Source organism: Peromyscus maniculatus, chromosome 16 (genome assembly GCF_049852395.1).
Source record: "Peromyscus maniculatus bairdii isolate BWxNUB_F1_BW_parent chromosome 16, HU_Pman_BW_mat_3.1, whole genome shotgun sequence".
Classification (NCBI taxonomy): domain Eukaryota; kingdom Metazoa; phylum Chordata; class Mammalia; order Rodentia; family Cricetidae; genus Peromyscus; species Peromyscus maniculatus.
Genome location: NC_134867.1, coordinates 51,173,639 through 51,244,761, shown reverse-complemented (window position 1 = coordinate 51,244,761; position 71,123 = coordinate 51,173,639). Strand labels below are relative to the sequence as shown.

At 44.7% G+C, this 71,123-nt stretch overlaps 2 protein-coding genes across 4 annotated transcripts; both read left to right on the top strand.

The window, feature by feature from the left end:
- Window positions 1-1,052: 1,052 nt before the first annotated feature.
- LOC102903525 (UL16-binding protein 1-like) lies at window positions 1,053-15,985 on the top strand. Of its 2 annotated transcripts, XM_042262323.2 has the most exons (5): window positions 1,053-1,180; window positions 11,697-11,954; window positions 12,281-12,556; window positions 13,130-13,258; window positions 14,305-15,985. In XM_042262323.2, exons 1-5 carry the CDS (start codon window positions 1,090-1,092, stop codon window positions 14,307-14,309), a joined length of 759 nt encoding a protein of 252 aa, XP_042118257.1. In that variant the 5' UTR covers window positions 1,053-1,089; the 3' UTR covers window positions 14,310-15,985. The 2 variants fall into 2 exon arrangements, with proteins under 2 accessions (XP_042118257.1, XP_015858390.2); XM_016002904.3 differs by lacking the exon at window positions 14,305-15,985 and having other exon boundaries at window positions 13,130-13,559.
- Window positions 15,986-44,271: 28,286 nt separating this feature from the next.
- On the top strand, window positions 44,272-70,833 carry Lrp11 (LDL receptor related protein 11). 2 transcript variants are annotated; one of them, XM_006984455.4, is made up of 7 exons: window positions 44,272-45,070; window positions 50,419-50,576; window positions 52,459-52,600; window positions 55,657-55,782; window positions 57,431-57,634; window positions 62,159-62,254; window positions 68,814-70,833. In XM_006984455.4, the coding sequence occupies exons 1-7, from the start codon at window positions 44,512-44,514 to the stop codon at window positions 68,966-68,968; spliced, it is 1,440 nt and encodes a 479-aa protein (XP_006984517.1). In that variant the 5' UTR covers window positions 44,272-44,511; the 3' UTR covers window positions 68,969-70,833. The 2 variants fall into 2 exon arrangements, with proteins under 2 accessions (XP_006984517.1, XP_076408917.1); XM_076552802.1 differs by having other exon boundaries at window positions 44,378-45,070; window positions 62,159-62,323; window positions 68,814-68,950.
- The last annotated feature ends 290 nt before the right edge of the window (window positions 70,834-71,123 follow it).

Sequence of the window (71,123 nt, the reverse complement as noted above, 5' to 3'; positions counted from 1 at the left end):
GGCAAGTGCAGCCCAGCCGGACATAGCTCGGTGGGACGGAGCGGGGGGGAGCAGGGGGGGCAGCCAAGGGACATCAAGGGGGCGGCAGCGGGGCCAGCAAGTAGTGTGAGCGTCGCAGTTGAGCATACTACGCGAAGCAGGCTTAGAAAAGAGCGCTGTGGCTGGGGGCCAGAAGCGGTTTCTGAGCCAGGCATCCAGCCCAGAGGCGAACGGGTTAAGGGAGGGGGCGGGGTGCGATGAGTCACCTTAAGGGGTGCGGCCGGGTTTTGCCAATTGGCGCGCTGCAGCGAGAGCAAGGCTGGGCTACGTCACCCGCAGCTTAAATAGCAGGTCAGGTCCCCGGGTGCCCATGCAGCTGCGGCGGACCTGAGCGGTGGCAGCGGTGTGGCAGCAAGAAAAGCTCAGCCGAGCGAGGGGAGCTGGGTGAGTGAGGGGAGTGGGGTGGCAGAGGGACAAGCCTGGCTGAGCTGGTAGGTGCCAAGCCCAGAGCCTGAGCATGGCCATGTGGGGCAGCAGAGGGGAGAGCGCGGCCGAGCTGCCTGGAGCAATGCAGAACAGTGAGTCTTCCAGGAGGCCAAGGAGGCAGAACTCAGGCAGCCTGATGAGCGGGGAGACAGCGAGGCCAGATGGGCCAGGAGCGGGGCCGCAGCGGTTAGAGCGGGACCAGCTAGGCAAGCCAGGCGGGAGCAAGGCAAGTGGGCCAGGGAGGGAGCTGGCGAGTAGGGGAGCAAGTCCAGTGGGCCTGGGAGCCAGTGATCAAAGGGGAAACCACCCGAGACCAGAGCCCCAGCCCCCACCCTTCTACTTTCATGGTCGCAGGCTGCTTGCATCTAAGCTTGACAGAAATTACAGGGTGCAGAGAGGGAGGACCAGAGCTGCACGGGCCCTAAGGGACTCCAGGAGAGATATAGGAAAAGATGGGAACTAGGAACCCGCCAGGCTGGAGCACAGAAAGGTCTGAATTCACAGCCTAAGTGCCCAGGTTTTGCTAATCCCTCCACAGGGTCCTCTGCGGGGCTGTACTGAGGACTCTGATTCTCTTTACAGCCCCGGTCACACCTGTTGGTAGCCAGGATTCAGGAAGGAACGATGGCAAAGGCCAGTGCCCCCATGTGCAATGGTTCCCGAAATCTGAACCTTTTGGTACTACTGAGCTGTCTGGAGTTCATGCTGCCCACTGGTAAGTTCTGGCATTTAATTGGGGGAGGAGGGAACTGAACTACTGGTCAGGAGGTCACAGTCTCCTCACAAGAAGCTCCTGAGCTTCTCTGCACTGTCACCAGGATTTAAGTCCAGACGCCCTGGTCCTCACCATGCCCCTCCCTGATTCTCTTCAGTGGATTCACAAAGTTAGGGGGAAAGTCACTGCGGGAGGTCCGGGAACAGGCTACAGGAATAAGGAGGGCAGGGTAGCAGAGGGGGTAGCTAGTGACCCCCTTGGCATCACTGGGATCAGCTGAAGTCTAAACCCAGTCACCAGTGTGGGCCCCTCCAGGAGGAGGTCTCAGACAGCTCCCCCCTGGACCTAAGGCATGCTGTGCTCTGAAGACTGCCTCCCTGGGGATTCCTCACAAGCTCTCCACCATTAGATCACAATAGACACTTCCAGGTACAAGGCAGCCACAACCATGGACATTCCTACTCCCCCGGTTTTTTCTTTATATTCTTCTTCCTGTTCTTGTTCGTTTGTTTTAAGGCAGGATTTCATACTGCAGCACACACTGTAAAATCTGTAACAGTCCCTTCTCTCCCTTGGGCTTCCAAGCTCTGGGATTAGATTTGTTGCTGGTTGGTTTTGCCCTTTTGGGGGCTCACCAAATAATCCCCTACCAAATAAATCATACATGGAGGCTCATTCTTAATTATACATGCCTGGCCTCAGCTTGGCTTCTTTCTTACCACCTTTTCTGTATTTAAATTATCTCATCGATCTTATGCCTCTGGACTTTTTCCTTTTCTGACTTCTGTGTATCTTACTTTCACTCTTACTCTGTGGCTGGCTGTGTAGCTGAGTGGGCTAGCCCTTGGCATCCTCTTCTCCTTGTTCTCTTGCTCTTTCTTCTTCTCATTTTCCAACTCTCTTTTTCTTCTTCCTTCTTCCCAAATTTCTCTCTTTATTCTCTCTCCCTGCCAGCCCCACCTATCCTTTCTCCTGCCTTGCTATTGGCTGTTCAGTTCTTTATTAGACCATCAGGTGTTTTAGACAGGCACAGTAACACAGCTTCACAGAGTTAAACAAATGCAACATGAACAAAAGTAACACACCTTAAAATAATATTCTACAACACAGATTTGTCCCACCAAGCTCAGCTTCAATTCCCACGTGACTTACCAGCCTGGTCAGCTCCCTTCCCTGCCCACCTAGCCTTCCCTACTTTCCCATCCATAAAGTGCAGTCAGTGTGACAGATACAGAAGGAACAAGCTGGTGAATGGGACAGCAGATTTGCCCTCTGTCCATTAGGGGATTAGGATATATCCCATGTACCAGTCTTGGTGCCCATCCCCTCAGAGTGTCTTCAAAAGTACAGCCAAAGCTGCCTGTTTCCCGGTCAGCAGTGGGTTCTGTGCTGCCTGTGACTTCTGGGTCAGCTGGAAATGACAGGAGGAGATCCTGGCTTTAGGGCATCTTGATCTCTCCACTGCTGTCCAGTGGATTCCTTGGATCCCATGGCCATCGAGGACACTCCTGGAAGCCTGAGGAGCTTGCTGAGGGAGAGGTGGCAGCTTACTTGAGAACTAACCTCAGTCACCTCCTCTAGATGAGGTAAGATCTCCACAACCATCTGGGGAACAGGAGATGTTCTCTCAGACAAGAGTCCTTGTCTTTCCCTGCTAGGCAGCTCTCAACACACAAGTGACTCTTGTGTCCCTGCAGCGATGTCTCACTTCTGGACATCTTGTCTGACCATGACCTGTCCTCCTAATCACCTACTGGGAAAGAGCTCACCTCATGATGTCTGCCTGAGGCCTGATGGAGCTTCTCATAGCCCAGCATCACAGGCCACTCTCTCCCAGGCCCAGTTCCATGCAGAAGCCACAATGAAATAGAGTACACTTCTCTGCTGCAGGTGGGTCAGCCTGTCTCCTGCCAAGCAGTGAACTCCACCCAGAGCCATTTCCTAGAATTGACCCCTGAGGCTGACAGATTGTCCTGGGTCATAGGGCCCTAGACTCAGGTCTAGCCCTGCTCTTCATGAATGTATTTTCTTGCTGCTTTCAACCTACAAAGGCAGAACTGAGCAGGCATAACAGCAACCAATTGGCCTACAAAGACTTCAGTATTTATATAGTAGTGGTATAAGTTACATTTCTGTTACTGAGATAAAACACCAAGGCCACAGTAACATACAGAAGGAAGGGTTTGAGGAAGCTTATAGTTTCAGAGGGACAAGAGTCCGTCACCTCACCGCAGAGAGGCATGGCAAAGGACATGCATAGTGGCCAGAACAGGAAGCTTAGAACCCACATATTTTTAGTTTAGTTTGAGTTTTTGAGACAAGGTCTCACTATATAGTTCTGCTGTCCTAGGACTCACTATGGAAAACAGGCTGGAAAAAAACTCATAGAGAGCCACCTTCCTCTGCCTCTCAAGTGCTGGGATGAGAGCCCTGTGATACCATGCCCACCTGAGAGCCCACATCTTAAACCTCAGGCAAGGTCCAGAGATGAAGAAATGGGAATGGGTTTTAAAGCCACACCCCCAGTGACATACTTCCTTCAGCCAGGCCACACCTCCTAGACCTATCCAAACAGCTGCCACCAAATGGGGACCCAGTATTCAGACATCCTGCTCTATAGAGGACAGGCTCATTCAAACCACCACACTAGACATTCACAGGGGCATCTTGGGGTTCATCCCTGAGTGACAAGACAGTATTGAGGTGATACAAAAGAATGATTGCACTTGATGCAGGGCTGGATGGTCCCTCTTATTGGGACCTGATGTGCCCTCCTAGGAAGTCAATCTGGGGCTGTCTTTGAGGTGGTTCAGTTTTAATTGTTTTTTGTTTTGTTTTGCTTTTTTAGATCTTTCTTTCTTTCTTTCTTTCTTTCTTTCTTTCTTTCTTTCTTTCTTATTTTCTTTCCTTCTTTCAAGGTTTTATCCTTGAGAGAAAAGGAAAGCAGACTGGAAGGATGTCCAATGCTGCAGCGAAATTCTCTTCTGTCAAAATTTTCTATCTTCTATCCCTTTCTCAATTACTATCTGTGAAAAATAAGTATACAGTATAGGGTAGTAATATAGTTTAGGAAAAACTTAGAAGTGTAAGATTGTGTAGGAAAAAGCAAGGCAACTAGACAGAAAAACTCTTCAATTTTCTCACTTTGGGAGCTATAAATGCCAACTGGGGAAAAAATCTTTCTTTGGGCTTTATGGGTAGTAAAAAAGCTCTTCTCTGAGGTTATGGGGAAGAAAAAGTTTCCTATGGAGGCTTTTGACCTGGGGACAGCTGAAATGCTAAGTCCAAGAAGCAGGAGAAAGTAATTTCTCCCTGAGGCAAAAATGGGGGTGTAAGAAGTCAAAGTTTAAAGTTGGGAAGTTTTGGGAAAAGTTGGTCTTTCTCCTGGGGGAAAAATTTTTCTCTTAAACTATAAAGCTTTTCTTGGAAGATTTGGGGGGAAAATCTCTCTAAAAAGCCTTAATCTTTCTCAAAAGCTCTCTTAAACTTAAAAACTAAAGCCTTTCAGAACTCTCAGAAGGCCAAAAATTAGAATCACTTGAAGATATTAGTATGGGGACCACCTGTGATTAGCTCTAAGGGAAAACAACAACCCTCTTAAGACAGCAAAACCTCTCCAAGTTCTTTCAAGCTTTAAAAATCCTTCCTGCAATGCAGGAGGCAGGAACAAGTTCCTAAAAACCTCTTCTAAGCTCTGTCTCTTCAAGCTAGTAAAAGACAGTGGGTCAGAGTACCCTGAGGGAAATGCTTGGGGAGAGTGTGTGTAAAGATCTACAGAGAGCCCAAAAGGGCAGCAAACTTTGCCTGAGAAAAGCAGAAAAGCCAAGCTTTTCAGTTACAGCTGAGCTGAGGCATCAAGGGTTTTTGTCTGAGTGAGCATTTCAGAATGGAAAAGTGCTCCTAATCATCCTAAAGCAAAGATCCCCTGAAGCAATGCAAACTGTTAGCATTGTATCCTCCCTTCTGACCAAAAACCCAGAGGCCACTGGCCAGCATCTCTGAGTTGGAGTGCATTTCGGGGATACTAGGGTTCCTGCAGTTGTAAACTTCCTGGAGCACAGAGCTGAGGCAGGAAGGTGCAGGACCCAGGGGAAGATTGCTAATGAACAAACAAAGCTAAAGCTGGTGGGAAGGGCACAGTTGTGCGCTTTCCTACAAGTCCTGGGTTGATAGGTCCACAGCTGCAAAAAGAAATCTGAGAAAAGCTTTCCTATCAGAGAAAGGACCTTTCTGGGAAAACAGTAAAGCTGAACTGTGTCTGAAGCAGTCATGCTGCTGAGTGAGAATGCTGTCTGGGGAAGGAGCCCAGCCAGGGCAGAACAGAACTGTCCAAGAGTAAAGCTTTCTTTTCTATCAGGAGAAAACATCTCTTTGAGAAAAGCTTTGTTTCAACTGACTCCCTGACATGAGGGTGTGTACCTGAGGGGTGATTGCCTCTGGCATGAGCTCTGTCCTTGAGTACCCAGACAAGCAAACACAACCCACTGGGGGACTGGGTCAGGTGAAGGCCAGATGAGGCAAAGCACCTGTCCTAATGGGAGTTTAGAAATGGCAAAAACCTCCCTTATTAGATTTTCAGTCTGTATGCAAACCACACAGACCCCGAAAACAGAAATGGACAAAAAGCCCCTACCTTCAGGAGCAGGGAAATCCGTCACTGTAGTGTCAGAAACTGTTTCTGGGGTAGAGGGGATAAACTGAGGCCAAACTGGGTACTGTCAGGGAGAAAGAATCTGAAGAAACAGAGGGGACAGATTCCTCCCCAGAAAATTTATGACCTGAAAAAGCTGCTAGAGTTTGAGGCAGATTCAGGGGGAGAAAAAAAAAGCCCCTACCTCCAAAGGCAGCTAGCAGAGGTACAGAGGAGCAGACAGATACCTGAAGCTCTGCATCTGGGGGTGGGGGGAGGAACAAGCAAAATGAGAATAAGATCAGTGGGAGAAAGTCTCTCTGGAATAGCTATGGAAAAGCGGTTATACATGATCTTGTTTTCCCCTGACTGGCTAAAACAAACACAAGCCCTGAGGAAAGTTGCTATCAGAAATGCCAGCCTCAGTGCCAGCTAAGGAGGCAGGTGCAGTTCTGATCTGGGGCCAGTGTCCAATGAAGGCAAGACACCTGTTGAAGCCAGCTGAGGAGAGAATAGGAATCTCCCAATGTACCATAGCTGAAAATGTAAAATGCTTGTTCAAATCTCCCGTTGCAAAGGCAAGAGACTTTTTTCAAACCTACCAGGCAAGAATTTGTAAGCAAGTCTGGTAAAAGAGAACCAGTTGACTCTGAAACCCAAAAAGAACTATGGGAAATGACTGATATAAGGGACTGATATTATTATGGACTGATATAAGGGAAATGCATTCTGGGAAAGATAGTTTTCCGCTAAAGATGGCAACATTGCCCTGAAACACTTATGTCAGCTCAAAAATACGTTCATGTAAACTTAAAATACAGCTTTTAAAAGAATAAGGAGGAAAATCGTCTAAGGGCTTAAGTGTCAGTTCCAATGAAAAATTGAAAGGATACAGAGCTAGGTGCTTCTGTGCAAAGTTTTTATGGTAGTAGGATGACAAAAAGCTACCTTTAAGAGCAAACAAGCCACTTTAAAATCCTTAAAACAAGGGAAAGCAGTTTATACACTGAACGTTGTCTTAGATATGAAGAAACTTATGTTGAAATTAAAGTTCTTTGCCTTTTGAACAAACTGCCTGCAATGAGTAATTCCTTTGCATATCTAATAAGGAGACAAGGAAACAGGCATTCAAAAAAGAAATGACTGCTTTATAGATAAGAAACAAACTTCAGAAAATCTAGCTGTTTTACAAAAGAGTTGCTTCACCTGAAAGTTCCTTATTAAAAAACAATGCTATATATTACAGCTGCTATAACATCAGGAGTTAAAGCTACTGAAGTGAAAATACTAAATCCTGAAACTCAAGTGAAATGGAAAGATCCCTACTCGGATTATGGAAGGGTCCCGAGCCTGTGTTAATATGGGGTCGAGGACATGTTTGTGTTTTTTCACAAGAGGAGAATGAAGCTCGGTGGTTACCGGAGCGTCTGGTAAGGAGAGTGGAACTAAGAAAAGTCAGCTTTAATGACGTTCCTATAAAGGAAGTGTAATGAAAGTGGCTGGATTAGTATTTGAGGTTTTTGTTACTGGTTTAAAGCAAACAGTGAGGAAATAAGAGTTCAGAGCTGTGCAGAATTTGGCTTTACTAGCTCCTTTAGAAAAATACCTTATATCACCTAATAGCTGTGCAGTTTTGGCGAAGAGCTTTCCAGCAGCTAAATATGGTAATTTCACCCTCAGAATGAAGTCAAGTTTTTCAGTAGAGCAAACCAAAAGTACTGCTGTGATAGAAACGGTTGTTTGAATTGAAGTTCTTAGGGGAGCTATTATGAATTTGGGTGAAGGGACAGCCTCTAGTTTAAAACCGTTTACCGCTGACAGTACATCTCTGCCAGTTCAGAAAGGCCAAGGGAACTCAGCAACTTTGGGGTGTGGCTTTGTCTGGAGAATGTTACAGCCCCCTAGCAACAAGTATCACAACTCTATAATGACAACACTCACTAAATCCCAGTGCTTTATAACAAAGCTGACTATAAACTCTAAACTTTAGAAATGATGTATGTACTTCCTGTCTAGTTAAGAGAATCTTTCTAATAGAGATGGTGATAATAATTAAGAGTAAGAAGTAGAAAGACAAAAATAAGATAGGTTAGTTTGTAAAAATTCTGTCTTGTTAGATCTGTGTTAAGAAATCTTTAGGTGTTTGCTAAGTTAAATATATGCTAATGGTAGCCTATATAAGTTTGTAAAATAGATCTATAGAGTTCCTTTAAGAATATAAGCTTGTAAGAAGTATCTAAGGTAGTCTTATGACATGTAGTAATAAGCTTGTAAGATGCTAGTTGTAAATGTAAGTTTAAATAAATAAGATGGAATGAATATAAGTATATAAGAATTAATAAGAAATATATTTGCTAAAGTAGTTCTAGAGTTTCCTTAAAGTATAAATAAGTAGATGTTAATATTATATGTGAGTTTGTTTTTTTTTTTTTTTATTTTTTTTATTTTTTTATTTTTTTTTTTTTTGGTTTTTCGAGACAGGGTTTCTCTGTGTAGCTTTGCGCCTTTCCTGGAACTCACTTGGTAGTCCAGGCTGGCCTCGAACTCACAGAGATTCGCCTGCCTCTGCCTCCCGAGTGCTGGGATTAAAGGCGTGCGCCACCACCGCCCGGCTTATATGTGAGTTTGTAAAAATATGTAATGTTAAGTGAGTTTATGCTTAAGCACGTTATGTGAGTTTATGCTTAAGCACGTTATGTGAGTTTGTAAAAAAAAGTGTAAATATTAAGTGTGAATCTATTCTTAATGTATATGGTGAAAGAACCCGAGACACAGAAGGTTAGTGTCCCAGTAGACTGCAAAGTAGGCAGTCTGAATGGTTTCAAAAGCTCCAGAATCCACTAAGAAGTTAAGAATAGCGGACGCCAGAACCAGCACAACAAGGCATTCACACCTGAGATCCGTGGAAAATCGACGCAACACAGAAAAACCTGAGCTAACATCAAAAATGGTGCGGTTTAGAATACTACTGTACCTAAAAAGGTCTCTGGCTTGAGAATAAAAGTTCAGAGACGCTTGTTTGAATAAAAATTGTTAACTGCAAAAAGTTTTGGTTGAAAAATATCTCTTCATATTTGGAAGTGAAAGCCTGATACCAGATTTTATTTCTTGTTTGAACTTTTTGAACTTAAAATGAGATAAAATTACAAAAAGATTTTGGTTATGGATTTCTCATATTTGGAAGGCTAGTACCAGAATTTATCATTTGAATTTTAAGACTTAAATGAAATAAACAATAGAGATTTCATTGCAATGGGACAGTTTTGAGTAATGACCTAGGAACAGTTTTCTGGAATTGGGTTAAAAATGGAACTGTTTAAATGAAGAAATGTATTTCTACTTAGAATCAAGATGCAATTTTGGGTAGCATATATGCTTTATTAACTGGTGACCTATGGATTGTTTTGTGGAACTGTTTATGTAAAAATGGAATTACTTATGGAACTGGTTTTGTGTTACAAATGGAACTGTTTAAACAGAAAAGTTTGAGTTTTCTAACTAGGCTTGAGATTTTCCTTAAAATTATAAAGAAAAGGGAGAGTTAATATTCCTTAGTCTATTTAATTTAAATTGTTGATGAGTGGATTAATGTCATGTTTTGTTAGTAACAAATGCAAATGGGGTATACTAAGAGACTACTTTTAAAGTGTGTAAAGAGTTTTATTAAGAAACTGCTTTTGGATGTTTTACTAAAAGTTTTCAAAGTGTTAATGGTTAGATGAAAATATTGCTTTTCAATATGGGTTTGTAGGAATTGTATAAGTTTGGGTTCCTCTAACAAGGTTTGAGTTTTTGTTTAAAAAATTATAAAGAAAAGGAGGAGTTATGAGATTGAATTATGTTCGCAGAAACCTATTGATATTAATGCACCCTGGTTTTGTGGAGTTGAGGAAATGTTTAAGTTTGATGTGAATACATCGAAGATTTTCCTATGTTCTGTTAACAAGAAAATTCAAATGATTGAGTTAAAGTTGTAAGATGGGGAAAATTGTTAACTATATATATCACCATATATGCTAATTCAAATGGTTCTGTTAAGAGTTTGCTTTGAGGTAATATTGAGAGAATTGTGACTATGTATAGCAATATTTATGTTAACCAGTTAATGGTAATGATGAAGCTAAGGGATTCTTTAAGTTTGTAGTCGCCTTAAGAGTTTTTGGTTTAAGCCGGGCGTGGTGGCGCACGCCTTTAATCCCAGCACTCGGGAGGCAGAGGCAGGCGGATCTCTGTGAGTTCGAGGCCAGCCTGGGCTACCAAGTGAGCTCCAGGAAAGGCGCAAAGCTACACATAGAAACCCTGTCTCGAAAAATCAAAAAAAAAAAAAAAAAAAGAGTTTTTGGTTTAGAAAGGGCTTGAGGCAGCTAAGACTGCTGTGGTCACCTTGGACCTAATTCAAAAGACAAATGCCATCTTTATCATCCTCTACTCCCATACTGGGAGGTGTAACAGCTACAGAGATTGATGTAAGCCATTAATAGTTATTTTTTATATATTAAGAAGCGGGACTTGTGGGAGCCCATTCTTGGGTTCCTTGTGGCTTTACCCAGCAGGTCCGAATAGAGGATGATCAGGACCATGGGCCTGAGTGCAGGTGTCTGAGATGGTCTGCACTTGGCTGTGCTGGGGGAGGAGGTCTTTTGCTCCACCCCTTGGCGTCTCTATGAAAATCCTGGGGCAGAGACAGTCTGGGCCCATTGGAATAGGTTCCAGGCCCACTCGAGGCTATCCTTTATTTTCTATCTGTTTATCTCCCCAAGATTCTCCGCTATAAATCCTTCTATCTAATATTTCCTGCTGCTCACACTCAAGAAAACTCTGGGAAGCTGTGGGGTTGGTGGGTAAATGCCCCACAGCTAACCATCTATCTCTATTTAGGAATTTTGTGTTCTGTTAGCCATGACCCCCTTAAGCAGTTAGGCTTCAAGGTGGGTCCCCCTTCCTCATCAATGGACCACTGCCCTTGATGTTACTGCCTCCTGACCAGTACACCTGATGGGATTTTCTGTACCATGCTGTTGTGATCATCTTTGAGCTCCCAGTAGTGCTGGTTCCCTTCTCCCTGGTCATGCTCACTGGTCTTCTCAACAGGGATGCTCCAGCATCCCACAGAGTGGGATGGTCTCTGCTCACTCCCCATGGAAATATTTGCTGATATATCCACTCTGGCACAGGCAATTCTCAGAGATTTTTGATCACCACTTTTCTACTACCTGATTTCACCTGCCTAGATTAACTTGGTCCTGTAATGTGGGCATGGTCATCCTCTAACCAGTTCCAGGAAGCCATCCCTAGAGCATTGCCTTATATCCCGGGGAATCTGCCAATGGTTTGTTCTAATGTCATTCTATCGCTGTGATAAAACACTCTACCAAAGCAATGAAAAGGAGACAGTGATTTATTTGACTTCTACTTGTAAGCCATAGTCTGTCACTGAGCGAAGTCAGGGCAGGTACTCAGAGACAGGCAGATTGCTATTCCACACAGCATCATCTATGACCAGGGAACTTTTTCACAGTTGGAGAGGAATGGCAGGAACCATGGAGGATGCTGCTTGCTGTCTTGATCTCCTGCACTCCTCCTCTGAATCTTATCCATTCAGAGACCACCTGCCCTGGGAATGGTAATGCCCTTAGTGCCTGGGAATTCCTACCTCATCAACAGTCAAAACAGTCCCTCCATGGACACTTCCTTCTTAGGTGACTCTAGACTGTATCAAACTCACAGCGCGAACCAGCAAAGATATGCAAGTCTTTTCTCTTTTCCCTTCTTTCTGTTTCTTTTTTTAAAGACCCCCCTTCCACAGGTGTCTCTTGTTCCACAGGCAGAGACTGTCTCTGAGCCCCTGCGCTGCATCCCTAACCTCACTGCATGTTTCCTTCACAGATGCTGATTCTCTTTGCTACAGCTTCACTGTGGGCAAGTCAGGGTCTGGACCATGGTGGCACCAAGTCCAAGGCCAACTGAACACAGAAACTGTTATTTACTGTGACAGTTCCAACACCTGTCAGGCCAATGGCATTCTGGGGAACAGATTGAAGGCCACAAAGACCTGGGAAACACAGGCTGACACTCTGAGAGATGGAGTTGACCTGTTCAAACAGCAAATGGTTTACATGAAGCAGGAGAACAATACAATCAGAGGTGAGTTTCAACTGGACCATAGTGCTCGAGATGTAGCTCAGTGGTAGAGGGCTTGCCTGGCATGCATGAGGCCCTAGGTTCCATCCCCACAGCTACAAATTAAAGAATAATCAGATGGGCCCCTGATGGAGAGAACAGGATTTGTGACAGGGTAGGGACATTCATTGTTTTCATGGAGATAAAATGAATTATGGAGGTCCCACCTAAGAGGCTCAGCAGCAAGGTAAAATGTGGAGGGTAGAGCAAGGTCAGAGGATGGGAAGGGAGGTAGGTAGGCCGGCAGGATTCATCAAGGTCAGAGGCTGATCTCTTTCCCATGGGCACAGAGCCCCTCACTCTGCAGGCCAGGATGTGTTGTGGGCATGAAGTAGATGGAGAGTTCAATGGATCCTGGGACTTTGACCTCAATGGACACAAAATGTTTCATGTTGACTCAATCACTGGAAAGTGGACTGAAGTTGAACCTGGATCCAGATGGATGAAAGAGATGTGGGAGAATAACAGGGATGTAACCATCTTCTTAAAAATGACCTCACGGGGGGACTGCAGGTCCTGGCTTGAGGAGATCAAGCCACACTGGGAAGAAAAGCTGGAGCCTACAGGTAACTGGGAAGAAGGGGAGGGAGTTCTCTGCAGATGAGTGTGTGTGTGTGTGTGTGTGTGTGTGTGTGTGTGTGTGTGTGTGTGTGTGTGTGTGTAACAATTTAATCACCATGAGCTCTTCAGTTGATGGCCATTTTTTTTCCATCATTCATTTCGTTTCTCACCCTCTCCTATCTCATTAATTGTGTTTATCTTGTTCTCTCACTGTGGTTCTCACAGGCTGTCACTGTCTGTGCATCCTTTTATTTCCTGTCCTTTTCCTCATTCTAGACTCTCTGCTGCTTTTCATCTCACCGGATCTTTCTTCTTCCCTGCCTCCATCCTCACAGGTAATCTTCATACTTCTTCTCCTACTAGAGGGAAGATGAGGCCCGATCATTGGCCTGCTTTCCCTATCATAGCTGTGTAAGTCTTTGAGGTCAGGAACCATGCCTTCTCTCTCTTCCTACTGGGAATCTGCTTAAACATTCATTGCATAGCAACAGGAGTGGAACTATGTGTGTTTCTGAAGCTAAGTGAGATTTCCTCAGATTTGATGTCTGCTCAGGACTCAACCTGTGTTTCCACGTCAGCCTCTCCAATTGCCCCAGATGTGGACCAGGCTTCGTCCATGGCCATCAAGCCCAACATCTCTGTCCTGCTGATAATCCTCCCCTACTCCATTCTTCTGTGGTTTCTGAGGAGAATCTGTGATCATGAAGGTACTGAGGGCAGTGTTGGGAGTGGGGTAAGGGACAGAAAGAAGGAATGAGGAAGCAAGAGGGAATTCCTGGAGTCCTGCTCTTGACCCTCATTTATAGCATCTTATTGAGAAAGGAGGAAGGAGATCTGGAGTTCATGTCACCTTCAAGCAACAGTTCCTGCATGCTCAGCCTTGAAGGACAGGAATCATGTCACAGACCAGTTTGAAATGAGGGGGGAACACAGCAGGTTCCTAATCTGGAGGGTCCCATGATGCAGATGTGGGGACAGCAGGAACACACACACACACACACACACACACACACACACACACACACACACACACACAGAAAAAAAAACAAAACAAAACAAAAACAAAAACAAAAAACCAAACATGTTAGTTCATATGCAACTGGTAGGGCAACCTGTCCCTTCTTCTGCACAGACCCCAGGCATTCCCACAGTGCACTTACAGACTTGCAGGCTCACACTCATACACAGAAACTAGAAATGAATCAAACAGCAGCAGCAGCCTCCAGAACCCCTGGACCAATGTCCCACTGGAGGCTGTGGGACTGAGCTGCTGCTGGAGTCTGCTGCTCCCATCTGGGCTGCACAGAAAGACAAGGTAGGGCAGGGAGAGTCACACACACAGCTGTGATACCACTCTCAGATTTTGAGAGTTTCAGAATGAAGGGGAAAAGATCTCTGGGACCCCACTAAAGTCCTGGATTACCAGGTCCAAAGGCCATTGTATTGTATAGAGTTCCTCCCCCCTCCTCCAGCCCCTCCCATCTGGACCAGAGTCAGGAAGCAGAGCCAGTCATCACTTTATTCTGAACTTCTTCAGGTCTGCAGCAGGGCCTGGGGCTGACTCTGGCCCATGGGAAAGAAGGGAGGAAGACAGGAGAGGCTCCAGGGATGCAGAGCCCAGGAGTGATGGAGGAGGGAACTGGATGACCCTCTGTGAGGGTGGCTGTCGGGTGGTGATGACTGGTACTGGGCACCCAGGAGAAATGAACCAGGCTGTCCTCAGACCTTCAATGGACCTGTTCCCTTGCTGCAGGTTGAAGATACTGCAGAGAAGGTTGCGAGAGTTCATCTGTTGCAGCCACTCTCCCTCTCATCGGCCTCAACCAGATGAATCATGGTGCTGCTGACACAGTGTTTCATGATCTTTCACTCTCTGCTGCTCACTTGGGTCTTTCTTATCACCTTGTACAAATTCCTTGGTGCTTCCTGGTGGGATTTGACCTTAACATGGAAATACTTGAACTAGAGATCTGGAAAAGAACATGGTTATGTTCCCATCCCTAGCATAGGAAACGGATAACCAGATCTCCGCAGTGGGAATGTGAAGTGTTTACTCCTGTGTGTATAACTTATCAGAACAGAAGTCAGTGTGAGACAGACTAGGAAAGCTCCACCTGTCTAATGGTATTCGACTGGGAGTTAAATTCTATGAAGAATATTAACTTTGTAATAGAGATTTATTATATCACCCCTGTACTAGGCAGTCTTCTCTAGAACAAAAGAATGTATCTATTATTTGTTTGTGACCATATATGATAAAAAGGGATTATTTCATAACAGAACAGGTGATATTTTATAATATTATTGCTATTACAGGTTAGTTTCTGTGACATGCACTAGGTAGTCCAGCAATGCCCACATGCACATTGGAGACAGAGATCCTGGAACCTGCTCAGTCCCACAGGCTGGCTGCCCCTGCAGTGACAATCTGGCAGTGAAAGCCAGAAGGTCCTGGAGAGCTGGTGCTACTGAATCCACATCCTCTTGATGCAGGTTCTGGGTCAGGGCTGCTCTCCACTGTGTGCAGAGAAGCTGCTTCTGCACATCCAGAACCTGTGATGGGAGGAGAATGAACTCCCACATGTTTCCTCTGGCTCAACATGGGCACTTTTGCACAAGTGCACTAGCACACACACACAGACACAGACACACACACACACACACACACACACACACACACACACACACATGACACATATGCACAGTGATAACAAAAAATAAAATAAGGACTCTAAGTATGGAGAGTATAAAATGCATAGTTCACTGTTGAAAACAATTTTGTAGAAGCAGGGTCTCACTATGTAGTTCAGGCTGGCCTGGAACTCAGAGATCCACCTGCCTCTACCTCCTCAGCATCAAACCTAAAGGTATGTGCCACCATGCCTGACTGATCCTTGCATTTTTAGCTCTAATAGTATGTCATTTAAAGTATTAGAACCTTAAAATTGACTATTTCACTCACATTAATTTGTAAACTATAGTGACATTAAGTACAATGGCAATATTCAAATACCTCAGGTATCACTAAAGGAAACCTGTAATCACTAATCATTGGAAATGGAAATCGAGAACTAATTGTTTAGTAGAAGTCTTTGGTAACTGTAACAGGCCCCAGACCTTAGCACAACTGACTCCATGATAGAACTGCCATTGAGGCTGTAAAACTCAGCACATAGACAGCACTACCTGCCCAAACTAAAACAAAGGCCTGATCTATTCAAGCCCAGAGTTAAGGGAAAGTCTCTGAATGTACTAACCTTGCCTTTTGTCTTCTGTAGTTCCACTTCTGGCTAACTGTTCTTGTTAACTGACATCGATCCAGACATTGTTTCTGTGCTTAAAAGCTCTACCTGAGAAAGGTTCAGTGCTACACTGGGATCGCAAATACCCAATGTAGTTGTGACCAACTAATAAAGTGTTTTTATTGACTTAAATTCATGTCTGAGCAGTCTTCTCTGGTGAGTTCCCCACAACATTTGTGCAAGGTCCACCGAGATCCCAGAGCAAGACATGAAGACACTAGAGATCTCAGTCTCTTGGAACAGGGAAGAGTGTGGTGGTCAAGAATCTCCTAGGGCAGTGTTCCTCAATCTGTGGGTCACAACCCCTTTGGGGGTTCAAGGGCCCTTTCAAAGGAGTCACACATCAGATATCCTGCATATCAGATATTTATATTACAATTCAAAACAGTAGCAAAATTACAGTTATGAGGTAGCAACAACAATTTTATAGTTGAGGATCACCACAATGTGAGAACTAGATTAAAGGAAGCATGTAGGAAGGTTTGAGAACCACTGTCCTAGGAGGTGTGCAACCTGAGTTCCTGGTCCCCAGGACTCCCTTTTATCAGTCACTGCTGAATGCTTCAGAGGAGTCTGATGTCTCTACCCCAAAAGGAAACAAACTAGAAAGTCACCCCGTGTATCCTATCTGGATATGAGGTGGTTAAGGTGCCTTCTCTGGACACACAGGAGAGGTCTGACAAGGCCACTGATCCAGTGTCTGGAATCTGTGAGACCTCACTTGATTCACAGTTCAGGTGTATGAATGTGTGGTGGTCACCACTGGTTGTCTTTCTCTCTCTCTCTCTCTCTCTCTCTCTCTCTCTCTCTCTCTCTCTCTCTCTCTCTCTCTCTCTCTCTGTGTGTGTGTGTGTGTGTGTGTGTGTGTGTGTGTGTGTTTGTCAGTCAGTCTGTTTCTGTCAGTTGTGGTTCTCTGTAATACCAGTGGCTTTCTCTGATATGAGAATCTCCTGGATTAAGACCTGTCCCCCTCTGTTGAGGACCCAAATCATTTTGGTTCTGCCAAGTCACCCAGAGACAAAAAAAAAGCCAGAAACAAGGACCGTCCCTGATCTCCCTGAGTGGGAGCACTTCCTTGGTTCATAGCTTGACTCCTGCTCTGGTCAGGGTTGGTCTCTGTGTGGAGGTGAGGAGGGGCCAGGCTTCTCATTCAGGAACCTCTGCCATCTAAGTTACTGCACACAGGGAGGGGGAAACAGTTCCCAGGTGAGCATTCCCTCCACTCCATGTCTACTCTAAGCAGCCCTGGGGGAGGGGAAAAGTTCCCCTGAGCTGAACCCAAAGGAAAAGAGAAAGTTCCACTCCTTTCTCATTCATGATTTATGTCTTCTTGTCAACAAATGGTCCATAAGATTGAAAACTCAAAACCCGTCATTCTCTGATGAAAACAAAAATGGAAAACCACCCCACGTGGGGGTAGGCAATCTCTGGCAGACAACACAGCCTGTACAGAATGGATTTTCTTCTCTGTCCGGCATGACCAAGGAGACTTTCAACAATTTTCAATATGTAATTTATAAAGACAACTGCTAAAATGATTCCCTTTGTCACCCAGTTGGGCCCAGATATTAGAAAAGAAATAAGAGGTACACAAACAATTAAAGTGTAAGTAGGTCCCAGTTGCTGCAGCTAGCTCAAAGGTGTTCAACAGAGAATTGATTGGGTCAAGACCTTTTGCATAAACTGAAAGCCACCATCACCTTCTCTGATGATGAGACACAGTTATATTTACAGACGCCCAGCAAAATTTTGGTGTCTTACCCTCTGTCAGAAGAATAACTTCTAGCTGAACCCTCTGCCTCCATTGAAAGGTAAAGTTGAATTATGTCTCAGATTGACAACCATGATTCCACAAATGGGACAAACATGTCATATTCCCTGCCCCGAAACCTCAGGAACCATCATGAAGATGCCTTATTCAGTGTTTACAGTACTAAGTTTTTCTTTCTTTAAAGATTTATTGTTATGGAATTCATCTCTAGTATTTACTTTTATCATCTATTTATGGGTGTTTTCCTGCACATAGCCAGGTCCATCATGTGTATACAATGCTACCAGAAGGCAAAGGAGGCATCTGATCCCCTAGAACTGGAGTTATAGACAATTCTCAGCATCATGTAGGTGCTGAGAATTGAACCCAGTTCCTCTGGAAGAGCAGACAGTACTCCTAATCACTGAGCCATATCTCCAGTCCATAAAAATAATTTTTTTAAAAGACACAATGTTGGGAGGTGGCGTGGGTGGATCTGGAAGGAGTGAGGGGAAAATGTGTTTTTTTAGTTTGTTTTGTTTTTGTTTTTCCTTTTTGGGTGATGTTGTATTTTGTGTTCTAAGTTTTTGGCATTTGTACTTGTATTGGTATTTTGGCTTGTTTTTGAGAAAGAACTTAATTTTGGGTGGGCAGGAAGGAGAGGATCTGAACAAACTTGGGGGAGGGGAAGAATATGATCAAAATATATGTATAGTTGAAAATGGTTTTCAGCCAAGGGAGAATGGTGCACATCTTTAATCCCAGCACCCAGGAAGCAGAGGTAGAAGGATCTCTTAGTTGGAGGTCAGCCTGATCTACAGAGTGAGTTCCAGAACAGCCAGTGCTGCACAGAGAAAATTGGGCTCAAAAAACAATCAATGAATCAATTGAAATGGTTTCAAATAAAAATAAATATAAAAAATAAAAGCTACTTACAAATGCAAATTATAAATTCACAGGACGTCATTTCTTAATCTACTGCTTGATAAAGAAAGGCCTTTCCTTTCCTCTCCTTCCAGATCCCCATGAGTGCTGCTCAAATGCTCTTCCTCTGAGCCATAGGCCCTTGTCCTCACCAGTGCCGGTGAGTACCAGTTCCTATATTGAGAGTCACTGGTAGCAAAAGGCCATGAAAGTATGCAGCACTGACAACTAGAGTTCAGAAGGTCAAGCTATCAGAACTAAGGATTCTGATAGAGGAAACCATTGCACAAGGTGTTATGGAATTACTGCCTTTTGAGTGAACTGGATGTCTCTTGTTGTAAACTTCTTGTGCAATAACAGCTGATTCTCCCCATTTACCGTGCATCTCCATGTTATGTGTACATGTAATCTCACGATTGCATCTCAATCTTGGGCACAACTTTCCCTATACATTTGGGGTGATTGGACAACTGTCCCCAGTTGTGTTTATTTTTCTTTATCATACATCTGGCCAGGGACATTCTCCAGACATAAAGTATTTTAGCAAAGATACCTTTTTCCAAGGACAAAACTGCGCATAGATAAACATTAGCTCATCTCACCCACAGATAGAGAAAAGAACCACTAACAATTAAATCCTCAACTCCTTACCTTTACTCTGAGTTATTTATACAAGACCCTAACTTAAGAGATTTACTACTCATGTTCTTGGGAAGATGTTTTAGCCAATTGCTAGTTACTGAGTTAAGGTAGTTACTTCCAACTGACCCAAAGAGATTGCTGTCAAGGCCAGGCAGGTGATAGGTGCCAAGCTTCTTTCTTGTGCAAACTAAGTTTTAATTCCTTCTCAGCTAGGTGCTATTCCTAGATTTTCTCCTCATCAATTACTCTGAGCAAAAGTGCTTTTACAGCCAGGCAGTGAGGGTGCACGCTTTTAATCCCAGCACTCAGGAGGCAGAGGCAGGCGGATCTTTGTGAATTCGAGCCTGGGCTACCAAGTGAGTTCCAGGAAAGGTGTAAAGCTACACAGAGAAACCCTGTCTCGAAAAAACAAAAACAAAAAGTGCTTTTACTAACCAAATGCTGCATGCTGTGACATTGGTTACTTAGCCAACTAGCATGTCCCCCCTTCAGATCAGAAAGCAGCTGCAGCCAGGATGATTGGGAAAAGCAGCGCCAAAGACAGTTGACTTTCTTGTGACTTACTGACCCATGACATTCTACCTAGCCCTTTCTCGATTATAATTTGAACACATAAATTGATCTTAGCCTTTAGTTGACCCTACCAGAGAACTCCCCTTTAGTCACTCCCCTTTTGGGTTATAAGTGGAAGCCAACAATTATTACTTTATGTGTGGGTCCTTATCACCTCTCTCTGCCACCCTGAAATCTTCCAGCCTCCAACTATTTGCCAAAGAATTACTGAATGTTTATATATACTGGTTCTCTGAGAGCACAGGGAGGATGGACGGAGAAGAACAAAGATGAGGATAGAGATGGAAAGAACTAGGTAGAATGATGAGAGAACAGCAGAAGGGACTGAGAGCAGGAGGGACCAAGAGGAGCTAAGTATGAGAACAGAAAAGGAACTGTTTAGATAGGATTGACTTAGAAGAATAAAATGAATGGACTAAAGAACTCAGTGTGCTTAGATTCATTGAATATTCCTCAGATTAGAATCCTCAGCTGGTGTTAGACTCTTCCACAGACCCTGGGAGCAAACAGTATAGACTGGACCATTCATTGTGTATGATATACCTATAGGTTCTTGGATGGGCTTGTCATTTTGAAAAACCAGTGCACTTCCAATAAAGCTGCCGAGTAACAGAAATGATAGTTTTTTTAAATGATGTTTAATTTCGATATTCTTGTGGCTTTCTCTATTTTCTTTCTGTTTACTAATTTCTGGTGTAGTCCCTTTTCACTGGAGAAAAAAATTTATATTGTAGTAGGGTGAATTTTATTTAAGCATTGCATACTTTAACAAGATCTATCCTGGGAAATATTCTATGTACACTTAGAAAATTATACATATATATATATATATATATATATATATATATATATATATTTGCATTGTTTGGTGCATTGTTTGGGTTCTGAATGGTCTACGGTAGAGGTTGAGCCCTGTTTCCTTACTGATATCTGGTTGTATTTTCCATTATTGAAAGTGAGGAATTGAGGAAGGCATGGGGCACACACCTTTAATCTCAGCACTAAGGAGTCATCCTTGAACTGTCTATAAAACAAAAATAACTAAATAAAAAATAATGAAAGCAAGGAAGTAAAATCTCCTCAAATTATATGTTACTGTGGATTTCTCATTTCAGTTATGAACATTTGCCTCATTTGGAAGCTCTGATATTAAAAAATGGGTACTTATGGCTGATAAATTTCTGTTCAACATATTCTTTTGCCATTAAGTAATGTCTTTATCTCCTGAGACCTCAAGTTAACAATATAAAGCAAACGATACAACAGAAACATTTTAAAAAAGGACTTGGAACAATATTTTCGTTAAGATGATATGCAAATGACCATTAAGCATATGAAAATATTCAACAATAATTAGCACTAGAAAATGTAACTCAACATAACCATGAGATAGGCACTTAGTATGTATTAAGATGGCTACTACAAAACAAATATCCTTACGGATTTGGAGAAAGAGTCCCTTTCATGTAGTATGGTTCGGTTTTTTTTTTTTTTTTGGTTTGTTTGTTTGGCATTTTTTGTTTTTTGTTTTTCTTTTTGCTTTGTTTTGGGACAGGGTCTCCCAATATAGCCCAGTGTGGACTGGAACTTCCTATGTAGACCAGGCTCTCAATCTTGTATCTTTCATGCCTTCAAAACCAGTAACACACAGATTAAGCTTACACATTGCCAAGTTCAGCTGCTAAGGTCAAGATGGCACCTGGCACTACTGATTCGGATTTCTATGTGCCAACTCTGGGGAAACACTTTCCTATTGTTCCAGTGAAAAACAGAAGGTTTCATCTCCATGGTGCTAATCTCTTATTAATCACAGATGATTCCTCAGCCCAAGCCTGATCAGCAAACATTGATTCTTAGTCAAAATATCACACTTACAGCTCCTACCCCAATTCTTAGTAAAACTTTTTGTTCCCCCCCACCCCCAGAAACATCTGGAGCTGGTCATCTACTATCTACATGAATGTCAGCATTCTTATTTTCCAAAGACCCACAAGAATGACCCATTAAACTCTGAGAGAGTGTTCAGTAGTACTTCTGATTTTGAGGTCTCCTATATGCTCAAGCCACACCTAATGTTTCAGTTCACATCCTGTTGCCTGCTGATCAAGACATAGGGCTCTCAGCTCCAGAACCATGTCTGCTTGCATGCTGCCTTGCTTCCTACCATGATGATAACAGACTATAAGTGAACTATAAGTGAGCCACCCCAATTAAATGTTTTCCTTTAAGAGTTGCCATGGTCATGGTGTCTCTTCACAGCAATAGAAATCCTAACTAACACAATTGGATACTGGTTCTGAATTGATGATGATTCTGGGAGATCCTAAGAAACATTGTGGCCTTCCACTTAAAGTAGGGGATTATGGAGGTCAGGTGATTAATGGAGTTTTGACTGAAGTCTGACTCATGGTCAGTTCTGTGGTCCCCAAACTCATCCTATGTTTGTTTCCCCATGCCAGAAAATATAATTGGGATAGATATACTTAGAAGTTGACTGAATTCTCATATTGGTGCACTGACCTGTGGGGTGAAGATTATTATGGTTGGAAGCCTTTCGAGTTGCTTCTGCCTAGGGAAATAGTGAATCAAAAACAGTATCGCATCTCTGGAGGAATTGTAGAAATTAGTGCCACCATCAAGAACTTGGAAGATGAAGAGGCACAGGTTCCCATCACATCTGCCTTTAAATCTATCTGGCAAGTGCAAAATCCAGATGGATTGTGGAGAATGACAGATGACTATAGAAAACTCAGTGGACTAGTGACTCCAATTTCAACTGCAGCGCCAGATGTGGTGTCCTTACTACAGCTGACTACAGAAAACTCAATGGACTCCGATTTCAACTGCAGTGACAGATGTGGTGTCCTTACTTTAGCAGACCTGGCTAAAGATGCTGCTGAGTGCCAGATCTGCCAACACATAGACCAAAATCAAGTCCCAGATATGGCAGCATTCCCCGGGGTGACCAGCCAGCAACCTGGTGGTAAGTTGATTAAATTAGACCACGGCCTCCATGGAATGGCAACATTTTGTCTTTAGTGGGGTTGATACTGATTCTGGATATGAATTTGCCTTTACAGCATGTAATGCTTCTGCCATAAAGAACATCTGTGGGCTTATAGAATGCTTTATCCATCATCATGCTTTTCCACACAGAATTGCTTCTGACCAAGGAACTTACTTCACAGTCAGAGAAGTGCAATATTGGGCCCACAATCATGGAATCCAGTGGTCTTCCCATGTCCCCACCATCCAGAAGCAGCTGGTCTGGTTAAAAAAAAATGGAATGGCCTTTTGAAGATACCATTACAGTGCCTTTAATCACAGGACTGGGAGGTAGAGGCAGGCAGATCTCTGAGTTTTGAGGTCAGCCTTGTCAATAGAGCTAATTCCATGATAGCCAGTACTACAGAGATTCTATGTCTTACAAAAAAAGAAAGAAAAAAGAAAGAAGGAAAGAAAAAATACACAGCCAAATTAATCAGACCCAAAGTCCACAAGCAGTCTGACAGAATCTTAGTTCTTATCTGCACAGTTAGAAGAGCCATCCTGACTAATAATTTTTAATTTAGTTAAAGCATGCTATTAAAGTTTATACTTGTCTTAGTTAGGGTTTACTATTGCTGTGAAGAGACACCAGGACCATGGCAACTCTTATAAAAGAAAACATTTCATGGTGGTGGCTTGCTTGCATTTCAGCGGTTTAGTCTATCATGGAGGGGAGTATGGCAGCATTCAGTCAGGCATGGTACTTAAGCCGAGTGTACATGTTGCAGGCAACAGGAAGTGGACTGACTATCACACTGAGTGAAGCTTGAGAAAAAGACCTCAAAGCCCACCTCCACAGTGACACACCTCCAAAAGAAGGTGTGGCCCAGATTAAAGGTGGGCCCTCCAGCCTCAAGGTCTGGATTAAAGGTGTGTGTCATCCAGCCTCCTCCAACAAGACCACACACTTCCTCCAACAACACTACACCTCCTAATAATGCCACTCTCTATGAGCTTATGGGGGCCAAATACACTCAAACTCCCACATTCCACTCCCTGGCCTCCATAAACCTTTAACAATATCATAATGCAAAAAGCATGTAGTCCAATTTCAAAAGTCCCCATCATCTATGACAGTCTCAACAATGTTAAAAGTCCAAAGTTCAAGGTCTCTTCTGACCGTGGTGATATCCAGGCCCAAGCTGCTGCTGAGGGCCACATCTGGGTTCTTGGTCCTGCTGCATCTGAGTTCTCTGTTGATGTCCATTGTTAGAATTCCTAGCCACTCACCCAGCTACATGACTGCACACGCACTGTCCATGAGCTAGGCTAGAGGCTTAGTCATCCCAGGGCCTTACATCCTATGTAATGCATGCACTGTGTAATCATGTAATTTGTGCACAGCATGTTCACGCAGTCTATGTGCATGTGGGGCATAGCTACATAAGCCCATATGCACATTTGCAGGGGGGACCTATAAAAGCCGGTTCCACCTAGTCCTCCCCTTTATCCTGCATGGTCATTCCATAGGCCTATGCATACCCCTCTATTCCCTTTCCTAATAAACTCTTATAGTGGGCTTTGTTGTGCCCTGTGGCTTCTCTTGCATGGTAAACAGTGCCGCTTAATAAATAATGTTCATTGCCAGTGTTAACACAGGCGTCCATGAAAACCACGTGTGTTGAAGTCTGAGGGCCATAGTGAGCAGGCCTTGCCCATCACTGGCCCTGAGAGAGTAGGCCCTGCTCCTCCTGGAGAGTTGGTCCCACCCCTCCATGGCCTTGGGAGAGAGAGTCCCAAAGACCAGGCACTGGAGAACTGGCCTGGCCCTCATTGGAGAGGTGGCTGTTGCACTTGGAAATGCTGGACTCACCCCTCACCATGAGCACAGAAGAGCTGGCTCCACCTCTTGCCTGAGGGAAGTAGTCCCAGTGGCCCAGACTGACAAACTGAGCTACTACCCAGGCACACATCTAGGACTTTGAGTTGATCCACCCCAACATCGACCCCATCTATGACCTGACAGAGGGCATGAAGGGACTAGTCCTGTGAACCATAGCTGCAGGATCTCCAGGACTCAGGGAGATTTTGGTGAGGAGTTTTGGTGAGGGTCCAGTATTGATGGTGTACAAGAAGCCAGAGTCCTTGAACCTGACCAACAACTTTTTATACAATGAACATTTGCAAATAAAGCAGATTGGACAAAGGTGTTTACTCCCAATGCCACTAAGACAGATGAAGAGGTGATGGAGAGGCAGGAAAGACAGAGGAGGGAAGTGGGGGTTTGGTTTGGTTTGTTGTTGTTTTGTTTGTGTTTTTGTTTTTAATTAGTATTTTTATTTTTATTTTATTTTCATTTTCTTTGGAGGGGTGCCACAAGGGTGAAGGGCAGATATGGAGGTACTAAGAAATGAGTAGAATTGGAAAGCATGATGTGAAATTCCCAAAGAATCAATAAATAAATTATGTTTTAAGAAATGCAAACATAAAAAAGGTTATTTATCATAACCTTCTGATGAAATCTGTCAATAAACTAAGTATGGCAAGAATGTCCTTGTGCACACGCACACTCACACATACGCACATACATAGTTGACAATGAGAAGTTAAACTCAGGAAGGTATCTGCTTTCACAGAGTGTACTCAGTATAGCACTAGAAATCCTAGCTAGAGAAATTAGGCAAGAAGAAGAAATAAAGTGCATCTAGACTGGAGTGCAGAGGTTGAGGAGTCTATACTTGCATATGACATGACAGTGTATTTAGACAACACTGATGAGTCCAACAAAGTGAAGTTAAGAGTAACAAATGGAGTATAAACTGTTAGGATAAATAAAATCAGCAAACAACAAAATCAATTAAATTTAAATCCACTAAGAACATATGACCTGACAATTAAATTAAGAGAACTTTCTCATTGTCTGTACCATCAGAAAGAATTAAATCCTTACAAATAAACTCAGCTAATGAGCTAAAGTATCTGAAGATGGAAAACTGCAGACAGAGAAACCAAAGAAGACTCAATTAACTGGGGACACACCCTGTCTTCACTGGTTGGAAGAAATATCGTTTCAATGTTCATACTAATCAAAGTGACCTACGGACTCTCTGGGATCTCTTTTGAAATCCTGTGTGTTCTCCATAGGAGTGTGTGTCGGGGAGGGGGTTTCATGCAGAAATAAAGAAGCCTCTAAATAGTCAACATACTTCTGAATGATCATATTTATGTAATTTCTTGTGTGTATAAGAGTGTTTTGTGCATATGTATGTTTGTACAGTATGGTGTTGTGGTTGGTTGAGAGCCACCACATGGGTGCTGGGAATTGAACCCTGGTGCTCTGACAGAACAAGAGTTCTTATTTGCTAAGCCATCTCTCCAGCTGCATTCAGAGTATTCTGAGACTGAACACAACAGTATATACCACACTTCTAGATTTCAAACTACACCCAAAGCTACAGTAATCAAGACAACACGACAGAAAACAAACACTGACCAATGATGGAACAGAACAGGGAGCCCAGAAGCAAGCCTCACATAGACCTTTAAAAAAGATGCCAGGAGTAAGCAATGGGGAAGGAAAATCTCTTCAATAAATACTGCTGGGAAAACTGGGAGACAGTATGCAAAAGACTAAACCTGAACCTTACAATACACATCATACAAAAGCATCCTCAAAACAGACTGAAGATTAAGTGTAAAATATGACACTGTAAAACTGTTGCAAAATTATAAAGGAAAATTTTTGATATTTATCTTTGTAATGACATTTGAATCTTAAAACAAAATTCACAGATAACAACAACAAAAATGAAAACATCAAACTGGACAGGTGGAGGTAAAGGGAACAAATATCCATAGAGGGTCAAGCAATGAGCTTCACACCTTTAATCTCAGCACTCAGGAGGGAGGCAAACTCTGTGAGTTCCAGACAAGCCAGGGTTACACAGTAAAACTTTGTCTCAATAAACAAACAAACAAACCGTAAATAGGCATCCCAAAGACATTTCCAATAGCATATGTTGTGCTTTGAAACTGAGCATTTCTCAAAGGCCCAGGTGCAGAAGAGTTTATCCCCTGGTAATGGTGCTTTAGGGAGGTTTGAGAACCAGCGAGGTGTGGGGCTGACTGTAAGGAAATTATGCCACTGGGGTGTGCACTTGAGGATAAACGGGGACCCCACTGCTCCCCTCTCTTTACTGTCCTGTCACCATGTTCCATCACATACTTCCCACCACGACGTTTGCCAGAGCAACAGGGCCATGGATGGAAGATCAGATGTTGTAGCAGAGTGACAGAGACTAATAGTTGATTACCATCCAACATTGTTACCAACATCGGTCTCGGGTTCCTGCCCTGCTAGAGTTTCAGCCTTGGCTTCCCTCAGTGGACTGTGACTGGGGCTACAAAGTCAAGTCGACCCATGGAAGTTGGCCATCAAGTTGCTTTGGTCATGGTGTTCTGTCACTGCATTAAAAATCCTAACTAAAATCAAGACAACTGAGTTCCAGCCCCAGAGCACACTTGGTGGATTAAGTCTCAGTGGAAGAGGAAACAGATCTGAAGGAGGCTCAAAAACAAAAACAAACAAACAAACAAAAACCAGAGCAGTGGAGACTCTGTGGACCGAGCATCTTAACTCCACACAGATGAATCCGCACTGGCAGGCCTTGAAGCTGACTGCCACACTGTCCTGTCTTGGCTTCTCTCCTCTGCTCCTGTTACTAACCTGCTGCTCAGGGTATGGCAAAGAACACAGCTGCCAAGCGCTATCTTTCCACCAAGGCTCTGCGCTTCTTGTTCTACCTATCTGTCTGCAGTCCACACTGACCGCGGCTGAGTCGCCTTGGTCTAACTGGAGGGGAGCGGGGAGTGGAGCGTGGGGAGCAGGCTGTTGAATCACGGGGTAGCAGTCCTCCTTGGGGAAGCTCCTGGACCCTCTGAAACCGGGCGCCAGCACATTCCCCCACTACACACACACCCGCCTCTACCCTGCCTCTGAAACTCCCCGCCCATACTGTCCTTCGCCCGGCCTCTACACTGTCCTTCGCCCCGCCCATACTTTCCCTCGCCCCGCCTCTACACTGTCCCTCGCCCCGCCTCTACACGGTCCCTCACTCCGCCTCTACCATGCCTCAGAAACACAGCGCTGGCACTGTCCCTGGCCCCGCCTCTACCATGCCGGGGGGGGGGGGGGGCGAGAAAGTTACCCAACTGGGACAAATAGGAAGGGCAAGATGCCAGAGGGGAATCAGTGGTGACACGACAACATTCAGCCACAGGAAACCTAAACCGAGTCAGGAGGCCGGGAGGTGATGAGCACAGTGCCAGACCCTGCTAAGAAGCTCAGATACCTCCCTTGGATTTGAGGCGGTCTGTGCTCTGAAGACTGCCTTCCCAGGGGATTCCTCACAAGCCCTCCACCATCCCGAACCTCTTTGCACTCGAACTTTCTTTCCCATGGCTCCACCATATTTTTCCAGCAATCACAATAGATGCTTCCAGGCACAAGGCAGCCCCAACCACCCACTTCTCACTTTCTTCACCTTTATTCTTGCTGTTGTTTCGTTTTGCAGCAGGATTTCACACCATAGCCCACACCATAGAATTTTCATCAATCTCCCCCCCTCCCTAGGTCTGTCAAGGGCTGGGATTACAGATCTGTACCACCAAGCTCAGCTTCCATTCCCATGAGACTCATCAACCACCAGCCTGCTCAGCCCCCTCCCCTGCCCATATACCTTTCCCACTTTCTCATCCATAAAGTGCCTTCCAGCCCCTTTCAGCCTGAAGAGGCTAGCTGCAGCAGGCAGGTAAGGCTCTTAGCTCTGATCTCTTGGCTTTCCTCTTTGCATTGGCTTTGTGTTTCTTATTTAATAAGACAGCTGGTTACATCTACACTGACCCTCATGGGAGACCTCAACCCTGATCTAGGACGAGATGGCCCCACCCCTCACCACAGGCAAGGTTGAATCCACCCTGAGGGCATAAACTTGGGGAGCTAATTCCCCCACCTCACTTGAGATGCATGGCCCCAGTGGCTCAGACTAACCAGCTCAGCAACCTCCCAGGCCCACAGCTGGGGCTTGAGTTGGCCCACCCTAACATCTACCCCATCTAAGACCTGCTGGAGTTCACAAAAGGGCTGGTCTTGTGGAACAACACCTGCAGAATCTCCGAGACTTGGGAAAGACACAGGATTTCCCAGAGGAGTTCTAGGGAAGGACCAGTGATGATGGTGTACCAGAAACCACAGGCCTTGAACCAGATCAGTGACTCATTGCAATGACCATTTGCTAGTAAATCTGGTGGGACAAAAGAGTAGACAATGTGACACACCGAGGCATCAAACGCCACTAGGATGAATGAAGTGATGTTGGAGAGGCAGAAAAGATGGAGAAGCAAAGAGATTTGTTGTTATTTTGTTTTCCGTTTGTTTTGCTCATGTTTGTGTTTGTTTCTTTGCTTACTTCCTTTTGTTTTCTGGGAGATCACTGCAGGAGTGGGGGGATATGGGGAGACCATGAGGTGAGTAGAATTGGCGTACATGATGTGAAACTCCCAAAGAATCAATGAAAAAGTTAATTTTTTTTAAAAAAAGTGCTATGTGCTGACCCAGGTAAGATTCTACTGGATGACCTGAGAAAATATGATTTTCTTAGTCAAGGCTCTATTGCTGTGAAGAGACACCATGCCAACAGCAACTGTAGAGTCATTGTTCTATCATTGGAAAAAGATACCATGACCATGGCAACTCTCTCTCTATTTTTTTTTTTTAAGGGGCAGTGGAGGGTTCAAGACAGGGTTCCTCTGTGTAACAGCTCTGGCTGTCTTGGAACTCGATTTTGTAGATCAGGTTGGTCTCAAACTCACAGAGATCTACCTGCTTCTGCCTCCAGAGTGCTGGGATTAAAGGCGTGCACCACCATCGCCCAGCTCAACCAAGGCAACTCTTATAAAGGAAAACATTGCATTGGGGCTGGATCATAGTTTCAGAGGTTTAGTCCATTTTCTCATGGTGGGAAGCATGGCAGCACACAGGTAGACATGGTACTGGAGAGGGAGCTGAGAGTTCCACATCTGGATCGGCAGGCAGCAGGAAGAGACTGAGACACTAGGCCTGGCTTGAGCATCTGAATCTCCAAGGCCCATCCCAGTGACACACTTCCTCCAACAAGGCCACAGCTACCCAACAAGGCCAAACCTCCTAGTAATGCCACTCCCTGGTGACCAAGCATTCAAATCTCTGAGCCTATGTGGGCCATTGTTATTCAAACCCCCACAAATATATACTGAGGTTTAACAAAACAAAACAAAACAAAACAACTATGAGTTCCAGGACAGGCTCAAAAGCTATACCAAGAAACCTTGTCTCAAAACAACAACAACAAAACAAAACAAAAACTATGGGAGGCTAGAAAGATAACTCAGTGAGTAAGGGCACTGGCTCCTTTCCCAGAGGACCCAAGTTCAATACAAACACCCACAGAGTGCTCACAGCCATCTGTAACTCCAATTCGGGGGCGGGGGGAATCTGACATCCTCTTCTGGACTCCAAGGCACCAGGCATGTATATGGTGCACACATATATTCATGCAAACAAACACACATCCGCATAAAATATTTTTTAATTAGATGAACTGTTATTCTAGGCAAAATCCCAAGGTCTAGTGGTCCTGTTTTCAAATAAATAATGTTATTTATTTGAAACAGACATTAACAATAATTTTCTAGGAAGAATCTAATGATGACAGGATGGTTAAAGGGAAATGTGAAGTAATGAATGCTTACATGAAAGTAAGTACGGCTTCCAGTCAACAATCTTAATTTATACCCTAAAAATAAAGAGCAAACTAACCTCTGGAAACCAGAAGAATGAAAATAAGAAAAGAACCTTTTAAAAAAATAGGAAATACACATACAGTAGAAAAAAAAATCAATGTAATAGAAAAACTCAATAAATACACTAGTTTCTTTACCCCTTGTACTCCCTGCCCATCAGTGGGCTCAGAAGTCACTTGGCCACTAATGGGCAAGGAATGTTGACTGATGCACTAATCAATAAATGTGATGCACCAAATGAAAAGGATAAAGAGCAAAAACATCAGGATCCCGTCAACAAATGCAGAAACAGGAAAGGTGTCAAAACTCAACACACTTTCTAATAAAATCTGCCAGTAAACTAGATAGATAGATAGATAGATAGATAGATAGATAGATAGATAGATAGATAGATGATAGATAGATAGATAGATAGATAGATAGATAGATAGATAGATAATAGATAGATAGTGTCTTAGGGTTTCTATTGTTGTGATGAGACATCATGATTAGGAAAACTCAAATTAATTGGGGCTAGCTTACAGCTTATCATCATGATGGAACATGGCAGTGTGCATGCAGACATGGTGCTGGAAAAGGAGCTGAGAGTTCTATATCTGGATCTGGAGGCAGCAGGAAGTGAACTGAGACACACTTCCTCCAACAAGGCCACACCTCCTAATAGTGCCATAATTCTTATGAGCTTATGGAGGCCAATTACATTCAAACTGACTAGATAGATAGATAGATAGATAGATAGATAGATAGATAGATAGATAGATAGATAGATAAAGAATATATGTATGTATACACATATACGTGGTATTTATTAGAATGCTTTACAGGATGTGATCTAGCTAGTCCAACAATGGCTATCTACCAAAACAAAGTCCAAGAATCCAGTAGTTATTCAGTCCATAAGGCTGGATGTCTCAGATGACCTTCAATATATCCCATAATCCCTAAGAACTGGGATCTAAAGCCAATAAAAGGATGGACTGGACAGTGAGAGGAAGGCAGGCAGGAAAAGAGCAGAGCTTCCATCTTCCGTGTCCTTTATATGGGCTGTCGGCAGGAAGTGTGGCCCAGATTAGAGGTGGATCTTTTCACCTCTACCCCAAGAGATCTGTGTTAAAAGTGGATCTTCCCACCTCAAAGATCAGAATTAGAAGTTGGATCTTCCCACATCAAATGATTTAAATAGGAAAGAAATCACACCAATGTGCCTAGCCATTTGGGTTTTAGTTCATTCCAGATGTAGTCAAGTTGGCAACCAAGAATAGCCATCACATCCACCAAGATGTTTTCAGAAAGCCTTAAACAAAAAAAGGTAAGATGCCTAGGAATAAAGCACCCAAGATTAAGCATGTGTTACTCCATGTGTCCTGCATCTCAAACATTAGTGAAACACTGATCCTCTGAAGAAACAACACAGTAAGAAAACTAAGGAGGAGGATGCAGAATATTCTAAACGTTTTTGTTGTTGCTGCTGTTGTTGTTTCTAAGATTTATTATGTATATAATGTTCCACCTGCAGGCCAGAAGAGGGCACCAGATCTCATTACAAATGGTTGTGAGCCACCATGTGGTTGCTGGGAATTGAGCTCAGGTCCTCTGGAAGAGCAGCCAGTGCTCTTAACCTCTGAGCCGTCTGTCCAGCCCTGAATGTTCTAAACTTTTGGCCAAGAAAAAAAAAAAAAAAAACAGAAAATAAAACCCTGCAGTAACAGATTGCCAAGAGGTAAAGCTGTCCTCACTGAGAACTTCATCTTCAAAGTCTAAAGCCAACTGCAATGACTAAGGTAATGTCATCTTGTTCTGACTTTTTGTGTGTCTAAGTACACACTCCTCACCCTTTCTCCAACAGCCACATCCACCTTGGCAAAGCATTTGGCACTGTCCATGACCCCAACTATGGTCCAGATATATTAACCAAAATAGCTGGTGTCTGTTCAAGATTAAACATAAAATTAAAAGAACTAAAGAAACATATAAATCAAAAACAACTATTGGGGATTTTCTGGAAAATACTGCTAACCTTTCCAGTAAACAGATATTACTAGGGTACCCCAAATACCTCACTGGTGTAGTCCCCCCACCTTGAGCACTGATGTCATGATTTTGTCTTTTTAAACCACTGTACACCTCAGCTCAGTCTCCTAGAGACTTTTTCAGATGTACAAACCCACTCTCATTCTGGCCATTACCTAAAAAGACTCAGAACTTTTCATATATTTAATCAGCATCATTGGCAAGATCACAGGGATCATTTCATATGGAGGCCCCAGCTCCATCTCTGTGGTACTCAGCCTTATTCCCCGCCTTCCCTCCCAGGTAGAGGTATTGGGGGAGGGGGTACCCCCTGATAAACCTTTCAAGGATGTGCTCCTCTCACTGAGTCCAAAGAATTCTGGGAAGGCAGCAATTTTCCCAAACATGAGAACAGATACAATCCTTCTGACACTCCCAGGAAGTTAAGTCTCTGTATTGAATTCAGTTCTGGTTCTGTTTAAAGAGGAAAAGGTCAAAGAAGCCACAGTGGGATCAGGAAAGAAAATTATGAGAACTTCTTCCTCAGTGCTCCCATGTTAAATTGGGACGAGATAGTGGGGAACCTGATATCCTTTTTCTGTCTAATCTGAGAGACAAGATTTCAGTTTTGCTTGGATGAGTGTATGGTCAACTGTGTGAGTCCTTTAGAGCATGACTGGAATGTTTGGCCCAGGGAGTTGTTTGATTTCTTGGTTTTGTTGCTGGTGTTTCTGTTTTATCTGACAGGGGACCTGGGCTGTACTCTTTCTGATGGACTGGTAGTCTGATGGGTTGTGTGGATTCAGCCACTAGGTGACATCATCTGCACACAGTTGTTTTCTGTTTTGTCTTTTGACCCCCTGGAGATTCAGTTGTTTTCTTAGGATTCCACCACTAGGTGGCCCCCCTGTGATTGCTGTTTGTAATGTCTCCTCTGCTCTCCAAGAGCAGAAATTTCCAGTCTTACCAATTCTCTTCTGGAGAGCCTGCCTAACACTGGAGAGTGGAGAGCGGAAGTCAGATCGACAGAAGTGGTTGCACATGGCAGAAAAAGAATCAGAGATGGAGAAGGAGAAGGGTTCAGAACTTTGGTAAGAAAGCTTGGGGATAAGCTAACTCTTTTCATTTGCCTGTTCGCTGGCAGAAGTTAGATAATTCCCGTGAAGCCATTATGCAGCCAAATTTACTGGTATCTGCCCCTACGTCCCATGGCTGCAGTGCAGAGAGAGAAAAATTAAAATAATGAACTAGGGCCGGGTGGTGGTGGCGGCGGGTGGCGCACGCCTGTAATCCCTGCACTCTGGAGGCAGAGGCAGGTGGATCTCTGTGAGTTCGAGGCCAGCCTGGTCTACAGAGCTAGTCCAGGACAGGCTCCAAAGCTACAGAGAAACCCTGTCTCGGAAAAAAAAATATATGAACTGGGATCAGACTCCAGTCCCAGGCATCCCTGAGTTGGGAGAAGGATCTATGAATCAGCATGGGTTACTCCCTGCTTCATCAAGAGAGGAGTAAGGGCTGGGAGTGTACACAGCATGAGGGCCCCCTGGAGGTCCTACAGCATTGTCCTCCTCACCAAGAGAGAGAATCAGTCAGTGCCAGTGCAGCCCGAGGACCCCCACCCCATTGCAAGGAATATAGCTCAGGCCGCAGGCGTGGGAAATGGCAGGGAACTCATCAATCATGGCAGCACATGTGGTGGTGGTGGTGGTGGGGGGAACGTGGTGGTGGCGGCGGCGGCGGTCGTGGTGTCGTGAGCACAGTCCCAACGCAGTACCACGGTGGTGGCCGTGGCGGTGGTGGCTGGGCAAATGCATAGCAGGCAGTCACAGGTCCTCGGTATAGGTTTCTGGCAACACTCAGCCCCAGACGCAGAGTGCGTGGGATTTCCTATCCTAGTCCACGGCACCAATGAAAGGATGATAAACCGCGGCTGTTTGCAGCCCTGGTTGCTGCATGGAAAGGTCGCAGTTACAACAGAACCCAGTGTTAGTTTTTAGAGCTTTATTAGGAGGGAAAAGGGGCAAGGGGAAAGAAGAGGGCCAGGCCTGGAGCGAGAGAAAGACGGTGTGGGAGGGAGCAGAGCAGAGCAGGGAACAGAAAGAGGAGGTGGGGTCTATGTCCAGCTTTTTAAGGTGCAGATTGCATGACCACACCGTGCATACGTAGTCACCAGCGCCCCCGATGATGTAAGACACAAGACCCCAAGCTCCGCATGTGCAGGAGTGAGGGCAGGATCCTAACACTTTGTTTTTTTGAAAATGAAATTACTTGGGCAGGTGAGACGTCTCAGACGGTAAAGGAACCTGCCACCAAGACTAATAAGTAAAATTCAGTTCCCCGAATCCACATGGTATGAGAGAACCAACTCCAGTGTATGAGTGCACACACACACACACACACACAGGCACTGTTGCACCCACATACATATACATATACACACAAAATATATTAAAATGCAATAACATTTTAAGGGGAAAATAAATTGTCCTTTTGTTTGTTTATTTTTTCTAAATGGGGTTTCTCTATGTGGCCCTGGCTATCCTGAAACTTGTACTATAGACCAGGTTGGCCTGGCACTCAGAGATCCACCTGCCTCTGTCTCCCAAGTGCTAGGATTAATAAAGGTGTGAACCACCACACCAGTAATTTGCCTTTTTTTTGTTTTTCTTCTTTGAGACAGTGTTTCTCTGTGTAGCCCTGGCTCTCCTAGAACTTGCTTTGTAGACCAGGCTGGACTCAAACTCAACCTCCCAAGTGCAAATTGCCCATTTTCAGGCAAGTAAAGTGAACAACTTTCTCATCACTGTCAATGTTTTGTTTGTTTGTTTGTTTGTTTGTTTGTTTCCAGATACAATCTCGGGTAAAAATTCAAAATTGTGATGAAGACTGCCAAGATTCTAATTTCTTATTATGTTCTTAAGAAATTTTCTGTCAGGATATCGTGGGAAAAGATTTGGGTCTGTTGGGCATGGTGACAGCTAGCCCCATGGAAGAAAGCCAGCTGAGGTTGTGATGGGGACTGGCTATGGACCTGTCATCTGCTACCCAGTGTGGGCATCCAGAAACCAGCAGGGTAAAGAATTCCCAGCTGTCCCCGGGGTGGGGGGCGCTTCAGGAAAGCATGGTGGGGCACAGTGGCTGACCACGGTACCCAGTGGTGGCTGGCTGCGATGGGGAAGGGGAGAACAGGCTGAGGGAGGGGATCTGAAGAGGCCATCAGGTTTCAGAGCAGACTTAAAGGCTGCGGGCGGGGGGGGGGGCGGGGGGGGCGGAGGCACTTGGCCACTGAGACTTGCCAGCAGTGACTGAGGGAGCTTGGCCTATGGCGCTGCTGGAGCAGCGGACTTGGGCAGGCTAGGGCGGGGCTGTGCTGGCAGAGCGAATGCAATTCAGGATTTTGCCGCTGTGATTCACCGCAGCACCAGGGCGCAGGCATAGCAGAGGTGTGTGTGTTTGCAGCTGGGGTGACCGGGGGGGGGGGGGGGGGGGGGGGGGGGGGGACACACGACAGAGTGCTGGGCTGTTAGTGTTCCTGCAGCGCATGGAGGTTTAAACAGGATGCAAAAAAGAGGAAAGACAAGAGAGTGTAGAAAGTTCAGCGAGGGTAAGAGGAACACAGAGGGCTTGGAGCAGAGAGCAGAACAGTGGCGGCACCTTCAGGCGCCAGGACCAATTTTGGGTGTAAAGAGCCACAATAATATCGGGTATGAGTTGTCTAGGTGGGAGGAGCACTTTCTATCACTAGTGGAGGCCAGTGAGCCAGGGTTGAGGACTGAGGGCATGCCCTGGTTTCGAATGGCCGTAAAGGGGGCCTCAGGGAGGGAGGGGTCGTCACCCAATCACCCCCACAGAGAGGAGGAGCACAAGTGTCCAAAGAGAGATCCAGGGACCTGTTGACAGGATTTTCAGCTGGCAAAAAAAGGAGGGGTAAAAAAAAAAAAAAAAAACACGGACGGACCCTAGATTCCAGCCGTCTAGTTACAAAAGTGGAAGAAAAGCCTGCCAGCCACACTGAACTGAATGGGAAGTGCTAATCAGGAGCGTTGGGGTGTAGGGAGTATGGGGGGAAACGTGCCAGTTATCCTCTGTTGGGTGGGGAGAGCAGGCGCCAGAAGGTCCTGAATGTGGAGAACTGGGTTGGTGGGGTGAGTCCTGCAGACCTATCTGAGTCATTATCCGAGTCACAACACCAGTGTAGGGGAGGTCGGCCCCCCCGAATCAGTACAGGACATACCCAGACACCGAGTTCTTAACACAAAGGAGATTTATTACCGGAGAGGCAAAGTGCGGGGGGGGGGGGGGGGGGGGGGGGGGGGGGGGGTCTGCAAGAAGTCCTGTAAAAGACCACTGCTCATGATGCAATCAGCAACAATGTTTATTACCAACATGTTGGGGTCTAACCATCTGACAAAGTGGCAAAATGGTGACCCTAAGAGAAGCTTGCAGGTTCCTTTTATACACAGTTGAAGGAATTCTAAAAGCATTTTATGATCATTGTATCTAGGATTGGCTTATGCAAGTAGCAATCATATTAGTATGTTTCTAATTGGTTAGGGCGGGCTAGCAGGGGTGGGCTAAAGCTGTATAGAGCTTTTCCATTCTTGATTAAGTCTGGACAAGTCCCAGGCTTTGTCCTTATTTGGTTATTACCTGTGGGGAGGGGAATGGGTTTGGCCCAGGCCTAGCACATGCAGGAACTGAGGCCTAGTTCTTAACTGAGTTATTAGGAGCCTGTCATGGTATTTGCCTGGCTTTCTCATTCCCCCCTTGAATAGTGCATCATCTCAAATCCTGGAGATGCTTATTCTAAGTTTACAGGCTTGTATTGTAGCTTTAAAAACCATCAGTTGAGGCCGGGCGGTGGTGGTGGTGGTGGTGGTGCATGCCTTTAATCCCAGCACTCGGGAGGCAGAGCCAGGCGGATCTCTGTGAGTTCAAGGCCAACCTGGGCTACAGAGTGAGTTCCAGGAAAGGCGCAAAGCTACACAGAGAAACCCTGTCTCAAAAAAAAAAAAAAAAAAAAAAACATCAGTTGGACTTATGGAGATATATTTTTGATAAACCTGACTAAGGCATTGATTATATATGATCCACAGGTCAGGGCCAACAATAAGAGGACTAAGAGCCCAGCTAAGGCTGACAGGAGGGCAGTTAGCCATGGTGACCAGTTCAATAGGGATTCACACCATTCTTTATTTTGTTGTCAATCTTGTTGTCTGGCTAGCAACCTCTTTCTAAGTAGGGTCATGGAGTTCTTAATAACTCCAAAATGGTTAACATAAAAACAGCATTGCTCTTCTAAGGCCCCCTTGTTGAAGGAAGAATAGGTCAAGGCCTCTTCTATTTTGGAAAATTATTTCAGCCAGAGAAGAGAACAATTCCTCTAAATGTGTAATAGATTTTTCTAGGGCAGCGACATCCACATCTACTGCCATTCATAAAGCCCTGTAGTTCTGACCTTTGAGTACAGCCAGATTATGAATGATTTATTTAGAAATAATAATCTCTTAAGGCCATATAATACCTCTTTGGTTCTGCATGAAGAAGGCCAAATGTCTTATCATACTGCAGAACCATTTTAGTTAATGAGTCCATCAATTGACAACTCTGGGCCCATTTCTCTGGTATGTCAATGGGCATTATAGTTAGCCATTTTGTCCCCTACACCAGGGAGTTTCCTTTTGACTCAGAATTTCAACCTATGATGGGGCAGGGAGCACAGGATGACATATTCTCTTCTGGAACTGCTTTGAGCTGACACTGGGGTGTTGTTGTCAGCCCAGGAAGGCTGAAAGGCTAGTCAAAGGCTGGACAATTGAACATCTATCAGAAGCATGTGGTTATCTGATCCAGCTGTAGAGACAGGGAGCAGTTACATTGGCTGGACTAGTCCACATAAGCTTTCAGCAAGTCCAGAGCTCTTTAGTTGTTTGGAGCAGGTTGTAGTCAGCAACTGATGCTTAGATGTGTCTGCCAGCCAAGTGGAAACACGTTGAGATTAGTTTAACTACAAACAGAAGTTAAAATGTATGAACTTATTTGGAACTTTTAGGCCCATAGTCTTAGTAATTGGGAAGGGGAAGAGTCCCAAGACCAGGAGAGAGAAAAATGCCATCCTCAGGAATTGACAGGTAGGAGGGGAAAACTTAGGCTGTACTTACCTGGAGTATTTTTGACCTGTGTGAAGTGGATCCAAGATTTATGACTTTTTCAGTCCTCTGAAGCTTATATGAACTCTCATTTTACATAATGACATAAATGTTTTAGTTATATTAGTATTACCAATCTTACTGAAATCCATATTGTAGAAAAAGTAGGTAACAGGTATCTGTAAAACAGCAGGAATAGACTCATACCTTTGAGACCTAGCAAAAACTAAAGATTTGGGTTTAAAGCATGTATATTTTCCTTCTGTCCAGAGAGCAAGGTTTAGATTGGACAGAGATGGCTTTGGCCTGATGGGAAGCACCTTTAAGTTTATAGTTAGAGGACAACCAAAAGCAATGCAAAATCTTGAGCTTGTGACCTAAACCGTAAGTAGTAATTGCTCTATTAGCTTACCAGAACTCTATTAATGTTCGACTCTGAACTTTTGGAATCTTAATATAACAATATCATAGAACGAGAAAGAAATCTGAAGCATTTTCCATATCTTAAATCATCCATTTATACCTGTGTAACTTGTATTTACATCTTGAATCATTTTCTGAGTCACTCGGAACTCACTTAAGCTTTCATATCCTAAACTTTCATAGCTTCAGACCTTTATATATCTCAGACCCTCAGAATTCACAGACTCTCGTATCTTAAGACCTTACATAAACTTTGTGTCTTAAATTAATTTCTCAGACCCATAAATCATTTACTCAAACCTTCATGATTTATTTAAATTTTCGTATCTCAGGACATTTTCTTAGCCATAATCATTTCTCGGAGACATAAGCAGCTATTATCAAGAACAGTCATTTCAAATCATATTTGAAACCAAGACTTGATTTTCATATACAAAATGAGCTAACAAGCTGGCTATGCCTTATGGAAGAATCTGGTTATCTGATGCTGCCAAGCTGGCAAAGTTATAGATAGCCTAGCCATCAATCTGAGAATGATAATCATACCCGAGTAAACAGAAGTGCAGACCAAGCAGCTTCTGAATCTATTAAAAATGACAGAGACTAGTCCACTACCCAGTTAGCCATCCCAGGCTCCCATGGTCTCCATAGCATTGGAAGGCAGAAGTATCAGGACAGCATCAGTCTCTTAGGCCGTCAGGCCCATAAGGTGAGAGTTTTCCCTGTGGAAGAGGAACATGGGGAAGATGGATCTTACTTTGTCTAGGGGGGGGGGACCAATTCTCCAGTGTCCTGCTTGTCCACAGTCTGGACCAGGTCCTGGCAGCAGGTCTTGCTGTGGGTCATTTTGTCCAATGGTCAGGGTTATCAACAATGCAGGTGGAGTTGTTGTGTTCTTCTTTGGAGACCTTGAGAGTCATTGCTAGGTGCTGGGTGTCTCTGTCTGACATAATAAGCTTTTCATTAAGCACTTTAAATGCCATATTCTGCAGATCTCTGAAGCATTTGAGGACTGTCTATTAGTTACATCTGAATAGACAAACTTTGTTTCTAGTTACTTGTTTTAAGCTTTACTTTGAAAACATATACAGGAGACTAAGTAAGGCTCATCCCTATAATTTATTATATTAGTACTTAGCATGACTACAATTAAAGAACTTGATCATTTATAAGATGACTGACTATTAACTTGTGTTCCTTAACAGTCTACAATAAGTTATCAGCTTTCCTAAGACTAGGACATTACATTACATTTCTGTCAGGTTTAGCCTTAAAAATAATGATTTTGAATTGAAGCTCTTCTAGTATGTATCAAAATAAAACTTTTTAATCATAGATAATGGGCTCAGTAAAGGAACCAAAATAGCCATTTTGTGGGTGAAAATGGAACAAGTTTGTACCAAACCAAGGCTATCTCCTGAGAAGACAAGGAAAAGCGACAGGGGGAAGATCCCCAGGGCCAAATGGGAACAGAAGAATGGGGGCCTGTGAGTTGGGGTGTGGCCTGTGAGTTGGGGTGTGGCCTGTGAGTTGGGGTGTGACCTGTGAGTTGGAGTGTGGCCTGTGAGTTGGGGTGTGGCCTGTGAGTTGGGGTGTGGCCTGTGAGTTGGGGTGTGGCCTGTGAGTTGGGTGTGGCCTGTGAGTTGGGGTGTGGCCTGTGAGTTGGGTGTGGCCTGTGAGTTGGGGTGTGGCCTGTGAGTTGGGGTGTGGCCTGTGAGTTGGGTGTGGCCTGTGAGTTGGGATGTAGCCTGTGAGTTGGGGTGTGGCCTGAGTTGGGGTGTGGCCTGTGAGTTGGGATGTGGACTGTGAGTTGGGGTGTGGCCTGTGAGTTGGGGTGTGGCCTGTGAGTTGGGTGTGGCCTGTGAGTTGGGTGTGGCCTGGGAGCAGGGACTGAGGGAGACTGGAGGCCAGCACTGCCCTTGATAAGCCAAGAGGGCACCTGCCCAAACGCCTGACCCTGGGAAAAGGACCCTCTTGGGGGACCGGAAACTCCATTACAGAATGTATAATTTATCAAATACATTATTTATCAAGCGTATGTTTCCACTTACCTAAATTCTCTAGAAGCTTGGTGTTGAACATTTGACAAAGACGTAGGTGCTTAGGTGTAAATCTCTAAGTTAGCTCTTGTTCCTCTGAATAGACCTTTATAACCTTAAATTATCATCGCCATATAGAGTACATTCTAAACCAAGGTGAACCACATGTACAGTGTGTTATAACAAATCTAACCTTACATTTCTATCATCATACAACAGTCCATACCAGTGCTGCTGTTCGAGGTCCGATGGCAGCCATTCCAGATACCACGTACAAAGACAGAGCCGTATTTACCTGAAATGGCTTCTTTAGAAGGGTTGCTTGTTGCAGGCCACAGTTCTGCATTTGTTTTGCTTTCGTCTTATAGGTGTTTTTCCCTATCCATGGATACATGTATATCCTCAGACATTACAGGAGCAGTTAGACTGCAGTTTTCATTTACAGACCATAGAGGAAAACAGGTTTGGACTTTTCTGTGAAACTCGGAATAGCTAAAGGCTTGAGTCCTGCCATTTAATAGAAGGCCAGTCACATAGAACCCTATAACCCAGAGGGCTGTAACATGATGATTAATTATTAATCTGTATTTTTAATTATACATTATATCTTTAAATAAGTCTGACATGAGACCTCAGTTCTCCTCTGTCCTTTAAAGAGCATGACTCCATTTCTAACATAAACATTTTGCAGTGAAGAATCACCAGCTATTTTTAAAAATGAAATTTTAAAAATTTAACCAGAATTAACCTAATATGGTCAAATTTCCAACATATTTTATGGTTTCTTTTCAAATTCAATATTCATAGGTATGAGAAATCAAAGCAAATATAGTTCATATCTGGTCTGGCCTTCTACAACTTTCTATATATCCTCAGGTCAGGCTTTTCCTATTTCTGCTCCTCTGATTCAGCCTGACAGTTTTACTTCAGACAAATTCCTCTTTCTCTTCTCTTCTCTTCTCTTCTCTTCTCTTCTCTTCTCTTCTCTTCTCTTCTCTTCTCTTCTCTTCTCTTCATGACTTCAGTCTCCTGCCTTCTATCTCACTTTCCAGATAACATGAAAACTTGTATCAAAGTCCTTCTTGTGGTTTCCTTCAGCAGCCTAGAATACACTATGATACTTTAAACAAAAACAGAAATGAAATATACATATACCATAACAAAAATAACTCTTAATTTGCATCAACACATTAAAAACCTGTACCAGCATGAAGCATCTAAGACTAGCAGTAGTTTTTCTTACCTTAACCAATAATAATTTGTAACCAACCCCTCTAAATGATCACAAATATTTATAACCCTAGTGGAGGGAAGTGTCGGAGCTGTGGCAGCCCTGGTAGCCCTGGTTACAGTGTCACTACAGGGCCACAGTAGCTTAGCAACCATAGGCAGAGACTCCCCACCCCTTGCAAGAGGTGCAGACAGGAAGTGACTCCAGAGCTGGCCTGGGAGTAACTAGCTAACACAGATTAGAGTGCATGTTTCTGGGGCTTCTTTTGTCTTTGTTTTTCTTGTGTTATTTCTTTTTTTTTTTTTTTTTTTTTTTGGTTTTTCGAGACAGGGTTTCTCCGTGTAGCTTTGCGCCTTTCCTGGAGCTCACTTGGTAGCCCAGGCTGGCCTCGAACTCACAGAGATCCGCCTGGCTCTGCCTCCCGAGTGCTGGGATTAAAGGCGTGTGCCACCAATGCCTGGCTCTTGTGTTATTTCTTAAGAGAGAAACAAGAAGTTGGGTGGGTAGGGAGCTTAGGGAGGATCTGGGTGGAGTTGTGGGGAGGGATAGAATATGATAAAAATATATTGTATGTGCTTCTCAAAGAATAAAAACATTTAAAAACACAAAAGGGTGAGTCCAACATTAGTAATAATGAGCAGTTTCTACATGTGTCAGGTACCCTTCTAAACACTTCATGGGCACTGACTTAATGTCTATGAAACATTGAACATGGGTCACTATAGACTTAAAGTATAGACTAAAATTCACATGCTGAAACCTAATCCTCAGTGGGATAGTATATGGGGATGGAGGTGTGTGTGTGTGTGTGTGTGTGTGTGTGTGTGTGTGTGTGTTGCTAGGGATTTAATTCCAGATCTTGTATCTATACAGGCAGTCTACTATTGAGATGGTGACTTAGAATATAACGGTGTGTTCTTCTGAGTGGGATTAGGAAACCCTAGGAAGCGTCTTCTACCCTGTGAGGACTGTCATTGATTTGAGAAATGGATACGATGTTACCTTGATCTTAAATGGCATCTATTTGTGTTCATACAGTATTGTGTTCTATCAGTCCAGACTAAGTCCAGTGCCATCCATTTCAACACCCAGCAAACTGATGTGCCGATCTCAATCCGATTAACCCTCACCCTTACAGAAAAGGGTATTTTTTTTTTTCATGCCCCCTGGCCTTCCTCTCCTCACTTACACGTTCAGCTTTCCATTGCTAAGTTTCCGATGTTTAAGCTCTCTAAACGAAACTGAAAGGCAAATTTGAATTCGAAGGTAAACGTTTGGTTTCCTTTATCACCTACCACAGTCCAAATCTCTTTAATAAAGCATAATGCAAAGAAGTTGGGTGTAAAAAGGCTGGCAAAGTTGTCTGCGGTCCCCTGGCTGTGCCTGTAGCATTCTGGAGTACCCCCTGACTTCAGACTGATGGACTGACTCGCCCCTCCATCCCCAAGCGCCCTGTCCTGTGAGCTATGGCCTTCTGCAAGACTGGTTGGTTGGGCTGGAGAGATGGCTCAGAGGTTAAGAGCACCTTCTGCTACTCCAGAGGTCCTGAGTTCAAGTCCCAGCAACCACATGGTGGCTCACAACCACCTGTAATGAGATCTGGCACCCTCTTCTGTATACATACTAAATAAAAATAAATCTTTAAAAAAAAAAAAAAAAAAAAGACTGGTTGGTTAATGAGGCCTGCTAGGCCCAACATCCATGGGGTGAGATCACTCCACGGAGGAGCCCGGCAGCATAGGGAGTCTCCTCCTCCTTCTCCTCCTCCGCACCGCTGGTGAAATCGCCGGCCCGCGGAAGTCCCGCCCCCGGGGCCGCCCCTGCCCGCCAGGCTCCGCCCCGCCCCCGCCGCAGCCGCTGTCCGCACGCCGGTGCTGATCCACGCAGAGGCCGCTGGTTGCCCCGGTGCGCTTCGGCGGCCGGAGCGAAGCTCGAGGCGCCCAAAGCCCGCAGCCAGGTAGAAGGGCCGGGGCCGTGCCAGGCCCCGCCCGGCTCGGCGCACGATGCCTCTCGAAGCCCGCACGCCCGCCGCCTCCGTGCAGCAGCAGCCAGGCCCCGGGGCTGCCGTGCTCTGAGGCCGCGCTCGTGCCATGGCCGCCCGGGGAGGACCGGGCCCGGGCTCCCGGCACCGCACGCTGCTCGGGCTGCTGCTGCTCTGCCTCTGGCTGCCGAGCGGCCGGCCCGGAGAGCCCGCCGCCCCGCCGTCGGGGGTCGATCGGCTGCTCCAGGACTTTCGCCGGCAGCTGCAGCGGGCACGGCCGCGCGAGGAGCTAGAACCGGAGCTGCTCGGCGGCCCGCGGGAGGATTGCCCGGGCGCGGGCGGTACGGCGGTCTACCGGGCCGTACCGGATACCATCATCCGCACCCAAGACTCCATCGCGGCCGGAGCCAGCTTCCTGCGCGCACCGGGGACCGTGCGGGGCTGGCGGCAGTGCGTGGCGGCCTGCTGCTCCGAGCCGCGCTGCACCGTGGCGGTGGTGCAGCTGCCCCGGGGGCCCAGCGCGCCCGCTCCCATGCCCGCGCCCCGCTGCTACTTGTTCAACTGCACGGCGCGGGGCCGCAGCGTCTGCAAGTTCGCGCCGCTCCGGGGCTACCGTACTTACACTCTCAGCCGCGCCGGGGACGCCGCCGGGGGCTCGCCCGGGCCGGGTAAGCGCCGCGAGTGTCCTGCCCTCCGGGCATCTGCTACCAAGCATGCAATGTCCTCTACTTCCAAAGGACTGTAGCTGCGGATAATCGGAAAAGTGGATCACATTTCTCAGATTTAGGGATAGGTACTGAGAAAGTCCAGTAGATGGGCAGAGAGGCAGGTGTGGTGGGCTGCTTCTGCAGGGCTGATTAGAGAGGACTAGCGGATATTCTATTTAAGAGGGTATCTCAGAGCCTCCTATTTCCAATCATGATTAGTTTTATTTCGTCTCGTGTTTTATAAAGAGTGTTTTACGGCAGGAAATAGCAAGGACAAGATTTGATTAGATGCCAAATTGTCCCTAGCACCTGCCCACTGCTTCCTGGTTTGGCTCTCTGCCTGTACCTACTTCCTTTAGACAAAAAATATGAAGGAAAACTTGTCACCCTGCCTCCACTCTTCTCTCCCACCCCTTCCCTACAAATGTTTCCACATTCACGACCCTTTTGTTTTGGCCTGAGTTTAAGCAGGGTCAGCCGTGTGCTGAGGGGTTAGGAACTCTGTCCTGGGGCACTGGATACACACAGTGGATACTGTGTTAAAAAGTGTGTCTCTTTAAAAGACCTAAACAGCTTGTCGATCCTGTGGTTTTAGATGCAGGTGCTCCAGAGGAGCCAAGACAATGAAGGGACAAAAAAAAGTAGGAGAGAAACAAAATCCCTGCCCCGGGTTCTTTGTGCTCATCTAGAAGAAAGTGGCATTGCCACGGGAGCTTTCTGTAAAGCTGGGAAAAGAAAAGTCAGCAGGGTTAAGAGCATGGCCAGAAACAACAGTGGTTTTTCTCTTTTCCCCTTTGTCCTTCCCTTCTCTAGAGGGAGTTTGCCATGACCACTGGCATGGCCTCTCTGGGGAGCACTGACGTGTCCAGACTTCTTCAGGTCTTCAGCAGCGTGGGGATGCTGAAGGTGCAGCCTAGGCCCACAGACTGCATTTGTGGGTCCCCTCATGGAGGGCAAAGGGTGTTTTACAGAACCTTTTGAGTTCTTTATGTGTCTAAGACTACTTCAGTTTTCCTTTCTGGGTTATTATTATTTCTTCCCCCCATTTCTTGTGACTCTTGTGAGCGTGTGGAGTTAGAGGATAAATAAGTCAAAGTGATTTAGCAAGGCTCCTTGTAGGGAGTTGTGACTGGTTTATTTGGGGTGAGTTAAAGGCTCACGGAGACGTGGAGCGGGGCTGGATGGGATAGACTAGAATAGATTTATAGCATTACCCATTAGCCGGTATATTGGCCATGCTCATTGAGTTTGATGTTAAAAGCTATTTTGAGCTCTTTACACATGTGAAGTCACTCTGTCCTCACGACAGCTCAAAGGTCAAATCCTGTTGTGTGGAAGGCTGACCTGGAAAGCAAGTTGCCTGAGGTCCTCTCAGCGAGTAGTTTGCTGACCTGAGCCACCGAGTAGCTCAGTGCTTTTTCTAGCAGCCCCTGAAGGTCTGTCCCCCACAGCTGGGATAATGAGGTAGACGTCAGGGATGGTGGGAGAATATAGGAATGAGGGGGAGATATCTTGATGAGACAGAACCTACCCGCTAGAAAGTCTGATGAAAGGAGAATGCTCGAACTCCTGAGTCCCTGAGTTTGAGTCTAGGCTTCTCCCATCCCAAGATAATTATCTTGGGACTTGCTCTGTGCTTTGTTTGTGTTCTAGCTTAGATTGTTATAATAACCAAGCGTGGGTGTTTCTTGTGAGTTATCAAGGTGGTACCGGTGTCTGTGGTATAGTTAGTTACTTGGTTGGTTGATGTGACTGACTGGAAAGATCGAGAAAAGAAGGCTGTGGTGTGGAGGCTGAAGTCCTTGGGATCTTGAAGGAGCTGAGAATATAATCTTCCAGCATTCAGAAGCCAGAACCTTTGTGTTGTTTGGATTGACTAGCCTGAAACCCAGACTCTGTGGGTAGAGCTTGGAAAGGCAACCCTTTTCCATATTAGAAAAACCAAAGCTGTGAGGTGGAATTCTGCTGTCTTCCAAACAGACCTCCCTCGGCTGCCTGTCTTCAAACACAAAGCAAGGACTGACCTTCCTGTTCAGGGCTGATCCCTCCGCAGGCGGCTGACTCATCTCCAAGGATCTGGCTCACATTTTCATCCTCTCTCTTTTGCCTTAGGAGTAAACACTTACAGTTCATGAATAGTACTAAGATTATTTGTTGGCAATGTTGGAGAAAATGCATTGAGACTTGCGACTCTGACCACATACAAATCCCAGATGTCCATTTATTTATTTTCACATCGTTTATTTATCAGGCATGTTTATGGTCATGCCTGCCATAGCATATATGTGGAAGACAGAAACAAATTTGCAGGAAATTCGTTCTCTCCTTACACTGTGTGGGTCTTGGAGGTCGAATTCAAGTCATTAAACTTGGCGTCGAGTGCCCTTATTTACTGATCTGGCCCTATGTACACTCACTGGCCCTATATACACATGTATTCTCAAATTAAGCCACAGTCTACTCCCTAGATAGGAAAACTGAAAGCTAAATTCACTGTTACCTATCTGGAAGGAAGATGTCTTCAGATCAATTAAGTAGATCATAAAGGAAAGATAGATTTTATTCAAATTCACAAAAACTTCATGTCAATAAGTAAGGAATTATGAACAAGAGTCTAGGAAATATCTTAAAATATCAATAGAGCTGAGGGTTGGTTTAACAAAAGTAAATGAGCCAAAGATTCAAGTAGACAATTCCTTGGAGAGGAAATAGAGTTGATAAGCATGGGAAGTGTCCAAAGGTAAAGACAGTTAGAGGCTGGCACATAGCTGTTCAGCAGTGCACTTAGCTAACATAGGAGAGGGCCTAGGTTCAATTCCCAGTACCACCTCAAAAAGGGGGGGGGAATCAAATGTAAACATCAGCTTACACTTACTAAATTGTAAAAAAACAAAACTACATTTTTTAAACTTGGCAGGCATGTGAGAAACTATATGCTCAAGGTCATTGACAGTGTAAATTTGTACCAATCTCTTGGAAACCAACTAGGAAATAATTTACTGGACATTTAAAATATCCATTCTTCTAGATCAATGGTTCTCAACCTTCCTAAGGCTGTGACCCTTTAATACAGTTCCTTATGCTCTGGTGACGGCCCCCTACCCATAAAATTATTTTATTGCTGCTTCAAAACTTTCATTTTGCTACCGTTATGAATTGGAATGTAAATATTTTTGAGATAGAAGTTTGTTGAAGGGATCGTGACCTACAGGTTGAGAACCACTCTTCTAGAATTTTTTTTTTAAGGAGAATGATCTGTGCTAGAGAAACAGTATGAGCAAAAATATGTTCATTGTGGCATTGTTTATAGTGATAAAGTTGATGAAAAATAAATGTCCAATTTTAGGGGTTAAGAAATAAAAATGGAGGCCGGGCGTTGGTGGCGCACGCCTTTAATCCCAGCACTCGGGAGGCAGAGCCAGGCGGATCTCTGTGAGTTCGAGGCCAGCCTGGGCTACCAAGTGAGCTCCAGGAAAGGCGCAAAGCTACACAGAGAAACCCTGTCTCGAAAAACCAAAAAAAAAAAAAAAAAAAGAAATAAAAATGGGCCAGGCAGTGTGGCTCTGTGGTAGGACACATGCCCAGTGTACACAGCCTCTAAGTTTCATCCCTAGAAACCCAAAAGAAGAAGTCAAAATGGAAGTCGTGGAGTCTATGTAATTTCATTGACATTGCCAAGATGTCTGAATAAATATTAATGGGTGGAATAGAGCAATCCATTAATGGATCCCACTCTATAAATTATTAAGGTAACAAAAAAATACAGTGGAAGCAGCCTGTGATTTAGAAGGATCGGATGTAGGTTCACCACTTGCGTATGATGTCAGTCGCCTGACTCAGCTTCTCTGAGCTCATGTCTGCCACTCATGATGCCCACTTCAGACTGACAGTGGGTGCCAAGTGAGGTGGTGCCTGGAGAGCACTCAGCATGCTGCGTGGTACAAAGAGCTCACTCACCCTAAGTTATAATTACGTAAATACGATTGTGTTTGATCATCAGTATCTTATGGGAAAAACTGGACTGCACATATTAGATAGAATGAGAATCATACTGGAATTGTGGATATGTTTCTTTCTTTTTTTTCTGGAATGATGCAATTTAAGAAATAAATGATCGACTCTACAGCCTGGGAGAGAAAAACAAACAAATAAAATGCACTATAGCGTTCCTCTGTATTTACCTCTGTATCTTCCCTTCTCTGGCCCCTCCTCAGTCCCTCATCCTGCAGTCCTATTTTTATTTCTCAGCCAATCTGTATCCTTCGCACCAGTTGGCACAGATTGGGAAGGTCTTATCAGGAAGGTTCCATTCCCGGCAGTGTGTTGTGAATGAGGTCAGCTGACATCGTTCTCTAGCTTACATCCCACCTTGAAACACTCAGGCTCGATTGGTGTGAGTCTCAATTCCCCTCTGTCTTACCTGCTGTGTTTGCTTTCCAAGAGAAGTCGATGTTTCCATAGTGCTAACATGGTCGATCACATATTTATAATGGAAATTCAAAATTGCATTTTTCTTGTTCTTGGTAACTGCTGTCCTTTGTTGCTCCCGGGACTGTTTCTGTGTAGATGAGCTCTGGTTTGTTTCAAAGTACATTTTACAGTATAATTGGCCTGGACTGGAACTGAGGAGGGATTGTTATCTCAGAGGTCATCAGAGGTCAGGTTGGGATGGGAGGGTTTCCCTGGGTTCAGAAATCACATCTATGGCCCACTTAAACACAAATCAGTGACATCCTGACTTTCCTTCAGGGGAGGCAAGATTAATTTGTTTCACGATAGGAAAGATATTTCAGTGCTTTCCTAACCCTTCCATGTAAAACTTTTGAAGATTTTTAAAAAATATTATTGGGGGGCTGGGGAGATGGCTCAGCAGTTAAGAGTACCAGCTGATCATCCAGAGCACCCAGGTTCAATTCCCATCACCCACATGGCAGCTCAACTGTCTGTAACTCCAGTTCCAGGGGATCTGACACCCTCACAGACACACAAATGTGGACAAAACACCAGTGCACATAGAGTAAAAATAAATCATTAAAAAAATTAAATAGATTATTAGTTTTCTATAGCTACTGTGAACAGCAGGAACTTCATACTCCCTCTTCTACTTGCTAAAATTTCATGTCAGAATAGATTGCTGGTTTATTGTTTGAAAGGGGACATAGTAAAAGTTAACGGGAAGATAGATTTTAGTTGATATTTATTCTTTTTGAGGTTTTTGATAGACTGATCTGTTCTGCAAACAAGATAACTGCTCTTCGTGGGTTGGAAAATCAGGGAGTCATGCCTCTGAGGTCTGTTGTCTTTCACAGGTGAGGATGAGCCTCCACTTAGCAAGGCCGGGAAGGATGTGGTTTTGCATCTGCCCACAGATGGGGTGATTCTGGATGGCCGAGAAAGCACAGATGACCACGCCATCGTCCATTATGAGTGGACGTTGAAGCAGGGTGACCCAACAGTGGACATGAAGGTGATTCATGTCATTCTTTTTGTTGTTTTTTTGTTTTTGTTTTTGTTTTTGTTTTTCAAAACAGGGTTTCTCTGTGTAACAGCTCTGGTTGTCATGGAATTTGCTCTGTAGGCCAGGCTGGCCTCGAACTCATAGAGATCCACCTGCCTCTGGCTCCCCAGTGCTGGGATTAAAGGGGTGTGCCACCACCGCCTGTCTTGGGAAGTGGATTCTATAAGCTCTGCTTGTTTACAGGCATTCTGTGTCCTTCACAGTCCCTGAATGCCTTTAAACAAGCGGAGCTTGCATAAAATGGAGAAATTATAAAATCAATTATCCTAAAAATGGTTATTCTATAAACTCCCTTTTGTGCTTAAATAAACAGTCTTGACGATTTACTTTGAAGCTTGCCAGGATCCTGCTCCTTCAGCTCAAGGGGAATGTCTTACACGGTGTTTCAATAATTCTGATTATTTTTAAAAAGGTTTTCTTTCTTAGTATAAGATTTGGGTAGTATCCAAGTGTGATGGCATATGCCTGTACTCAGGGGGTTGAGACAGGAAGATCACAAGTTCAAGACCAGGCTGGACTACATCATAAGTTCCTAGCTACCCTCAGTTAAAAATTTGGCTAGGAAGTATGAAAGAAATGAGTATAAAGAGGGAGCTAATAATAGAATTGTTATTGTGTAAAGAATAATTCTTCTCCTCCTACTTCTCTTCTTGCTCCTCCTTTTCCTCTTTGTTTTTTTGAGACCAGGTTTCTCTGTATAGCCTTGGCTGTCCTGGAACGTGCTCTGTAGATGAGGCTAGCCTTGAACTCACAGAGCTCTGCCTGCCTCTGCCTTCCAAGTGCTGGGATTAAAGGCATGCGCCATCACTACCTATCTTAGTTCCTCATGTTGTGATGACCCCAACCATAAAATTATTTTGTTGCTAGTTCATAACTGTAATTTTGCTACTGTTAAGAATCATAATGTAAATAACTGATATGCAGGAAATCCAAAGAGGTATCGACCCACAGGTTGAGAACCAGTGGCCTAGCATATTGTTAGTCAGCCCAAACAGTCTATACCTCCCTGTATGCACTGGCGTGAGCTCTTCCCTTTGGAAAATGATGATCGCATCCTTTTGCTCTGTATAAAGGCTCTTGTACTGGTTTTCAGACCATCTACCTTCTAGTCTGATCTGGATTTTCTTAGGCGTGTATCCTTCATAAACTCTGAAACTCCTAACAGAATTCCCCCCATGTGCTATGGCTCCTTCTGACCCGATGCTCCCTCTTGTGATCTGAACATTTGTCTCAACGCCTGTTAACGAAGCTAATTGCATGAACTGTTTTAGTAGCTGGGTTATATGATACTCAGTACTTAGTACTGAGTCTTCTGTTAGCAAGGGTTCCTGCCACCTGCTTCTCTTTCACGTGACTGCCATCATGGCACCCCTCTCCTGTGTTTGTGTGAGCGACTGAGCCTGTGCAGGACTGCCTTCCTGTTTGTCTTCCTTACACCTCAGCTTCTTGGTTAATTTGTACATCAGATGTCATTTCTTTTTTCCTTTCCTTTTCTTTTTCCCAGACAGGGTTTCTCTGTGTAGTTCTGGCTGTCCTCATTCTGTAGACCAGGCTGGTTTCAAACTCAGAGATCCGCCTGCCTCTGCCTCCTGAGTGCTGGGATTAAAGGCATGCACCACCACCTCCTCTTCAGAAGTAATTCTAACTTTGAGTGCCATCTATCATTTATTCTTATTTCCGTTTCAAGGTTATCTGTATCGTTTCTAAGGGGAAAGGAGGAGCCAATGCCTTGTTGTGGGGCGAGGGGTGGGGGGAGCAGTGTACATGTTCATGTGTGTTCCTGGGCCTTGTGCTCGGTCAGCTCTCTTCCCTGAACATGTCTGTCTGACAGGTGCCTCAGCCAGGAACCCTGGAGCTGTCCCACCTGAAGGAAGGAGCATACATCTTCCAGCTGACTGTGACAGACACCGTGGGCCAGAGAAGCTCCGACAACGTGTCTGTGAACGTGCTTCCCAGGATCCACTCCACGGGAGGTGAGAAGGAAGTCCTCCCATTGAGTTCCCCACGGCCAGCCAAAGCCCAGCTGTTCAGGGAAGGATGGTGTCTGTGGGATTTTACATCCTGGTGACACATTTCAGGAGCTCTTCGTCTTATTTTTGGTGCTTGAAGTTTTTGCTAAAAATGTAAATAGCAAACATGGGCTCTATATGTAGGACAATTTGGCCCCACCGGTTAGAGTACAGAGAACATTCTCAGAGCATAGACCATGGGCTAGTGGGTCCTGTGAGCTGACCTTCCACCTTTCCCCTTTGACCTTGTCAAAGACAGTGCCCAGCTTTTCTAGGAGAGGGTTTTGTGTAAAGACAGAGGGTCTTTCTCTTATGTGTGGTTGAAGTGTGCAACTAAAGACTACAGTTTAAACAGCCCAGCCAATGGAAGCAGGGGGCAGGGTGGTGCTTGCTAAAAGCTGGGGTCATTTGTGTAGGAAATGCTTGTCAAAATTCCAGTTAAACAGAGGAGTACGTTTTAGGAACCTCCGCTGCCCAGCATGATGACTATGGCTGATAGTAATGTACATTCCAAAATTGCCAAAAGACCAAGCTGAAATGTTCTTCCCACAAAAAATTAGTAGGTAAGGTGATATATTTATGAACTGACTTGATTTAGTCTTTCTACAATATGTACATATATCAAAACATACTGTTCTTTACCATATATCTATATACTATTATTGGCCATCCATTAAAAACAAAATATGGGGTGCAAGGAGGAAAAGCATACCATAGGATAGAATGGAGACTTGACTGTATCAGTACTTCATATAATAAATCATTAAAAAAATACAAGGGAGAAATGTATGGCTAATGAGTACAGTTAGACTAAAATATGCAAGGTACATGAGTGAGTTGAAAAGCCCCACTCAAAAATTTTCACAGAAGCCAGGTATGGTGATGCAAGCCTTTAATCCCAGCACTCAGAAGGCAGAGGCAGGCAGATTTCTGTGAGTTCCAAGACAGCCAGGGCTACACAGAGAAACCCTGCCTTGGATAAACAAATGAGCAAAAACAATAATAGAAAGCAGTCAGCATGGTGCTGTTCCTATCTGACCACTTACTGGTTCAATTAGAACCATGGAGTCATGTATGAAATACCATGTATGAACGGTGGAAAACAGAGGTGGGGACATAGACCGAAGTTTCTGTGTCCTTTAGTGTATATATACACACACACACACACACACACACACACACACACACACACACACACTGTAACCTGGTTCAGTTTTTGAGTATCTTGACATCTCTAACACCTTTCAATGCTGGGGGAGACCACATATTCAGCTAGCAGGTTTGAGAGCATTTCAGTATGAGGTAGAACAGTGATTGCAAATAGGGACAAACCCCACCTGATGCTGAAGGCATTTTTAGGGCAGGAAAATAAGACACTTGAACTTTTATTTTTATTAATTTTCAATCTTCTGGGAATTTTCAGTTTATGGGATAAGGTGTATGATGTCTTATGCTCTGTGTGTGCATGTGTGTACATGCAGCATGTGTTGTGTGCCTGCACTCACACAGGTATGTGTGACGGTCAGAGGACAACTTGCAGGGCGTTGGTTCTCTCTTTCCAGCATGTGGGGTTCTGGGATTGACCTCATGTGCTCAGGCTTGGTGACAGGCACCTTCGCCCACTCAGCCCTGCAGTCCCTCTCGGGTACCGCATCTCAAAACACAAGCACATGCATATTATTTATGAATGAATTTCAGATGTTTAGTAAGACAGTTAAAAAGTCTGAAGAGGTCTATTCCATAAAAATATAAGTTATAAATGCAGCTCTGTTTCTAAAACTACACAGAAGTAAGGACAGCCCTGTAATCCGGGGTTTTCCTGTCACGTGTGTAGGGTTGCTTGGTTACAGCCTCCTCGGTCCCGTCTGCTCCCCCTGGTGGCGGTCGCTGACTCTGCAGGCCTCTGTCTGCATTATGTCCTTTCTTCTTTGGGATCAAACTATCTTCTAATCTGGCACCCAAATAGACTCACTTTCTAGTCTTTTCGTTGACTGCTTTTCAACAAAATTAGTATCGATCTCATCTGCGCGTATCAACAATGCTTAGCTTTTGCTGTTAGTGGACTCTCATAATTTGCCACCCATGTTCCCGAAAGAACCTTTTAGTTCATCCCGTCACCATCAAATCATAGGACCCGTTAAGACCTGATTCTAGCTAGATGTCTTTTATATCTATTACTCGAGAGTTACCTCTCTTTTTATTAAATTTATTTTTTTAACTTCTATGTGCATTGGTGTTTTATCTGCATGTATGTCTGTATGGGGGTGTTGGATTCCTTGGAACTGGAGTTACAGACTGTTGTGAGATGCCATGTGGGTGCTGGGAATTGAAGATCAGCCAGTGCTCTTAATGGCTGAGCCATCTCTCCAGCCCCCACCTGATTCTTACTTAGCAAAGTTGGCTTAATCAAGAGGAGAGAAAAATGCCTTTCAAAAACACATCTGTAGCTCCTACGCATTTCACTGCAGACTGAAAGATCCAAGAGGAAAAAAATGCCATTATTTCACAAAAGTATATCCACACTAGCCAGTAGCTACATATATAGATCGTCCTCCACAACACTGGCGATCTGGTCATCTACATGTAAAAGTCAGCAGCAGAAAGGTAATCTCAAGAAAAAAATGTCTTACTTAAAAAAAGAATTCAAGATACAGACTATATAAAATGGTGTTTCTACTGAAACATGGTCCACAAAAGGCTGGGATAGTATCAGGTGACCCATCTGATGCGGGGCCTGTGATGGATAAGTGAGGGAATGGATGCAAAATGAGCAGCAGGCAAAGGAGCCCGAGCAATAAAGCCTTGGAGAACAACTTCCAGACATGGAGCTCTGGGGCAGCCCTGAGAGTTCGAGGGTGGGTAGGTGATGGAGGGACCCACTAATCTGCTGCCCCAGCTCTGTGTGTCTTCCTCAGCATCCCTGTCATTCTACCCTGCTCGGAGTTCCCTTTCCCCAGTCATCCTGACAGGGACGTTAACTCTCTCTGCAACCCTGCGACCTGAGACTTGTTCACAAACAGGATGCTCCCGAGTGTGCTCGAGATACCATTTCTCCTGTGAGAACGGCTGCTGCATCGACATCACCTTGGCCTGTGATGGAGTGAGGCAGTGTCCAGATGGGTCGGACGAAGACTTCTGTCAAAACTGTGAGTCAGTTGCCTGGCCTTATCAGGCGGGGATCTGGAAGGGGTGGCAGAGGCTTGTCTGTGTTCTTGCGATAAAAATGGGAACCCGGTGTCCTTCCACTGCTGGTTCCAGGAATAACTTTCCACGGAAAAGCTATGCTTGAGAACTCACTGAGGCTATAGTCTGAGTTGCAGATGACAGGTTTTGGGTATTGCATATGATTTTTTTCAACTTTCCAAAGATTTTCCTTATCTTTAAAATATTACATAACATACACTTTAAAAAAAAAAAAAAGCCTGAAGCAGGGCGGGGAAGATGACTGACTGAGTAAAGGAGCTTGCTGGAGCCTCATGACCCAAGTCTAATCCCCAGGACCCACATGGTGGGGAGAGAGAATTGACTCTGACAAGTTGTCCTCTGACCTCCACCATGTGGTGTAATACACCTTTTTTGTTGTTGTTTTGGCTTTTTTGTTTTGAGACAGGGTTTTGCTATGTAGCCCTGGCTGTCCTGGAACTTGCCTTGTAGACCAGGCTAGCCTTGAGCTCACAGAGTTCTGCCTCCTGCCTCTGCCTCCTGAATGCTGGGATGAAAGGCATGCACCACCACCACCCAGCATGTAATACACTTTAAAAAAAAAACTAAAATACATTAATGTTTTGCCTTGATTTTATTTATTTTATTTTATTTACTTATTCATTTGGTGATACAGACTTGCCATGTAGCCCAGGCTGACTTCACACTCACAATCCTCTAGCCTTAGCCTTCTGAGTCCTGAGATTATAGGCATTGCTTCCTTCCACCGTGCTTGGCATTGCTTTTCTAGTTTTTAAGGACTATTCATGGCACACTGGGGTGTGGCTAAGGTGGAGCTATAAACCAGGTCTGTAAGCTCGTGTAGTTAAAAGTGCACCATAAGAAAAAAAAAAGTGCACCATAAGAAAGAAGAGCTGTAGAAAATGTTCTAATAAAGTGCTGGTGTAAGGAAGGGCGGGGGGAGGTCCCAAAACATAAAATTGAGGAGCCGAGAAGTAACTCAGTGGTTTAGTGTTTGCTTCATGTTCATGAGGTCCAAGGCTCAACCCCCATTGCTATGAAACAGACACACACACACACACACACACACTCACACTCGCGGTTGAATTTCTCTTTTGTCTTTGTCCATGTTAGGAAAGCTCCTAAAAGAGGAAAGAACACATTGCCCATTTCAAAAGTAAGCAATAGATTTTATTGGGCTCTGCATGTCTTAGCTGAGTGGGATATTAGCCTCCAGCAGCCATGATTTTAAATCAACTGCAGATACAGTGGTCTCGGTTCAAGTTCAGAAAAGAAATGCAAGGCGGAGGAGGTGAGAGTTCTTCAGTATCCGTGTAAAAAAGGTAAATGTGGAGGTCTGTGGTAGTGATCCCAGGACAGAGGCAGCAGAGACAGGAGGATCCAGGAGCCTGCTGGTTAGCCAGCCTAGCCTGCTTGGTAAGTTCCCGGTTCTAAGCCACAAAGAAGAGAATCTGTCTCAAAAACAGAAGTGGATGGTTCCTAAGGAACAACAGGGTTGTCTCAGGCTGCCACATGCAGTGTGGCACACACACACACACACACTTACACACAAAGAAAGAGAGAGAGAGGAGAGAGAAAAGAAACCCAGCAAGTAACCGAGTTCTTCCACAGTGGGCCTTGACCGCAAGATGGAGGCATACACAGCGGCTCCTTCTGCCCAGCCAGGAACCACAGGACTGAGTGAAGGAGACCCCCGGTTTGAAAAGCCCCAGAAAGCCACGCCCCACAACCAACCAGTTGCTGTATCCCACACAGAGAAGAGGATTCACTCCACCCAGAGGGCGCCAGAAAGTCAAATCAGTCCTGTCATGCCAGGTAAGGACTCAAAATGAGTTCTCCATGAATAATAGTCTTTGTTTTCTGTTGTTAGTATGGCTAACAAAGTTATATTTTATGCTTGAAGACCATCAAGGAAATGTACTCCAAAATAGAATGATTTACAAATTGAAATGAAGAATTTGGCCAAGACAAAATAAAACAGAAAGCAACCCTGACATTTGTACTAATACAGCGAAGGAGCTCTGGAGCTGTAGGTCAGTGGAAGGCTTGTCCAGCATCCAGAGTCCCTCAGTTTGATCTCCAGCACTGAAAAGAAACCAAGTGTTGGTTTATGGAAAGGAATGTCTAGTAAAAACAGTCCTCCCTTGATGTCTTGATATCCCTGAGGGATCCATTCCAGGGCCCGTGAGCACCAAAGTTCAAAGACGCTCAAGTACCATCTATAAAAGTAGCACTATGGGGCAGCGAGACAGTTCAGTGAGTCCAGGCCCTTACTGCAGAACCTAACGACCTGAGTTCCAGCCCCAAGGATTCACCTGATGGATGGAGAGAACCCAATCTTGCAGGTTATCCCCTGATCTCCACACATGGGCCATGGCATACATGCCTGCCCCACCCACATACATACAAAATAACTAAATGTAAAAAAAAAAAAAAATAGCATGTGACCTATACACACATCCTCCTGTATGCTGCAAACCATCCCCGAATTACATGTAATTCCTTATATAGTATAAGTACTAAATAAATAGTTCTTATATGGTATTTTTTAGGGACTAATGATACGTCTCTGTATGTGTTCAGTGCAGGCACAATTTTTTTGTGCATGCTGAGGACTAAACTCAGTGCTTTATACATGCAAAACACTCACTGAACCATTGAAATACACCCTCAACCTCAAACACGGTCTTTTTTAAGATTGTGTAGGGCATGTATAAATGTTTGGTTACACAGTGAATGCGTGCTCAGAATGTCCTGCACCCCTGGCGTCTGGGGGCACAGATGCTGTCTGTGTTTGCTCAGCGTCTCGTGGCACAATGGCTGGATTGTCGTGGGATATGGATGCAGCTGTGGGGCCTGTTCTCTGTGTGGTCCAAGTCACCGTTAACAAGGCTGTCTTCTTGCATCCAGACTAGCTGGGAGGAAGGAAAGCCGGTTTCCAGGCCTGCAGAGTGGTATAAAGCAGTGCTGTGTGCCCGTTTACATGGGTTCTGTTTATTGGGAACTTAGGAATTTGTGGGTAGTGTAGCAGATCAGCCAAGTCCTTCAAGGAACTGGGATGAAATATGAACAGAAACCCAAACCTTTTCTGCATACGGGTGTGGCATTCTTCCTCTACTAAATACACCAAAACCTTGAACCTTGGCTTATCTTTTGGGTAATAGTTATATAAAAAGGTCTTTTGTTTTAAGGGCATTCATTCACTTATTATTTCTATATAGAGTCAAATTGAGGGTCTCATTCATTGTAAGCTACTCTATCAGCTTTAGGGACTTCATTATTTCTTTTGAGAGTCAAGTCTGATCATTTACTTGTTACTCTTCAAGACTTGTTTTGGACTGAACTCAGAAGTAGAAGCGCTCACCGAGGCCAGCCTACATCTCTTGGCAGTCTATTCTGGGTGTTTTTCTTTGGCTCCCTTCATCCTCTTGGCCATAAGTTTAGCACATTCTGCAGCCTCCTCTTGGCTTTTCTTAGTGCATTGTTTCTTTAAAGCAATATCGAGTTTCAGGACACGTAGAATAATAGACACTGACTCTTGGGTGCTTTGGTGTGGGAGGCCACATAAGCTTCCTAGTGAGATCTGAGCTTGCTTTACACAGCAGGGCTGCACTAGGGGATGGCTTGACCACACACATGGTCACCAGGTGTCTGGGATGGTCTGCACTTGGCTGTGCTGGAGGGAGGTCTTTTGCTCCACCCCTTGGCATTCCTTTAAAAGCTCTTTAGAAGAGACAGAAGGTGCTAATGGGTTTGGACCCAGGCCCTCCCGAGATATCCTGTGTTTCTAACTCTCTCCCTCTCCTCTATATTTCTATCTACATATTTCTCACTTCTCCCTCCTCAAGAATACCCTGGGGGAAAAAGAGGGAGCTGGTCTCCCTCACTTTGGTCCTGGGCTTTTTACCTTCTTTGTTTAAGAGCTTTCTAGAAACATTGGTGGCCATGATCTTCTTTAGAGAGATTGACAACCTTCAGGTACTGATAGCTCTTTTGGGCACCAACCATTGAGGCACAGTAGTATCTGTCAGTCGGGAATAGCCTTCTCCCCCTCCCTCCACTTTCTTATAATAATCAAAAATATACATTGAGAACATAGAGATGGTGTCCACACTGCATGCTTGAACAGACTTGCATTTCCTCTATCCAGTTCTCATTGATCTATGACAAGATTGCCCCATACTCAACAGCAGGGGGACTCTGTCATGGGTCAAGGCATCTTGCTTCATGGGAAAACCTTGTCTGTGGTTCCCACCACTGATTCAGACCACATAGCCCTTCCACTTTTCACCCAGTGCATCGGCAGCCACTTCTGTGGCCATGTGCTTCTCACAGAACATACGAAGCTTTCGTTTATCGTCCACTTCAATGAGTCTCTGACAGCTGGTACCTAGGAAGGAGATATTCAGCTTCATCTTGAATGGCCAACCTCCTAGAAGGTGCCACAAAAAAAAAAAAAAAAAGCCTTAAAGACTTGTTTTAAAGGTTTCCTTCCTCATGTTCTCGTCTAGAGTTCTCACATTTCATGTTATGGGGCGACTGATCAGAATCTATATGATCACAGTTCCAGGAAGATAGTTTGGATCTATGAAAGTGTAGTCTATGGAACAGCTGTAAAAACTTGTGTCCTTCCAAGATGGCACTGGGAATCCATCTCAAAATATCCAGTGTGAGGAGGTTCATTTATCACAAACCCCAAGAATGTAATGTTAGAATGTCCTCCTCCAGTACAGCACCCCACTGGGTCAGTACTGACAGGACTCCTCCTCCAGGAAGTGCGTTCCACCAGATGGTATCACTGTTAAGGCATTGGCAGAATGTACATCCTGCTCCCCACCCACCTCCTTGCCTTCTGTCTGACAAGGAGAGAGCCTGGCTTTCCGGCCCTGGCTGTGAAGTCCCCCAGCCTTGAAGAGTCCTAAGAGGCTCTTATGCCACAAAGTCCCTGATCCTCTTCAGATTCCCTACCTTGCCATCTCTGGTATTGGAGACTGCAGTCTCCTTGGAAACTCTACTATTGTCTGTCTGTCTGTCCCTGACATTAGTAACTCCTTCTCTAAGAAACTCCTTAGTCTTCAGTAGCCCATCTCAGTGTCCTCTTGACCCACCTTCCCCTCATCTAGACCTAACACAAATGAGGGTAATCAAGGGTTATTTCCCTGAGATTTTGAGAGGAGTAGGCCCTCTTTCCTTGACTTGTTTACTTCTGTGGAAAATGCCATTTAAGACAGTCCGCAGATTCCTTTACATATCCTCCATTGGGGCACAGGGAGAGATGGTGATCTTAGAACACTACCCTATAGGAAAATATTTGACTATTCATAAGCAGCGATTAGGGGAGTAAGGTTTGGACTCTAGGGACTTTAGCCAGGCAGAGCCTGGTCCATGGTAACTCAGCTCTGAGGACCTCACTTCAACCCTAGCCCCTGCAGAGTTAGTATCCTTCCTTCATTGGTAGGAAAAAACATGATAATCAACTTAAGGTTGTTTAAATCACTTCTAGACCATTTGGAGAGGGCCCTTTACAAGCACACTGGTCCCTCGGTATGAAAATAAGCAAAGGGTGCCAGGACATAGCTCCGTGGTGGAGCATTAGCCAACCTCTGAGTTCTGTTCAGTGTGTGTCACATGGACACCTTTCCCAGTGCTTTAGTGTGTTTAAATGTGTAAGAAGAATAAACAAGGTCAGATTCTGGAAGTTCGCACGACATGATGCGAAATCATTCTTCACCTTGAGCAGATCATCTCACTCCGAGCCATGAGGTTTGTGGGGTCTCTGACAGAGAGCCATCTTCTTTTGCCTCCTGAGTGCTGAGACTAAAGGCATGAGCCACCATGCCCAACTGGCCTATGTTTATTTAAAAATAAACCCTGCCGTTCCTTTCTCTAAGTCTGTCTTTTAAAAAGTAAATAAGGGAGCCAGGCGTGGTGGCACAGGCCTTTAATCCCAGCACTTGGGAGGCAGAGACAGAGGCAGAGGCAAGCAGATCTCTTTGAATTCAAGTCTAGCCTGGTCTACAGAGTGAGTTCCAGGACAGACAGAGTTGTAACAAAGAGAAACCCTGTCTCGAAAAACAACAAAAAAACAAACAAACAAACAAACAAAAAACCTTAAATAAGGGACTGGAGAGATTCCTTGGTGGTTAACCAGAGAAGATGAGTTTGAACCCCAGCACCCACATCAGGGGATTCGCAAGTGGCCTCTGTGGGTACCCACATACATGTCATAAACTCAGACAGACAGACATATACCTAAATTAAAAAGTAAACCTGTAATTCCATGCCTACTTCCGGAAGTCTTTAATGTCCCTTTAACATCTATCTGTTCACTTCCCACAGACAGTAATTCCTCAGGAAAGAACCAAGAAGAGGGAAGTTACGTTTTCAAGTCCAAGAGTGATCTCGCACGAGGGGACCACCCAGCCCCAGAAGCAGGTCAGTGTACGCCTTGGAAACACGCTGCAGAGCAGTGAGGTCCACAGGACCGCCCAGCCCCAGAAGCAGGTCAGTGCACGCCTTGGAAACACGCTGCAGAGCAGTGAGGTCCACAGGACCGCCCGAGCCCTGGCTGCACGTCAGGTGAGGCTGTGAGAGTTCAGGCTGAAGAGTGCTCCAGGACCGGAACTGTCTTCTCTTCTTCAAGGTCACGTGCAAAAGGCGCCCTTGACAGCAGCCTACTGTCTTTGGCTCTCACTCTGTCTTTCCCACATCCTTCCAGGGATCACTCTATGGGAAAAGCCACACTTGGGGCGCAGAGGTTAAGAATACAGGCTCAGCTAGGCATGGTGGCACACGCCTTTAGGCCCCACACTCGGGAGGCAGAGGCTGATGGATCTCTGATTTCAAGGCCAGCCTGGTCTACAGAGCGAGATCCAGGACAGATCAGACGCCATAGTTCAAATTCCGGCTCTTTCACTCAACTCCACAACCACGGCCAGGTCCTCATCTCTGGATTCTAGTGACTTCATGGGAGGTGACAGCAATAACTCATCCTACCTCACAGGAGGCTGTGGAGGGTGAACGCCACAGTGTTTCGTGTATACTACATGGTTCGGTTGTAAATGATGGCTGTTAAGATGGAGTTACCTGTGAGGTAGAAAAGCGAGGAAGATAGTGTGCTCTTAATGACAGAACATGCCAGGAACATGGGAAGTACAGGAGGCAGGTAGGACACTGACATGTGGAAGGTCAGTTTCATCATTTGGGTTGTTTTAACTGGAAAGAGCACACTGATGGTCCTGTAGAAAGGCTTTAGCCCTGAATCCTGCTCATTAAGTCATCAAAAAGACCTAGGGGAACAAAACATAATCCTTAAATTATTGATTTAAACCCGGACAAAGCTTTCTTTTCCCCCTAGATTATTCTTTGTAGTATCTGTACAACAGTGGTCATTTCCTTTTCATGGCTGGGTAATACCAAATATAATTTTTAAACAACTGATGTCTGAGCATAACGCAGATATCAACAGCTGTCTGTATCCACTGCAGTCTGCTGGCCCATTGAATGTGACTTGTCTCTGAATGTTAGAATGACTCCCTGTCACCTGTCAGCATGGAGAGAGAAGCCAGCCCGTCTGGAGCCCATGGCCACTTGTCCCTGGAGGCTCAGTTCTAATGGAGTGCTCCTTATTCTAGTTGTTAAGATGGTTTGAATATCATTCCTGCTCATATAAGCAGAATAGATCATTCATCCTCTTAGTGTTTTTTTATGGTACAGAGTTGGAATGTATTAAGCCATTTTAATACATTTTTAAGCATGGGTATGAAAAAGAGAGGCTTCACTTTAGGTAGTTACTAACAATTCTGTCTCTGTGTTTTAGAAGGAGTTGGAGAAAAAATAATTTCAAATTACCCAAACTGCAAGTATTGAGGAAACTATGTCAACTAAGGATTAAACATCAAAGAATGAATGCTATGTGGTGGGGCTGGAGAGATGGCTCAGCAGTTAAGAGCACTGGCTGCTCTTCCAGAGGACCCAAGTTCAATTCCCAGGAACCACATGGCAGTATGGCAGTTTACAATGATCTGTAACTCCAGTTCCAAGGGATCTGGCACTTCATACAAACTCAGGCAAAAACACTAATGTGCACACACACACACACACACATACACACACACACACACACACACACACACACACAGAAGTGCTATGTGGTGGACATGCCTGTAACCGCTTAGGCACAGCCTTGGGAGGCAGAAGCAGGAGAGTGGCTTACAAGTGTGAGACCAGCATGATCTACATAGCAAAATCCTGTTTCCAAGAGACAAGGGGCTGGGATGATGGCTCAGCTAGTGTCTTAGTTAGGATTCCTGTTGCTGTGAAGAGACACCATGACCACAGCAACTCTTAATTGCAGGGTTTTTAAAAATTAATTTATTTTTATTTCATGTGCATTGGTGTTTTGCCATGGGTGTCAGGTCCCCTGGAATTGGAATTACAGACAGTTGTGAGCTTCTATGTGCGTGCTGGGAATTGAGCCCAGGTCCTCTGGAAGAGCAGTCAGTGCTCTTAACTATTGAGCCATCTCCAGCCCTCATAGCAATATAGAAAACATTTAATTGAGGTGGCGGCTTACAGTTTCAGAGGTTCAGTCCATTATCATCATGGCTGGGAGCATGGCCATGGGCAGGCAGACATGGTGCTGGCTACATCTTGATATGCAAGCAACAGGAAGTAAACTGAGATACTGGGCAGTATCTTGAACATAGTTGAGACCTCAAAGCCCACCTCCACAATGACACACCCCCTCCAACAAGACCACACCTACTCCAACAAGGCCATTGTTAATAGCTCCATTGCCTTTGGGGAGCATTTTCTTGCAAACCGCCACAGCCAGTAAAGTGCTTGCCATACAAGAACATGAACATAATTTTGGGCCTGTGGCAACCACACAGGAGCTGGGCATGGCCACATAGATATGTAACCTCAGCCCTGGGGAAATGGGAATGGATGGGTCCCTGGAGCTCACTGGGCAGCTATTCTAGCCAATAGATGAGCTCTGGGTTCAATGAGAGACCTTGTCTCAAAAGATAAGATGGAGTGGGGCTGGAGACATGGATCAGTGGTTAAGAGTGCTGGCTGTTCTTCCAGAGGTCCTGAGTTCAGTTCCCAGCAACCACATGGTGGCTCACAACCATCTGTAATGAGATCTGGCTCCCTCTTCTGGCCTGAAGGGATATGTGCAAGCAGAACACTGTATACAAAATAAATAAATAATAAACTTAATAATAAATAAAATATATATATAAATAAAAACTCAATATAATAAAATAAATAAATAATAAAAAGATAAGATGGAGTGTCAACCTCTGACCTCCATACATATGTACATGCACTGGCAAGCCCATGTACACACACACACACACACACACACACACACACACACACACACACACGGCTGTGAGCATATACACACACAAGTGTACATACACACAACTCAGTTTAAAAAGAAAAGAATGTTTCAGTATTCTGGCGCAAATACTACATTATAGATGTTTGTGTATATGTGTATGTGCGACACACCCACACACTCACAGAGAGAGACCCAGGGAGAGACACAGAGCCCTAAACAGGAATTCACAATCTCATACCTGATTTGGGAAACAGATTTTCATGAATTTTGTTTTGTCACCCTAGGTGGGCCTGAGCCACAGGATTAAGATGTCCACCCAAAATTTGCCCCCCCCCCCCCCGCCCCCGTCTTTAGCCTAAACACTGCTTTTCATCTTTGATCAAGCCAGACTCGGAGGCTAACAGCCCTTCCCTGTGCAGGTGAAACTGGGGCTGTTATATTCCAAGCTGAAGTGGTTTAGGGGGTCTCTGAGCTCCTGTGGGAGGAGAACAAAGCCTTCCTTTGTCTGGGTCCTGACACTTGCGGACCACTTAGCCCTTTGAAAACATCTTTCATCAGGACGGCAGTAGGAGCCAGTAGTGGCCACTAAAACCTCGATGCAGGGAGAAGCAGTGGTTCTGGATGCTTCCAGACGGCCGGGCTGTGGGACGGGTGGCTCTAGAACCAGTTTCTAAGCTGTGCATTTCCTCACAATTCTATAAGGGAGCACTGGCCCTACCCTAAAATGTGATATCCGTAGCCACTAAAGCAACTTCCGAATCCTTTCCTCATGTTCCAGACACAGGACAGTCCTGGGTATTCGGATACTATCGTAGAGTTTGAGAGGCCCCTGGTGTGAAATCATCTTGAGGTCATGTCAAGGTGAGGCCAGCTACACCTGGGGCCAGTTGTGAGTGCCTAAAGTGAAGGCTGTCTGCAGAGAACTACCCTAGCTTCCAGCCTCAAACAGACCTGTGTGCTTGCCCCACCCTCTCTTCCTTCCCCACCTCTGCAAGGCCACCGCTCCTGAGTCTCGATGTGGTCATTTCCCCAGTGGCATTTTGCCATCTTCTCTTAATCTCCATTGGTTCACACCCTCTGTGGCTGCAAGCAACCAGGTCTCTTTCAGTGCATAAAGAAGAAAACAAAAAACAAAAAGAAAGAAAGAAAACAGCCCGGTCTCCTGTAAATAAATGTCCAATGCTAATCTAGTCGGCTTCCCAGGCTCCACCCTGTGCCCTCTGGGGCATCCCATTCACCAGAACCACTTCCCTCTGGTGCCTTTTCCTTCTATTGGCTTTCCGCATCTCTGTTCTCTGACAGATCTTGCCCTCTGGAGCCTGCCCCTGTCCCTTCTTCCTTTCTATCTATTGCTCTCACTTTCACTGTAGCAGCTACTATCAGTGTGCTAACAGCTCCTAGGTATCTAGACCAGGTAATCAAAGAGCCTAAGGGGACATTCCACCTGGAGCCCCTACAGCTGTAGTTCTCAACCCTTCTGAGGTTAAATGAAAGGGTCACCTAAGACCATTGGGGATATGTGAGTCCGCTCCTCTATCCATCTCCAGGCAGGTCTGCCTACATACAGATATGCTCACAGACAAATATTCAGAATTGTATTAAAGAGTTGCAGCGTTAGGAAGGATGAGAACCACAGCCCTACAGGCACGTTAACCAGAAAATGCTCCACAGTATATACATATATTCAAGAACAAACATATGTAACAAACTTATCTTCTTCCATCTACCAAATTGAGCTCCCACATAAAAGCCAAATCACTCTAGCAAAAATATTACCAGACACTTCTTCCTATCTTTAGATTTTTATTTTATTTTATTTTATTTATTTATTTATTTATTTTATTTTTTTTTTTTGGTTTTTCGAGACAGGGTTTCCCTATGTAGCTTTGCATCTTTCCTGGGACTCACTTGGTAGCCCAGGCTGGCCTCGAACTCACAGAGATCTGCCTGCCTCTGCTTCCCGAGTGCTGGGATTAAAGGCATGCACCACCACCGCCCGGCTCCTATCTTTAGATTTTAAACACAACTCTGTCGTTGTAATATTAACATTTATTTGCAGTCTTTCTAGTAAATGCCTATCTTCTCAGGTTAAAGTTATCCAGACATGTTCTCACATCCATCTTGGAGAAATCGGCACTGTAAGGACTAGACCACAGGCTCTGTCCTGAATGGGTGGGGGTGCTCTAGGACATATGACACAGTATTAGATGCCCCCATTTCCATTGTTTGTAAAATGGCTATAATGTTAGTACCAGCTCACATGGTTGTGAGCATTCAGTTATTTCAGCTATAAAGCTGGCATTTAGTATTAGCTTATCCTTGTGGGGTATTTTTTGTGAGCAACAAACAAACAATTGCTTATCTTTGATTACTAGCTCTTAGGCCAGTGTCCGGCACATGGAAAGCTATTAATCAACACAGAATAAATATGCAAAATGGAATGTTTCAGAACCAAGCTACACAGGGAGATATTGGCTCCTTTAGTTTGTCCAGCTGCAGGAAGGTGCAGCTAAAAATAGCCTCACCATCATCCCAAACCTGGCCCTACTCCAGTGTAGAGGGGACTAAGAATAGAGCCTGCTGAGTTTGACTGGAGACACATCTCCCATGCCGCTTCCAGACTCTGGAAAACTACAAGCTACTCTGGTCTGCTGTCCAGGTCCAGCTCCAAAGGAAAAAAACAATGGCCAAAGTTACACCAGCATATTTTTACAATTTTAGTTTTAATTAAAACATAACACTACTTCTTCCTCCCTTTTCTCTAACTTCTCCTGTGCTCCCTTCCCCCAAAAAATACATGGCCCCTCTTTATTATTGTCACACACACACACACACACACACACACACACACACACACACCCTGCTGAATCTGTTCAGTGTTGCCCATATACATTTGTTTTTAGGGCTGACCAAGTACACTAGCATATTTGATGACAGTTTTCAATATGGTCTACTAGAAGATAATAGGATCCTTGAATGTAAAAAAATTAATTTTCTGTATAGGGGTGTTTTACCTGTATGCATGTCTATGTGCCACGTGAGTGCCTGGTGCCTATGGAGGCCAGAAGAGGGCATCAGATCCCCTGGAACTAGAGTTACCGTTGGTTGTGAGCCCTCATGTGGGTGCTAGGAATTGAAGCTGGGTACTCTGGAAGAGCAGTAAGTGTCTTAACCATGGTACCGTCTTTCAAGTCCTGGAAATTGATATCTTAAGCCCTACCAGAACCAGAAATCAAGAGTTAGACGATAGCTAATAAGAAGATGCTTATGTGTGAATCCACCAATGTCACAAGACTATAATGAGAACATTTCTCGCGGTTGCAGTCTCTAGGATAGTTGGAGATAAGGGTGGTCTCATTGCCATGTTTTCACTCCTGATGCCAGGCAACTTTTGCACCAACCTGGTAGAGAATTTGGTTTTTAAGTGGGCTGGGTTTAAGATTAGACCTACAGTACATAACTACACGGGGGAATTAACCTCTCTGTACCTTTGTCGGAAAAGCAGAAATAATACTAGTACCAACTGGAGGTGTTCAGATGGGGTAAAATAATGCATGCCGGGTGCTCATCATATAGTAACCAGTAGCTGTCACTGTTGCCAACTGCTGACCAGTGCTTCTCCCCTCCCCAAACCTTGCATAGGTGCAGTGTTACCCCTGGCACTGGGTCTGGCCATCACTGCTTTGTTACTTCTCATGGTGACTTGCCGACTCCGGCTGGTGAAGCAGAAACTGAAGAAAGCCCGTCCCATTACGTCTGAGGAATCTGACTACCTCATCAATGGGATGTATCTGTAATGAAGATACTTAAGCAGCTGCGGGCGAGGATGGGCTTCACTTACAATTTGTCCCTTGGGTTCTATCCTTAAGACCTGTTGCTTTAAATTGTGCAAGATGACAGTGCGGTTATAAACCTTGTTTTATCATGAAATTTTATCATTTTTCCTGGGAAGTAAATGTCTTGAAAGGTAGAGAGGAATTCATGAGATTGAAGTGTATAGTATGCTGAGACAGAAAGTCAGTATGCCATGTGGTGACAGATGGCAATGCCCACCTTTCATTTGAGAGGTGCCAAGTGCTGGCCCCCATAGCTTCCCCCTTGTCTTCCAGCCCTCTTCTCCACTGAGTTCTCATGAGCTCCATTTTCTTTTTCTCTGCCAAATAGCTTTGAAAAGGGATCCTAAATGAATTACACTCAGTGAGATGATACCATAGCAAGTCTGTATGTTATAAGCATTCTGAATAGGTCAGCAAAGTCCTACAGGAGAGGGATATGGGTTCTCCACTTCACCCCACCCCATGCTTCTGACATCAGGCCATGGTGGTAGCTGCCATGTTTGGCTGACCTTGGAAGAATACCTTTTGGTTAGGAGCAACTCTAGGTGGGTATGAAATGAGATCAAGGTGTCAGCAGAGGACCTGGAAGGCAAATAGAAGCATAGCCGTGGGGTAAGTGAGTGAGGACATTAATGTGTCATCTGCTCAATGCTGCTTCATGGTGTGGAGCACACTGACTGGTTTATATATGCACTGGATTTCAACATGAGCCTTTCTGATGAAAAAGTGCGAATTATCAATCAAAACATTGATGTCTGGGTACGGTGTTTGTAAAGATGTCGCCATATTTAAGTATCACAGGCCATCAATGGAATGAGCCAGATGCTTCCCCTTGTGATGTTTTACAGGGCTGGAGGTGGAATCCAGGAGCCTGTTTGTGCTAAGTGCTCTACCATTGAGCTACACCCTGCCTTCACCCTCTTTTATGATATTAAATTGTTATAAGGAACCAGCGGTGGTGGCGCACGCCTTTAATCCCAGCACTCGTGAGGCAGAGCCAGGCTGATCTCAGTGAGTTCAAGGCCAACCTGGTCTACAGAGCAAGATCCAGGACAGGCATCAAAACTACACAGGGAAACTCTGTCTCAAAACTAAAACAAAAAAAAAAGTTATAATGTACAATCAGCTAATGTCAGGATGTATTTCCAGGGCAAAAAGCACTTTTGCACAAACTCCCCATTCCAGGAAATTAGCGTCCAGCTTAGCATCTTTTAAATTTGTAGGCAGTAAAGGCAGATTTTCCCTCATCACTCAATGCTGGGTTATACACTCTAGAGATTATTCTGAGGGGACTACATAGTGTGGTGCCCAATTATAATCATGATATTCCTCTTTTCTTTACTGTGAGTGGCAAACATTGAAAAAAAAAAAACCACTGTAATCTCATTCGTTTTAGACTGAATGTAAAGTAGGTGGTTCCTTTAACAGGGGGCTTGATTTTGGTGAGGGAATATAGCCTATCAAAATGCATTAATAAATGGGTAGTTCTAGAAAAACAAGTGTTTGCTTTTGTCTCTTGAGACTCCAAGTGTAGCCTTTTGCTGAATGTTTAGAGCTGAGCAATGGTGTCAATGTTACACTGGTGGCCTGAGAGATGAACTGTGTGAGTGAACTTATCTGTACTCTGATGCTGTGCGGCTCATTTTTATAGAGAACGTCACCTACAGCCATACCCAGTAAGATAGAAACTAATAAGGCATGTTTCTTTCTGCACTTCTTTTATATACAAAGAAATTAACTACGATCTAGTATTGCTATTGTTTTGAAGTACTTGAGAAAAAGATGTCTTGTATGTACTATTCCTTTAATAAACTATTTTATTCTTATGCTTTTAAAAAACTCCTTTATTATAAATTGCAGGTTACTAAATTTGCCCAAATTGTTACTGTATTATTTGGATTTACTCATACCGTTTTCACAGAGAGGGAAACAGAGGGTTGTAGAAAAGGGAGTCGCCCGAAGCCACATAAAGGGCTGGAGAAGGTCAAGCCCTACCTAGTAATCCTCACCTAAAGCCTGGGTGATACCTTGAAGAGCCAACTTCTCAGTGACTGTCTAACTCAAATTCTTCCTCTGCAACTCAGAAACTATTTAAAGGGCCACAGTGGCCATAGTT

Excerpts from the sequence above, each read along its gene's own strand:
- LOC102903525 (XM_016002904.3), top strand. The coding sequence starts at position 1,090 with ATGGCAAAGGCCAGTGCCCCCATGTGCAATGGTTCCCGAAATCTGAAC. Across the intron at positions 1,181-11,696 it reads GGAGTTCATGCTGCCCACTG|ATGCTGATTCTCTTTGCTAC; the intron begins GTAAGTTCTGGC and ends TTTCCTTCACAG. Across the intron at positions 11,955-12,280 it reads GGAGAACAATACAATCAGAG|AGCCCCTCACTCTGCAGGCC; the intron begins GTGAGTTTCAAC and ends CCATGGGCACAG.
- Lrp11 (XM_006984455.4), top strand. The coding sequence starts at position 44,512 with ATGGCCGCCCGGGGAGGACCGGGCCCGGGCTCCCGGCACCGCACGCTG. Across the intron at positions 45,071-50,418 it reads CGGGGGCTCGCCCGGGCCGG|GTGAGGATGAGCCTCCACTT; the intron begins GTAAGCGCCGCG and ends TGTCTTTCACAG. Across the intron at positions 62,255-68,813 it reads CCACCCAGCCCCAGAAGCAG|GTGCAGTGTTACCCCTGGCA; the intron begins GTCAGTGTACGC and ends AACCTTGCATAG.